The sequence below is a fragment of the Stenella coeruleoalba genome (genome assembly GCF_951394435.1).
Source record: "Stenella coeruleoalba genome assembly, chromosome: 2".
NCBI lineage: Eukaryota > Metazoa > Chordata > Mammalia > Artiodactyla > Delphinidae > Stenella > Stenella coeruleoalba.
The window spans coordinates 31,226,379-31,298,467 of NC_137147.1; the positions used below are offsets into that span (position 1 = coordinate 31,226,379).

General features: G+C 38.9%; 1 protein-coding gene across 4 annotated transcripts; it reads left to right on the forward strand.

The window, feature by feature from the left end:
* The first annotated feature begins 7,105 nt into the window (after positions 1-7,105).
* SYNJ2BP (synaptojanin 2 binding protein) lies at positions 7,106-58,923 on the forward strand. 4 transcript variants are annotated; one of them, XR_013825363.1, is made up of 5 exons: positions 7,106-7,273; positions 38,083-38,219; positions 46,907-47,002; positions 49,621-56,464; positions 58,309-58,923. XR_013825363.1 is itself a non-coding variant. In XM_079908340.1 (4 exons), the coding sequence occupies exons 1-4, from the start codon at positions 7,210-7,212 to the stop codon at positions 49,759-49,761; spliced, it is 438 nt and encodes a 145-aa protein (XP_079764466.1). In that variant the 5' UTR covers positions 7,106-7,209; the 3' UTR covers positions 49,762-57,840. The 4 variants fall into 4 exon arrangements, 1 of the variants encoding a protein (XP_079764466.1); XR_013825364.1 differs by lacking the exon at positions 58,309-58,923 and having other exon boundaries at positions 49,621-50,818; positions 51,665-57,840; XR_013825365.1 differs by lacking the exon at positions 58,309-58,923 and having other exon boundaries at positions 49,621-50,241; positions 51,665-57,840.
* Positions 58,924-72,089: the final 13,166 nt, after the last annotated feature.

Sequence of the window (72,089 nt, forward strand, 5' to 3'; positions counted from 1 at the left end):
AAAAGAATGAAATCCTGCCATTTTCAACAATATGGATGAATCTAGAGGGTATTATGCTAAGTGAAATAAATCAGAAAGATAACAACAAATACTATAAGATTTCATTTATATGTGAAATCTAAAAGAACAAAACAAATGAACAAACATAATATAAACAGCCTTAGAGAACAAACTGGTGATTGCAGAGAGGAAGGCCTTGGGGTGAGTAAAATAGATGAAGGAGATTAAGAGGTACAAACTTATAGTTATAAAATAAATAAGTCATGGGGATGTACAGCATAGGGAATATAGTCAATAATATTGTAATAATTTTGTATGTTGACGGTAACTGTACTTATTGTGGTGATCATTTTATAACATATAAAAATATCAAATCACTATGTTGTACACCTGAAACAAATATGATATTGTAAGTCAATTATACTTCAATTAAAAATAAATAGTAGAAGCTGGGGAAAATAAAAGAATTATTCTGAATATTTTTATTTGAATTGGGCAAATCCAGTTACCCAGGAAGAGGAAAGACTAAAGGAGGTATAGGGGATTAGGAATTCTATTTTCATCATGATAATTTAAGATGCCTGGTGACTGAGGAGCCTCAACATCAGTCCTCTACTGTCTACTTCCAGAGTTCTTTAATGTGAAAGAAATAAACTTCCTTAGCCTATCGCATATAGAATTAAGTGTATATCTCTGTACTGGTGGGGTTTTTTTCATGATCTGTTTGTAGCCTATTTTTTGTGTCATCACCTACCAACCCATTCTGCTTTTTCGCTCATAGATTATGTTCTATTTTCTTTTCCCCAAATGCTCATTATCGTGAGCCAGCCAGGAGGTCTATTCCCATGGCAGGTTGACCCCGGCCAGGGGCAACCCCTTCCCAAGCTCCCAGCAGCTGCTGGAGCTCATTTTGCTCCAGGGAACTGGGAGGGACTCTCCCTGACAGGCGCCAGCCGCCCCACAGCACAAGGCTGTTTGGAGCAGACAAACATCCAGAGCTACGGTCCACATTTGGTGTCACTTGGGGTAAGTCGCTCCCCCTTGTTCAGGCCGGGATTTCTCTCCACTCCATTTGGGCTGCTTCCCTTGCAGGAAGTGAGCCACTTTAGGTCTGTTCACTTTTGAGAGCTGGGCCACTCTGTTTGTAGGCCTCAATCTGTGAGTGGAAGTGGAATTTTAGACTACACCTCCTCTGATTTTCTGTCTGTGTGACTGTAGCTTATTTGTTGTTTGTGTGTGTCATCTTGGGGTGAGCCACTCTGGTTTGTGCTTTTGTTTGTGGGACCATGTTTGTTATTTGTTATGTTGTACGTGTGTGAATCAGTACTTCTATTGGCTAGTTGAGACGTCTTTGGTGAATAATGTAGCTCACAAGTGATGACACCAGGTATCCTTCCCTATTGCATTGGGTTTCACCTGTGTTGGAACATTGGTTGGGATTTTCCCTTTGCAGTGGGTGGGAATCTCCTTTTTGGTGCTAGGGAACTGTGATCCTGAGAGACCATTTTGCATTGCATTTGTTTGTTTGATATTTAATAACACCTGCCATGATAATCAGAGCTCTATTCCATCTTATAGAGCTTACACCCCTAGGGTGTAAGAAAGAAGATTTTTTTACCACTGTGTGGCCACTATGTTCTTTAGACTCTGGAGGAAATTTGGTTAAGATGAAACCCTTTTGAAATTCCAAAACTTGTTCTTTTTGCATATGTAGTTAGAGAAAGCTGGTTTGATGAAATACTTTTTTTTCAGAATTCTGACCCTGAGAAAATAAAAATATTTCTAGGAGAAAGCTTGGAGTTAACTAAGTAAATTTAACTTATTCCAACTGTTTTTTGGTGTTATTTTCCTTTTTGGTTTTGCATTTGCCAGATCAATTGCCACGACATATGCAGCCATGATTCCCTATCTTTCCATTTGCATGTTGTTTGTTGTTAAAAAGAGGGATCTTTGCTTGAAAAAGTTGAGGAAATTGTTGAACTTCACCCTTTTGTTTTTGTCCTGCAGGAATTAGATTTTGCTCCTTGTGTGTATGTTTGCATTTGTCTTGTGTGTAATTGTGCTGGCTATGGGAAACTCAAATTTGTTTCCTGAATGCAGCCCCTTGAGATGCATTCTCCAGAACTGGACCACTTTCAGTTATATTACAGCTAAGTTAACTTGTAAGTGAGCTCTATTTTTTTTTTTTTTTTTTTTTTTTTTTGCAGTACGCGGGCCTCTCACTGTTGTGGCCTCTCCCGTCGCGGAGCACAGGCTCCAGACGCGCAGGCTCAGCAGCCATGGCTCACGGGCCCAGCTGTTCCGTGGCATGTGGGATCTTCCCGGACCGGGGCACGAACCCGTGTCCCCTGCATCGGCAGGCGGACTCTCAACCACTGCGCCACCAGGGAAGCCCCCTAAGTGAGCTCTATTTAATTGACTCAAAAGTAAGTGCTTACAAATGAAATACTTTTTAATATTTAGAAAGTCGGCCAAAATGAATTTCAGGTCCTCATGACCTGGGAAATGTTCAGTACTGAATTGATATCTGGCACTGAAGCTAGCTTAAGCTTGTTAAGTATAATACTTCTGTTGTACCTAGGTTATTTAGAGATCAAATAAGACCTTATATCTGTTGCAAATTTGTCAGCAAGAAAAATAACTTGATATAATGAAACCTTAAGTCTATCTAAAATAGCCTCTCCAAACTGGTAACTTGAAACTGAACTAAGTTAAATGGCAAGAATTCATTGACCATCTAGATCATTTCAAATAGGATAAAATATTGGAACACTGGTTGCTGGGCAAATCTAAGTTTACCTACCTTTGCCTTCTTAGGAGAGGAAAACCAAAGCATAAGTTTCCAATCAGAAAATGCTGGTATGACAAACAGTTCACAATTACTTGCCTCTTAGTTTTCACTAAAAATTAAGGTACTTAAGAGTTGAGGATTCTAATCTAAATATGTAATTAAAGCTACTAAAATATTTTTAAGAACATTTCAGTTTACAGTAGGAAAGTAGGATATATGTTTTGAGTAAAAAAGGACTTTTATGCATGGTCAGGCTGAGATTAGATTAAATTTAGGTAAATGGATTTTGTTATCAATATTAAAAGTAAGCTGGTGCGAGACTAGATTTGGTTCCTCTCTGCTAAGAGAACAAGTTTACCTAGAATGCTGCTTTTGATAACAGGTTATATAAACTTCCTTCCTTTAAGTGATCTGTATTTGCTTTTAAGTTCTCTTCTCACTGTGGATAAGAAACAAGTATTGTCTTACAGTGACTGATGATCTTATTTGACCAAGTGTTTTGAAACTTTTTGGCAAACTTCCCAAATATCAAATTTTAATTAAAGTTCTTTTGACCTCCAGCTAACTTTGGGATTTGTTAGGGGGCCCCTAAGGCATCTCAAGGAGGAATATTTAACTAGTATTATTTGGTACATTGAATTACATGGGAAGCATTGTCAAAGGAGTAATAAGCCTTCCTTTATTATACTGTACAGATAAATGTTACTACTATAGATATTCTAGAAATTATATAAAGTTTCTGAAATGTAGATATGTCCTGGTATAATCTATCAGCCATAACTCTGGTCATATCATAGCAAATTGATTCAGTTTTGTCAACACATTGTGATCAGATTTTTAACCTTGCCTTTTTAAGTCTTTAATAGACAGTTAAGCTGATGCTTTGCAAAAGTGCTTCATCTTCAAGAAGATTCATAGGGAGGACTTTTTTGATAAGTGCAGGTCTCTAATAAAGTTCAGATTATACCACTGAACTGGGTAAGAAATTTAAAATTCTAATGGAAGACCTGATGGCTTCATAAAAAGATAACAAAAGGATTGGTTACGGAGTAAACTGGTATATATGGTTATAATGGTTATGCGTTTTGTCTGGAATATTACTGATTTTGATCTGTGTTCTCTAGATATAGGGAAGCCCTTCCCCTCAAGTTACTCGTGACTTAAAGCAATTTGGTAAATTATACTTCTATGAGTCTGGCTTTGTGGCAACAAGTCTCCCCCAGAATGCCAGGTCCATACTGGTTTTCAGGCTTATTCTCCTGAATTCCCCAGGGAATGAGATCTTTCTTATACAAGACTTGGATCCAGGACTTGGAACTTGGGATTATTTCCAACTCGGTATCCATGCCCCAAATCAAGGTAGGACTGTGTCCCATTTTAGCAGGAAGTAGCTAGAGTGGTCATCACCCCATTCCCTGAAAGACTTGGGGAAGGATGAAACAGAATTGGAGGTTGAAACCAAGTCCCCCTAAAACTGAGTTCCTCTGCCAAGTTCATGATTAACCACTCTATCCAAAACATACCTACATGTTCTCCTCAAGATTGAGGAATATCAAAGAAAAGGGGGGAATTGTAATAGAGTAGGGCGTGCAGCCATTGGCAGGTGGCAGTTACCAGGCAACCATTACTGCAAGACCACTAGCATGGTGGTTAGGGGGCCCATTAGGCCAACCCTCGGGTGTGGTGGTCACCAGGCAGAGAGTTAGGTAAGAGGCGGATCCTGGCCTTCTCCCCCTGGGCCCTACAGCTCACCTGGCCTCAGGCTGGCAGGTGAGCTGGGAGGCCCAGGGAACAGGCAGGGGGCTGTGTCCTGCAGGGCTCCATAGGCCTCACCAAGGTCATCCGCTGGCCGGTCCCAGGCCTTGAGGTGGTGATGAACCTCTCCCCCATCCCCACCTCTGCAACCTAATGGCAGTGGCAGTCTGCATGGGTTGCGGTCCATTGGACCTGGCTCCCTACCCCCCATTTAGGCAGCCTGAGGCACCTGAGGACCAATTGGGTCCTGGGCACCTGGCTCGCTCAGTGATGATGGCTGGGCAGGGACTGGGGACCTGGCCCTGAGGGCACTGCCAGCTGAGATCTGCCTATTTAGCTGGGCCTGGGTACTGGCGGGAGGACCCAGACTGGGTGCTAGACGAACGCTCCTGGGCAGGGAAACTGGCCCCCGCAGGGATCCCCTCCTCTTAGCTAGGACCTGGACCTCGGAGGGTGAAAGGTGAAAGTTATGCCTTGGGACCTTGCCCTTTCTTGTCAGAACAGAGAATAACATTTGTTTGGTGGAGATTTACAGGAACACCATCACTTGACCATGACCTGACCTCAAGAACAAAGGATCTGACACCAAGAAGTTTGCAACAACTAACCACGCCCCTCCCTCACCTTTCCTATAAAGGGGTTTGGGTTTTTTAAGGCATGATCCACCCGTCTCCTTGCATGGCCCTGCAATAAACCATTCTCTGCTCCAAGCTCCGACATTTTGGTATTGTTTGGCCTCACTGTGCGTCATCAGGCACATGCACTTGTGTTCATTAACACCGTGATTACCCTGATTCCATAGCTTTTCTCAATTGTTTTCTCTTAGTGGAAACTCCTATTTCCTCTGTTATCTGCCTTCCTACATATTAAAGTTTCCTCATTCTTAAAAACTATACTTACATTAAGGTATAAAGACAATTTACATGCCTTATCTGTCACTCCACTTATTACCAGCACTTCCTAAACTTATTTGGTGACCTTTTTTCTTTTACTGCTCTTTGTGTTTCTTTTGAAACTGAGGGCTCAGGTGAAAAGGGCAATCTTCCCAGGTACAGATTAGTGACTCCCCTACCCCCACATAGTCTACAAGAAACTTTTATTTTTCTTCAACATTTCTTCATTAATAAGTTTCCTGATTTTCTTTTCCTATTTCTATCTGATGTCTTCTCTCTTGGCATTCCAATATCACCTACTTACTTTTTTTTTCACTTATCATACTTTGTTTTTCACTTTATTCACTCATTCAATTAACACGTGTTAGGAGGGCTGGAAGTTGAGGATGGCATGAATCTGAGTTTGAAGTTGAGAAGTCATTTTTAAAATTTTCATCTCATTTACTCATTTCAAAAACATTTTTAAAGATCTATTATCATGCCCTTTTTAAGATGGGGAAACACAGTTGGGAGATATTAGGTTACCCGATCAAAGCCAGACAACTGGAAGATGGAGCTGAAACTTGAGATCAGGTCTTCTAACATCACCTCCTGTGTTCTTTCCACTATTGCATATTAACTTCTCTCAGGATTGGCAAATAAGAGGCCTTCCTGCTGAATCTGCCTCTTTCTTGTTTTGTTTGATAAACACAGTAGCTTCTGGTTTGAGAAATCACCTGGAGTCAGACCACAGGGATTGATGGAAGATTGAAAAGTTCAATTCCAATTAAGCCATTCCAATTCAGATTAAATAATCAAACCAGAAGCTACTGTGTTTACCAGTCTTACTGCAGGGACTTTAAAAAAAAAAAAAACATTGAATTTTCCCTGTTTTCCCTGTTACCAAAAGGAAGAGACCTTTACCCCTCTCCCCTTTCATAGAGAATTTTCTTGAACAAATTTGTAATTATAAATCCTTCCTATGTCTCTTTTATATGTATATAAGTCTTTTTAAAAGCTAAACAAGCCTCTTACCAGGTACAACTCAGTAAAGTTTTTCTTAAGGTCCTGGGAGCCAACTCTTTGAAATCTAAACATCCAGGAAGATAGTGCCCCATATCCTCGCACCATAGAAGTTAGCCTAGGCTCGTTGCTCCAAGCTAAAAGTACCTTCTTGTCACAGAAATAGAAAAGTTTTCTTTTTCCCTTCGATAATGGCAATTAACGAACACAAATGGCTACCCCAAGCGTGACCTACCAAAGAAGGTATAGCAACCGGTGTGGTTACGTAGTACTCTTACATGAGAACATGCACGTAATGGATTGTATCTGCTTGTCTATAAAAAAGGGTGAGATTCTTTCTTTGCAAACGCATTAGCAATTGCCTGTGACACCCATCCCAGTCTGGTTCAGGGCTTACTGAATAATATAATTTTTTTTCTACATTCAGTAAGATTTTCTGAGATGGCAGGAGATCTTAGTTTTCATTTTTCCTTGACAATATCAATTCATTTATGTTTCTTACCTTCCCTATCCCTACCCAGGATAGAAATGCGCTCCCTACTCACCTCACAGTTTGTTTTGACCACCAGGTGAGATAACGCCTCAGAACGGCAGCCAGAACCACGACTCCCAGCATTCCTGGCGCTCGCCGCTCTCCTTGCTTCCTCTTCCGGTTCAGGGGCTACTGAAACCGAAAGTGCGATGCTGTGGCCACCGCCGGGGTGATTTTCACCTTCGCCTGCGCGAGCCCTCGCTGACCCAGGTTGGGAAGCCAGACAAGAGTAAAATATGAACGGAAGAGTAGATTGCTTGGTTACTGAGGAGGAGATCAATCTCACTAGAGGACCCTCAGGTATGTGCAGAAATGATCATCGCTGGGAGTAGGGTACTTGAGGCTGTAATTGCAGAGTGGACACCTCTTCTGCAGAGCCAGATTCTTTTGGCCTTGGAGAAGGCAGGCCCCAACCGAGATATTTGCTGCAACGCTTGTGAGCACATAGAAGGCTATATTGGCATCCAGCGTTAGCCTGAGACGGATCTGAGGGATCCACCTCATTTTGCAGTCGGGTTACCACATATATTTATAGTCAGGAAGTTTCTTTCTGCTAACGGTACTAGAAAATCCTGGGGGAAAGCCTGCTTTTTAGCCAGCACCCATGAACACCACACCCTTCCTTCCGTTTGCCTGCTCTATCCCTGTTTCTATGAGAGACAGTTTAGTAAAAATGGGAGCATAAACGGTGTGTACTGTAAATGCATAGCCGTTTTCTTGGTGCTAGTATCCCTCCCTCCCTCCTTTCATTTCTGGGAAATTCATTTAGACGGTCAACTGGAATGTTAAACCAGAAAGAAACCTTAGAGATCTGCTACAGATGTTCCCAAAGCTGGTTTCGCCTCAAAATTATCCAAGGTTTTTTGGTTTTTCTTTTTTTTTTTTTTAAAAAAAGGTTAATTCCCACCTCTGTGAATTTGGATTCAATACAGATGTTTCTTTGGTCCTTTTCATCCCTTCCTTCCTTCCCACAAGCCCGTCATGTGATTCCGATACTACCAAATCCTCACTTTCACCTACAGTGCTTTTATCTCCTGATGCATTTCACTCCACTAGGCTCTTAATAGTACTACATGCTGCCCACTTTGGCTTTTGTTGCCTTTCCTTTACAGCTGTCTAGTGTATCAATTAAGAGCTTTAGCTTTGGGCTTATGTAGGTCCAAAAATGGTATCTAACCTCTTACTAGTTCTTTGATATTTATTAACTAACTTTACTGATGTAAGACTTAATTTCTCATATGTAAAATGTGCATGATAATAGAGTACGCTTCCTCTGGTTATGAGAATGAAATCAGTTAATCTATGTAAAATATTTAGAACATTGTGTGCTAAGCACTGTGTGTTCACTACTATTGTTGTTTTTATTGTTAGTAGATAAATGGTTAGGTTAACACAGTAAATACTGCTAAATACTGTTATTTCAAGAGTCTCCAACAACTCATCAAGTACCATGAACTCTATCGGAAATAATTTTTTAAGTCTTTCACTCCTTTCTGTTTCCATCGTCACTACTTAGACCAGTCCATCTTTTCCCATCTGGAATTTTGCAGTAGCTTGACCACCACTCATAGATTATTTTTCATAAAATATGGCTTTCTTTTTTTTTTTTTTTTTTTTTTTTTAACGCGGGCCTCTCACTGTTGTGGCCTCTCCCGTTGCGGAGCACAGGCTCCGGACGCGCAGCCTCAGCGGCCATGGCTCACGGGCCCAGCCGCTCCGCGGCATGTGGGATCTTACCAGACCGGGGCACAAACCCGTGTCCCCTGCATCGGCAGGCGGACTCTCAACCACTGCGCCACCAGGGAAGCCCAAATACGGCTTTCTGAATCATCCATGCTTTGTCTTCTTTCTTGTTATAAAAAAATTGGAAATCAGCTTTACTTATGAGAGTGTAATTTATTACTAATCTGCATGGTTTAATGTCATGCTTCATACGATCTCCTAAACTTTTGTCAAAGGCTCATTCAGTGTGCCCAAGTCTCTTAGGTACATTTTTCTTATTTTATGTAAATTTCTCCTTCTCTCCCTGTTAATGGTTATTGACTTGAGGCTAACATGGAAAATTATTGTTAAACCAAAATCTGTTTTTCTGTACTTTTCATCCATTGGTACTTGTTCTTCTCCTAGGGCCAACTGAAACAATGGTAGTTCATTTTCTGATTGCCCTGCAAGTATTTAAAGGCATCTGGTTGTTCTCCTGTTTTGTCTCTTCTACAGCCTAAATATCCCTAGTTGTTACATTAGCTCTCTTGTGATGTGATTTGAAGTTTGATTCTTGTCTCTTGCTTAAGAACTTAATGTATTTTGACATGGTCCTTTTGCTGCAGTATCCACAGTATTTTCAGGATCTCCTGACTGGAGCAGAGCAGAACTCTGATATTCTCTTGCATATTCCAGTCACTAAATATTTTAAAAGTTTAGTGTAATATCACTTCACCTTTTTTGGTATTTACATAACAGTGTTGATTAATGTTCAGCTCACTATTCACTGAAATTTCTGATCCTATTGATCTTGCAGACCTGAAGTTCCTAGTGTTACCATTTTTCTGCATTATTAGAATTAGGACAAACGTTAAAGGACTGATTAAGAATACTTGTATATGCTAATGTGTCTCACCTCAGAGTTGTTTCATTTCTGTTTTGTATGTGCATTTATTCAAAAATGAATGAATTTATTCACCTAGTGACTTTTAATTTTTTCTAAGCATTTTCATGTTTTACTCATATAAGTTGATAAACTTAAAAGTTTAGATGAGTAGAGCCACAAACTTGGATAAAAACAGTCATTTGAAGTTTGATTGGTTCATTTAACAAGGTTCCAAGTTTCTGTTTATCACCTCCCAAAGCTAGTTACCTGGTATGTGGTATTCCTAAGAAGTCTCACAGTCTAACTCGGCTTTTCCTCACTGTGCCATCATGAAGATGCATAGGGAAGAAGTCAGTTATCACCACTAGAAGCTTCCAGTAATTTTGGTAGTCCCATAGTGTTCTTTCTTTCTATAGAAGAAATATGAAAAGCCTATAGTTCCAAGTATGCATCTCTGTTTGTAGTCAGCATTGTCACTCTTTGTTTCAGTACAGCGTCCTTTGTAGGGACCTGATAGTTTAATCAGGTAACTTCAAGGATGTACATACTTTTGCCTTTTTGTGTCAGTGTTCTGTCAGGGGCAAGAGTCTTGGGTAATTCCAGTGTTTAGGCCCATTTTGCAAGGCAAATGAACCTATTCTGTCTGATCTTGCTTACTGCAAGGGAAATAAAATCTTGGGGAAGTTATGACTATGAAGTGAGTATCTGGTGAGGCAAAAGAAAGCTTGGTACATAGCTTGACATATATCCTATGCCTACTTCCTCAGCCATGTAAGGAGAGGCTTAGGCTGGACGACTTTGTAAGTTTCTTCCACTTCCAAGAGTTCATGATTCTTTGGCCATGTGTTGTTTTATGGTTCCTGCCATTTTGAACCAGCAGTAGGTGGTCTGAAGAATCAATCACAATCTCAAATGAAATGCCCTCAAGGGTTTGAAGAGTTTACTTTTTATCCTTTATGGAACACTCTTCTTTCTATGGGCATCCAGCTTGATTATAGTCTCGAAGCCTCCCACTTTTATCAAATTGAGAGTTTTTAATGTTGGAAAGACTCAGTTACTCTAAGAAGTATGACAAGAATCTAATTTAGCTTTTTTTCACTGTAACAGGTACATATTGGCCATAAAGACAACCCTACTTCATGTTGGATATTAGGATTCCTTGTTCAGGACTGAGTTATCAGTGAGTTTCGGCAAGTTGCTCCCGATTACCACCTTTAAAGAGGGAACAGAATCTCTATTTTTCTACTTTCTTTAAAGGAGTTGCAGAGGGTAATGGGTTGGTACAATGTTTTAATAATGAATAATTAAGGAAGTATTCTCTTTCTGGCAGTGTGCTAGTTACTTTTTATATATATATAAATTTTTTTTCTTCACAACCACCGTGAATGGTGATTAATCCACATTATTAATTGAGGAAATTGTCTCTCAGAGAGGTTAAGGATTTGCCCAAGTTCTAAAGCCAGTAAGTTTCAAAAGCCAGGAATTTAACCCAGATCTGTTGATTATAGTGTTCCATATACTACCTCCCACTATAGTAGCTATGTCTAAGGAGTTGGCTCCCAGCCTTTCTCCTGACCTTTATTTTGTTATATCATGCCTTATTTCCAGAATGATTTGAGGCATCCTATGACTAACACAATCCGCAGTGGAAAGTTTTTATAGTTTTCTATTGACAGAGCTGACAGCGTATCAAGGTGAGAACCTAAAAACAAAAACCTCATAAAGTCCAAGCATCTAAGCCTCTACAGACCTGCCGTGTGCTTTGTGTTTAACCCCGAGACTGGTGCTAACAGTTTTCTGACCCTTCATATGCCAAATAGAGCTGAGAATAAAGTGCTGTATCCTTGCCCTATTTTCTCTTTTTATTTTTTGGTTTTTTTTTTTTTTTTTTTTTGCGGTACACGGGCCTCTCAGTGCTGTGGCATCTCCCGTTGAGGAGCACAGGCTCCAGACGCAGGCTCAGTGGCCATGGCTCACGGGCCCAGCCGCTCCGTGGCATGTGGGATCTTCCCGGACCGGGTCACGAACCCGTGTCCCCTGCATTGGCAGGCGGACTGTCAACCACTGCGCCACCAGGGAAGCCCCCTATTTTCTCTTTTGATTATGTGACGTCTAGCCCTCATTGAATTTATGTTCCGATGGAGATATGACATTCACATGTAAAAAGTTAAATCTCAGTGCAGAGGTGCAGATGGTTAAGGACTGTGATGAGCATGAATGTAATAGGAGGACAAAGGAAGTGTGTAGAGAGGTATGTTAATCTAACCCTGTGCTAGAAAAGGTGAAAGAATGGAGGCATTGGTGGGGGCCAGACTGATCAATTACAAGAAGGTGGAACTTATGTTGCTCTTATAGACAAGCTTTAGGCTAGTGCCACAACCAGGGATGGCTTAAGGAGAAATAGAGAAAAGAAAATAAGTAAGCGTATTCTGAGATGAGTGAATAAACCAGCCTGGATAGAAGGAAGGGTTCATTTAGGAGAGTTAAGGGAGAAGAGGTTGCTAAGATAGGTAGAGACTGGATCATGAAAAGTTCTCAATGCTGGTGTGAAAACTTAACCTTTCTCTAAGATTCCATCTTGATTCCTTCCCCTTCCTATTCATTGATTCCTATTCATTCATTGATTAAGATTCAATTCAAGAGTCACCTCCTCCAGGAAGCCTTCTTCACCCAGGCTAGATGCCCCCTTATTATGAATCTCAGACACCATTTATTGTCTGTCATGTATTGCCAAACTAAGCACTTTGTCTCATCTACTCCCAGCAAGGAATAAATGGTTATTATCCCATTTTGCAAAGGAGAAAACCTTGACTCTCATCACACAACTCTTTAAGTGGCAGAGTTAAGAATTGGATCCAGTGCAGACCTACTAGAGAATGGACTTGAGGACACGGGGAGGGGGAAGGGTAAGCTGGGACAAAGTGAGAGAGTGGCATGGACATATATACACTACCAAGTGTAAAATAGATAGCTAGTGGGAAGCAGCTGCATAGCACAGGGAGATCAGCTCGGTGCTTTGTGACCACCTAGAGGGGTGGGATAGAGAGGGTGGGAGGGAGGGAGATGCAAGAGGGAAGAGATGTGGGGATATATGTATATGTATAGCTGATTCACTTTTATAAAGCAGAAATTAACACACCACTGTAAAGCAATTATACGCCAATAAAGATGTTAAAAAAAAAAAAAAGAATTGGATCCAGGTCTATGTGACTTAAAAATCCAGGCTCTGAACGATCCTAGAAAGATCACAGAGTCCTGTGGGAACACAGAGAGAAAAAAATAGCGTTATTTCTATATTTGCTTCCTTACTTGTGTCTCCTCTTCCCTCTACTTCAGTCTGAGCTCTTCTGATTAAAAGGATATATATATTTCATCTCTTGTTTTCCTAATGCCTTGCCTGGTACATGACACAAAGTGGTCAGTAAATGTTCTTGAAAGGACTAGGCAAATTGATGAATATCAGAAAAGTATAATAGGATGTTGTTCTATAAAGATAACCAGTAACATGGTCTATTTCAGCTTTCAAAAAGTCATAAACAAGGTTCTCCACTAAATACAATTTGAGAAAGAAGAATCAGTTTGGTCCTAATGTGATATAACGGTAGGAAACTGACTAACATTCCAGAAACAAGGAGATGGAATAAGTGCAAAAACACAGAGACTGAGAAAAGTATATGATACAAAGAATGTGTCTCTAAAGATTGCTTCAAGGATCAATCTTACTGAGAATTTTTTCAAGATAGAAGTAGAAAGGCAAGCTGATAGATGCTCAACTATAGAAACATTTTGTAAAGCCATGTGACTAGGCAACAAAGTAGCCAATGATTGTATTTGAGTAAATGCACAATTATTTATTGAGGAAAACTATCTATACTTGATTGATTGAATCAGAACAAACTTGGTTTCAGGAGGCTCAGAAATAAAAGGAAGCTGTTTTTAAAAATATTCATTTAGTGTTTACTATGTACACTATGATTAGGAATCATTGATACTAGGATAAAGAATAAGAAACGATCCCTATTTTTAAGAATTTTGCAGTTCAGTAGGAGGATAATTATGGTAGGCATGTGCTAACTATCCTCAAGAGGTAGAATATCCAGAGACTTATGGACCTTCATAAGATACGTTCCCAGTAGAGTCAGACTCAGTGGAACATTTCAGACAGAAGACCAAAGGAAATACTCAGTGCCTTTAGGAAGTGTCTTAGAAACGAATTAGATAATGTCCTTCTCCCCTTGTACAAAACTATGGTGTTTTCATGCCTGTTGCTATGCACAGCTTACCATATATTGGGCAAGAAGCAGCAGAATAAGAGAAAATTGATAAGAGGGCAACAGATAGGGTATAAATTGTAATATCAGGCAAAAATTAAGAGATCGAAACATTTTGAAAGCAAGGGAGCAAGTAGAGACATGATCTAGTAGAGACCGGATATACAAATTCAGTGCTTGCAAAAGGGCTTATCCTGGAGTGAGAGAATAAGGATGCTGTCGACTGAAGAAAATGCACAATCTAAATGTTGAGAAAATATGCACAATCTAAATGTTTTATTTGACATTCTTTCTGAGGACTTCAAGCCCAGAAGACAGCCTCTCAGATACCTCTGAGGGACTGCTCCCAAGAGGTAAGGGAGGAGCCAGAATATATAGGGGTTTTGAGACAAAGGCCAGGTAGTCAGAACATCAAAAGATTACCGTTAATGATAGAAAACCAGATATCCCAAGTTAGGGAATTTAGGGCTTTTCTATGTATGGAAAGATGCAAGTCTGGGCTCATTGAAAGCGTTCCTTTGATACACACCTTAGCTATCTAGGGCCAGTATCCTGTTCTTTCCCATCCTGAGTCCCCTCAGGCTGCACCATTGGGCGTGTCTGCAGTGGCTCAGGGCTTGGCGGTGGGTCAGCCCCTTTGTCTCCATCCTGAGTTCCCTCAGGGCTCATTGTCAGGAGCAGCTGTAATTTGATGGCTTGATGGTTACAACATCCTTTGTTTACCAAAATGGCAGGCAACACTTTTCACACGCAGTCCCTCCCCTTGGTCATAAATTCCCAACGTTTGGGAGACATTTCATGACTGATTTTTGTCCCACAGTGCTAGGAAGGCTCATTCCTAGATCAGGCAAAGATTCTGTTGATATGCTACTCAAGGTGCCAATTTCTGGATTAGGCCCTGTTGATAATTTAAAATTCTCTGGATCCGCCGTCTTACTAGTTTATTATGATCCAGGAAATGTTTTCCCTTGTTGCTTCTTCCCATACCTAGAGTTGCACTATTACAATTATTCTGTATAGAGTTATATAGGTTTAACTCTCAAGACATCACTAATTTTGTTGGGGGCCTGGGGTAATGCAGGAGACAACAATCTTATAAAATAGACAGGATATAAGTAATACGGCTAGTAACATTAACAAAGTCATACTGCAGCAGAGAGACAAAAAGCACAAATAATTTGGAAACAGAGAACAAATTAAAACGATAATTAGTATAACTAGTTGTAATCTGGTTGCAATAAACCATCAAGTCCACAGGAGAGCCAGCTGGAAAAGCCAAATTCTGGAGGGATCAGGAATAGGTAGATCAAATGCCTACCTAGATATTTGAAAGAGAAACTTAAGAGCAATAAAAAGAGGCCCAGATGTATGTCCTGGCATGTACTGCCTGAAACATCTTTGGTCTGTATTGACTGAAAAAAAAAAAAAATGCACAACCTAAAAGTCGAGAGTTAAGTTTTATTTAGCAGACAAAATTGGACTTAAGCCTGGGACGCAGCCTCTCAGATAGCTCTGAGAGTCTGCTCTGAAGGGGTAAGGGAGGAGCCAGGACACATAGGAGTTCTTGCAACAAAGACCAGGTAGTCAGAACATCAAAAGGTTACTGTTAAGTAAAGAAAACCAGACATCTCAAGTTAAGGAATTTAGTGCTTTTCTGTGTATGGGAAGATGCAAAAGTCTGGGCTCATTGAAATCATTCCTTTGACATGCACCTCAGCTATCTGGGGCCAGTATCCTGGGCTTTCTCACCCGGAGTCTCCTCAGGGTACATCACTGGAGGTGGCTGTGGTGGCTGACTGCTTGATGGCAGGCGTGCTGCTTCCATCCTGAGTTTCCTCAGGGCTCACTGTCACGGGCAGCTATAATGTGATGGCTCGATGGCTGCAACAACCTTTGTTTACAGTGTTGCAGGCAGTATTTTTTTCATTCACACAGGCCATATTCTTTGTCGCCTCCATCAGATGGGGCACCAGGATGGACAGAGACGGACCATGGGCGTAATACATTTTTTGTTGCTGCACTGTCTTTCTGTTTCTTTGAGGTTTAAGATTTTCCCTCTTTCTCTCTTTGTCATGTTACTCTCTTTTGGGAGAAGTAACAAATAACAACTGACATATTTCATCTTTGGACCAGAGAGTCTCCAGAGAATATAATAGTTTTGGGTGAAAAGATGCCTAGTCATTTAACCTCTTGAATCACTTGTTTGAATCATTCATTCTTTCTTTCTTTCAATCTACACATTTATTGAGCAATGACTGTAGCGCATGTTGCTGTGCCAGGCACTGTGGATACAAAGAGAACTGAATTTTAATATAATGGCAGTGAGCAGTAAAGCATAGTGATTAAGAGCCAGAATACCTGTGTTCCTAGCTATGTGCCTTGGGCAAGTTACCTCACTTCTATATACTTTGATTTCCTTAGCTATAAAATGAGAGTATTAACAGCACCTATTCAGACTTGTTGTGAGAATTAAATGGGGGTTTTGTTTTGTTTTGTTTTACAGATACTTTTATAGTGTTGATTCTGTATCAGGCACTCTTCTAATCAGTTTACCAAAGATAACTCGTTTAATTAATTAAATGGTGCCTGTCATTACTGCTGCTGTGTGGAAAATAGATTTCAGAGGAGCAAGAGTTGAGTCATCCAGGAAAGGCAGGGTAACCTATGTCATAGGCATTTTAGGGACATTGGGTTTCCCCTTCTATATTTCCCTCCTTTCCTTTTGTGCCTTCTTTTTCAGGTTATGAAAAAGCCTACTGGAGGCTCACAGAGACGTTATTAACGTTGCTGCATTTCCCCAGAATTAGAAATGTTAGGAATTCCTGGCTTAGGTGTTACTTCCAATGGCTTTAACAGTCGCTTGCCACCAACTGAGGTTTGTATGTGTCCTAGGTACTGGGTGGGCACAGGAGATACAAAAATGAAAAAAAGCCAATCCCCTGTGCATGGATGTTTATAGCAGCTTTATTCATCATTGGAACTATTGATAATTACTGCAATAGTGTAAAGAGCTAATTAAACAAGTAATTTCAGTGAAATATGTTTCTAGGCAAAAGGAAGAAGACATCGAAAATCTTGGAGACATGGAACAGCTGTGTGTGTGTAAGGGTGAAAAGCAGGGAGGTGGTAATTATTATTTTTTTTTAATTAAGACTTTATTTATTTAGAGCAGTTTTTGTTTCACAGCAAAATTGAGAGGGTACAGAGGTTTCCCATATCTCCCATCCCCACATATGCATAGCCTCCCCCATTATTGACATCCCCCACCAGAGAGGTACATTTGTTACAATTGATGAACCTACATTGATTGACCCATTGTAAATACCCAAAGTCCATAGTTCATACTAGGGTTCACTCTTGGTGTTGTACATTCTATGGGAATGTACAAATGTATAATGACCTATGTCCATCATTATGGTATCATACAGAGTATTTTCACTACCTTAGATCCTCTGTGCTTCACCTATATATCCCTCTCTTCCCTCCTAACCCTAGTAACCACTGATCTTTGCCTTTTCCAGAGTGTCATATAGTTGAAATCATACAGTATGTAGCCTTTCCAGATAGGCTTTTTTCACTGAGTAATATGCATTTAAGGATCCCCACATCTTTTCATGGCTTGATAGTCCATTTATTTTTAGTGCTAAATAATATTCCATTCTCTGGATGTACTACACTTTATCCATTCATCTACTGAAGGAGTTTTGGTTCCTCTAAGTTTGGGTAATTATGAATAAAGTTGCTGTGAATATTCATGCATAGGTTTTTGTGTGGACATAAGTTTTTGATTCCATTGGGTAAATACCAAGGAACGCAATTGCTGGATCATATGGTACGAGTATGTTTAGTTTTGTAAGAAACAAAAGTGGCTGTACCATTTTGCATTCCCACCAGCAGTCAGTGAAAGTTCCTGTAACTCCACATCCTCACCAGCATTTGGTGTTATCAGTGTCCTGAATTTTGGCTATTCTGATAGGTGAGTAGTGGTATCCGATTGTTGTTTTCATTTGCATTTCCCTGATGGCATACGATGTGGAGCATCTTTTCATGTGCTTATTTGACATCTGTAGATCTTCTTTGGTGAGGGCAATTATTAAGTTTTGTTGTTACTGTATAGTGTAGAGCAGGGAGGGTCCAAAGCTGGCTAGAAAGGTAGGTTATAAGGATTTTGAGTTTAAACTTCATCTTCTATATCAGCATTTTTCAGTTCTTTTTAACTTTCAACTTTCATTCACATTAACATCTTGAGACTGTGCTTAGAATTTAAAAAAAAATCATTTTATCATATTTGCATTGAAAAGATACTGTGTGAGAAGTAGGGTACTGTAATCACATTTTTTGCCCAATTATCACCAAATAATCGGTGCTTCAAGTAACTTTAGACTGTCTTTTATTATTGATTAATAATAAGAGTCAATGATAGTTGCTTAGGATACTTGCATTTTCACACTTAAGAATTACCAGATTCATTTTTAAATCAATTTTATTGCAGTATGATTGACATGTAATAAAGTGCATTCATTTTAAGTGTAAAGTTCTAAGGAGTTTGGCGAATAATATACACATGTGTAATCATGACTCATCACTTTAGAAAATTCTCTGTGTGTTCCTGCAGTGGGCCCTTTCACCCATCCTCTAGGCAACCACTGATCTGATTTCTATCACTGTAGATGAGTTTTGCCTAATATAGAACGTCATAGAAATGGTATCATATAGAGTGTATTTAGGCTTCTTTCACTCATCTATGCATTTATTTGTTATTACTGAGTAGTATTTCATTGTGTAAATATACCACATTATGATTATCCATTTACCTATTAATGGACTTTTGGGTTTCCGGGTTTTGATTATTAAAAATAAATCTGCTGTGAGTATTCATATGCAACTCTTTGTGTAAACACGTGTTTTAATTTGCCTTGATTAAATACCTAATAATTGGGAGTGGGTTTGGTGGGTTTTATGGGTAAGTGTGTGTTTAGCTTTAAAAGAAACTGCCAAACTTTTTCAAAGTATGTGTGTCATTTTACAATTCTATCAGCTGTGTATGACAGTTCCAGTTATCTCACATCCAACATTTGCCAACGTTTGATATTATCATTCCTTTTTATTTTAGCCATCGTAGGGGTTGTGGAGTGGTTTTTTGTTTGCATTTCCCAGATAACTAATGATGATGAGCATATTTTTATATGTTTATTGGCCATTCATATATATTCTGAAGTATTTGTTTAAGTCGTTTACCCATTTTTATTGGATTGTTTGTTTTCTTATTATTGGATTGTAAGAGTTCTTTATATATTCTGGGCACAAGTCCTTTGTCATGTATATGTGTTGCAGATATTTTCTTTCAGTTTGGCTTGCCTTTCCTTTTTGGGAAGTAGGGTTTGTGTTTTGAAGAGTAGAAGGCTTTAAGTTTTATGAAGAACAGTTTGTCAAGTTTTTTTTTTTTTTCTTTTATGGTTGTGCTATTTGTGTAATGTCTAAGAAATCTTAAGTACCCCAAGGTAAAGAACATCTTCTTCTATGTTTTCTAATAGAAATGTTATAGATTAGCTTTTACATTTAGTTCCAAGATACATTTCAAATTAATTTATTTTGCATGTGTTTGAGTTAATCATTAAAATTCATTTTTATCTCTATCTCGTATAGATATGCAGTTGTCTCAACACTTATTGAAAACATCCTTTCACCATTGAAATACATTATTATCTGTATCAAAAATCAGTTGACCATTTATATGTGGGCCCAATATTGATCTCAATTTGATTCCATTAGCCTGTCTTTCTCTATACAAATACCATAGTATGTTGACAAATGTAGCTTTATAGTAAACCTTGAAATAAAGTGTGAGTCTTCCAATTTTGTTTCTTTTCAAAAATGTTTTGACTGTTCTAGAACTTTAATAATATAAGTTTCAAAAAAAAACCACCCCAGAGTATTAATTTCCATGTAAATTTTAGAACCAGCTTGTCAGTTTCTACAAATACATCTCTGTTGGATTTTGACTGGGATTGCATTAAAATTATCCATTTTATGAAATAATGCCATTTGCAGCACCATGGATGGATCTAGAGATTATCATACTAAGTGAAGTAAGTCAGAAAGAGACAAATACCATATGCTATCACTTATATGTGTAAACTAAAATATGACACAAATGAACTTATCTACGAAACAGAAACAGACTCATAGACATAGAGAACAGACTTGTGGTTGCCAAGGGGGAGGGAGGGGAGGGGAGGGATAGATTGTGAGTTTGCGATTAGCAGATCCAAACTGTTATACATAGAATGGATGAACAACAATATCCCACTGTATAGCACAGGGAACTATATTCAATATCCTGTGATAAACCCTAATGGAAAAGAATATGAGAAAGAATGTGTGTGTGTATATATATATATATATATATATATATGTATAACTGAATCACTTTACAGCAGAAATTAACACAACATTGTAAATGAACTATACGTCAATAAAAATATATAAATAAATAAAAATCCATTTTGATTTAGAGAGAATTGTATCTTAAAAGTACTAAGACATCTAGTCCAGGACATGGTGTATCTTCATTTATTTAGTTTTTTATTGTTTCCCACAGTTTTTAATATATTTTGATTTGTCATTCAACTAAAATGTTTTCTATTTTCCCTTATAATTTCATCCTTAACTCATAGGTTATTTGTTTTCCAAACATTTAGGGATTTTTTAGATATCTTATTTTTGAGGACAGTGTTTGTGTCCCTCCAAAATTCACATGTTGAAGCCCTAATCTCTAATGTGACTGCATTTGGAGACAGGGCCTTTACTGAAGTAATTAAGGTTAAATGAAGTTATGATGATGGGGCCCCGATCCTATAGAATTAGTGTCCTTATAGAAAGAGACCCAGAGAGCTCACTCTCTCTTTGTGTGTAACAAAGCAGTCATAGGACCAGAGAGCAAGATGGTGGCCACCTACAAGTTAAGAGAAGAGACCTTAGAATGAAATCTGTCTTGCTGGTACTTTGATCTTGGACTTCCTTAGCCTCCAGAACAGAATTTCTGTTAAGTCACTCTGTGGTATTTTGTTATGTCAGCCCAAGAAGACTAATACAGTTATTTTTGTTGATTTCTAATTCATTTCTGTCTTGAAATTTATTGAGACTGACTTTCTTGACCTACCATCAATCCTTGTGAACATTCCCTTTGCACTACAAAAGAATGTTTATAGTTGCTGAGTATGTTGTTCAGTAAATGTAAATTAGGTCAAGTTCATTCTTAGTGTTGTTCAAGTGTTCTATATTTTTACTGACTTTTCTGTTTACTTGTTCTATCAATTACTGAGGGAGAAATGTTGAAATCTACAATAGTCCTTTTTGACTTGCCTTTTTCTCATTTCAGTTTTTGTTTCATTGATACTCAAATTCTGTTATTGGGTACATTCATATCTAGTGTTTCGTCTTCTTATGAATTGACTCCTTTTTTATTAGGAAATGCCCCTTTTTATCCCTTGTAATATTCCTTTTTCCAAAGTTTACTTACTAATACGGTCAATCCAGCTGCTTAGTATATCTATGTTCATTCTTTTTATTTTAAGTTGCATTTACCCGTGTATTTATGATTTCTGGTGGTATTCATTCCTTCATAGAGATCCAAGTTTCCATTCAGTATTTTGTTTTTGCCTGAAGAATTTCCTTTAATATTTATCATAATGTAAATCTGCTTAGGACACATTCTGTCAGCTTTTGTTCTGCTCACAAAGTGTTTATTTTACTTTACTTTTTGAAGGCTGTATTCACTGGACATAGAATTATAAGTTAACTTGTATTTTTCTTTTAGCATTTTAAAGATGATGCTTCATTGACTTATGGCTTGCATAGTTTCTGAGGAGAAGTCTATTGTCGTTCTTATCTTTATTCCTTTGTACTTAAGGTGTCCTTTTTCCCTGTGAACTACTTTTAAGATTTTCTCTTTATACATGGTTTTGAGCAATGTGATTATGATATGTCTTACTGTTTTTTTCTTTTGTATTTATCCTGATTGGGGTTTGTTGAGCTTCTTGGATCTGTTTGTTTATATTTTCATCACATTTGAGCTAATTGTTTTCTTCAGACATTTTTTTCTATCTCCCTTTTTTCCTCTGCTTCTGGAACTCTAGTTACATATATATTAAACCATGTCCTGTTATCCCACGTGTTACTGTGGTTTCCCTATTATGTCTTCTCACTTACCTTTTATTCTGTGGTATCAAATCTGTTGTTACTCACATCTAGTGTATTTTTCCTTCCAGATATTCTAGTTTTCAAACCTATAAGTTTCATTTTCCTAAAAAAATCTTCCATTTTCATCAGTAGAACAGGATAGAGAGCCCAGAAATAAACCCATGCATATATGGTCAATTAATTTATGACAAAGGAGCTAAGCATATACAGTGGAGGAAGGATAGTATCTTCAGTAAATGATGTTGGAAAAACTGGACAGCCATATGCAAAAGAATGCAACTGGCCTACTGTCTTACACCATGCACAAAAATCAGCTCAAAATGATGTCAAAAGCTGCTTCAAGACTGGGGGAAAAACTTCCATTTTCACATTATGTTTGACTTCCTTTAGTTATTTCCACATAGTTATAATAGCCTTTTAAACATCCTTGTCTGCTAGTTTCATCCTCTGTTATTTCTGGTTGTTTCTATTGACCAGTTTTTTTCTTGATTCTAGGTCATGTTTTCTTGCTTCTTAGCATGTTAAATTTTTTTAATTAGATTCTGGATGTTGTGATTGTTACATTGTTCAGTGTCTGCATTTTGTTTTCTTACATTAACATTTTTAATATTACATTGTTGAGTTTGTTTTGGTAGGCAGTTAAGTAACTTGCAGGTCAGTTTCACCTCTTTAGACCTGTTTGTAAGCTTTCCTAGGGTGAGTCGAAAGTAGCATTCACTTCGGAGATAGTTGAGCCCTCCAAATGTTCTAAGTGGGTCTCCACTGAATTTCCTAGTGAATCGCTGAGGATTTCAATTCTGGTTGGTCAAAAGTTGAAAGTCTCCCTGCCTTGCTGAACTCTGAGAATTGTTCAGCCTATAACTTACTAGTTTTTATTTGTCTAGCCTTGTGGAGTTCCACTCAATGTATACATGGCCTCTTGGAAAGACTCATGCAAATACCTGGAGCTCTTTTTCTTTTTTTTTTTCTTTTTTTTTTTTTTTTTTGTCTAACTTCCTCCTTTCCAGAACTTTGCCCTGCAACTTCCAGCAACCTCACCCTCCCCAAACTCTGATCCCCATTTCCTCCAACCAGTGAAGCTGCTAGATTCTATTTGGGTCTTATTCCCTGTGGTGGTGATTTAGAAATTATCTCCACACAGAAAGCTATGGTGATCATAGAGGTACATGGTTTTAATTCAGCAGCCTATTAAGAAGATTATATACCGTGACAAAGTGCAGTTTATTCCAAGAATGTGAAGATGGTTCAATATAAGAAAACTGGTTGATGTGATACAACATATTAATAGAATAAAGGCAAAAAAGCCCACATGATCATCTCAATATACAGAAAAAGGATTTGAGAAAATTCAACACCTTTCCACATTAAAAACACTCAGTAAACTAGGAATAGAAGGAACTTCCTCAACATGATAAAGGTCATATATGAAGAATCCATATATGGGTACATCATAGTCAATGATGTAAGATTGAAAGCTTTTCTTCTAAGATCAGGAACAAGACAAGTATGCTTGCTTTCACCACTTCTATTCAACATAGTGTTGGAAATTCTATCCAGAACAGTTAGGCAAGAAAAAGAAATCAAAGGCGTACAAATAGGAAAGGAAGAAGTAAATGGTCTCTGTTCACAAATGATACAATCTTATATGTAGAAAACTCTAAAGATTCCACCAAAAAAACTTAGAATTAATAATAAACTTAGCAAAGTTGCAAGATACAAAACCAGCACATAAGATTAGTTGAGTTTCTATACATGAGCAATCTGAAAAGGATGTTAAGTAAACATTTCCATTTACAATAGCATCAAAAATAATAAAATACTCATAAATAAATATAACCAAGGAGACAAAAACTTGTACATTGAAAACTACAAAATTTGGCTGAAAGAAATTAAAGGCATGAATAAGTGGAAATACATTCCGCATTCATGGATTAGAAGAGTTAATATCGTCAAGGTGACAGTACTATCCAAAGCGATCTGCAGACTCAGTGCAATCTTTATCAAAATCTCATCTGCCTTTTTGCAGAAATAGAAAACCCCATCCTAGAACTCATATGAAATCTCAAAGGACTCCCTATTAGCCAGAGTAATCTTGAAAACAAACAACAAAGTTGAGGGACTCACAACATCCTGATTTCAAAACTTGTACAAAACTGCAGCATTCAAAACAATGTGGTACTGACATAAGGACAGATATATAGAGCTGTGGAACAGAATAGAGAGCCCAGAAATAAGCCCTCTCATATATGGCCAAATGATTTTTGAAAGGGTACCAAGACCATTCAGTGAGGGGAAAGACAGTCTTTTCAACAAATGATGTTGGGAAAACTGGATATCCACATGGAAAAGAATGAATTTGGATCCTTGCCCTACATCATATACAAAAATTAACTAAAAATGCATCAAACACCTGAATATGAGAGCTAAGATTAAAACTCTTAGAAGAAAAGATAGGGAAATTTTTTCATGACATTGGATTCAGTGATGATTTTTTCGATATGACACCAAATGCACAGGCACAAAAGAAAAAAGATTAATTGGGTTTTACCAAAATTAATAATTTTATGACTCAAAAGATGCTATAAAGAGAGTTAAAGATAACCTACAGAATGGGAGAAGATATTTGCAAACCATATATCTGATAATGGATTAACACCCAAAATATATAAAGAACTCTTACAACTCAACAACAACAACAACAAAACAACCGGATTCAAAAATAAGCAAAGAACTTGAAGAGACATTTCTTAAGAAATATATAAAATGGGCAATAAGCTCATGTAAAGATGTTTGACATCACTAGCCTTTGGGAAATCCAAATCAAAACCACAGTGAGATACCGCTTCACATTCATCAGAATGACTACTATCCCAAAACCCCCCAAAAATGAAGGTGACAAACATTGATGAGGATGTGGGGAAATTGGAACCTTGGGCAATGCTTTTTGGAATTTAAAACGTGGTACAGCTGCTGTAGAAAACAGTTGGGCAGTTCCTCAAATTGTTAAACATAAAATTACCATGTGATCCAGCAATTCAATTCCAGATATACACCAAAAATAATTGAAAACAGGAACTCAAACAGACACTTGTACACCAGTGTTCGTAGCAGCAGCATTCACAATAGCAAAAATGTTGAAACAACCAAATATCTATTGACAGTTGACTAAACAAATGTAGTATGTACATGCAATGGAATATTATTCAGCCTTTAAAAGGAATGAAATTCTGATACCTGTTACAACATGGATGAACCTGGAAGACATTATGCTAAGTGAAATAAGCAAGACACAAAGAACAAATATTTTATAATTCCATTTATATGAGGTATATAGAATAGGCAAACTCGTAGCGACAGAAAGTATAATAGAGGTTACCAGGGGCTGGGGGGGGGAGGAGCGAGGAGTTATTGTTTAATGTATGTAGAATTTCTGTTTGGTATGATGAAAAAGTTCTGGATATGGATACTGGTGATGGTTGCACAACATTGTGAATGTACTTAATGCCACTGAATCATACACTTTAAAATGGTTAAAGTGTTAAATATTATGTTGCATATATTTTACCTCTACACAGACAGTAAGTTGTTTGTCCAGTGGTGCTTGATTTTGTGTTACATATATTTTACCACAAAATGATTAGATGAATAGTGGGTTGTGTGACCAATAGAGCTTGACTGGTGTCTAGGGAAAATTAGTGAGTTATCTTGGGATAGAAAAACCCTGCAGGTAGATAGGGGGAGAGTAGAGTGTTTGTCAATCTAGTGTTCATAACAGTGGCTATCATCATTGGGGTTAATCGACTGTTTTGTTTCATTTTAATAAATTATTTTTTCCAGAATAACAGATTGTGAAACACTGCTTTTTTACTTTATAACCTTTAGATTTTAAAGAGAAGAATCTGAAGGAAATGAAGGATTTTTTGTTCTCTATCATGATAGTAAGAAATAGGGACCCTGACTATGGTGGCAGAACTACAGAATGACCAATTCTTCCTCTGGAATATATTATCCCTGAGGATTGTTCTACAACCATTATCCCAGCATTGCTTATTCCAGCCAGCCCCCAAACAAGTTGAATTCACAGACTTTTTTCTAAAGCAGTTGTTCATACTTTCTACAAAGATACAGTATAGCAAGATGGTTTAAAACTTACACTTAGCAATCAAACATCCTAACTTAGTGTCTGGGCTTTGCAAAGAGTTAACTGTGTGACCTTTTATAAAGTTACTTAATCTCTTCCTGCCTCACTTTTTAAATTCACCTGTAAAATGTGAGTGATAAACACTTCATGTGTTTGTTGAGAAGACTAAATGAGATAATATACATAGAGTACCTAGCATAGTACCTGGTACATATTAAACTCTTAATAAATATTAGTTGTTGCTGCTGCTGTTGCTGCTCTTATTTGGAAACAAGTTCAAGATCCAGACCTGGAGACAGGAGGAGTCCACAAGATGGCATGTCTTGTTTAATTTTACAGGGCTCTTATACTAGGCACATTTTCTTTCTCTCCCAGTCCTATGATGGTGTCATTCTACGCCATCTGTACTTTTTTGTGGTTAGACTTCTCTTCCAAATTAGAGGCCAAGCAATCCATTTTAATCTTGCCACATTTAAAAAATTTATTGGCACGTTATAACCAGGGTTCACTATGGAGTACGTTTTCATTCACTCACTTTTTTAAAAAGTCTATTGAGTCCCCGTCTTTTTCTTTCTCCCTCTCCCTTCAACCCCTTTTGGATAGTAGATGCCAAGAACTGAATTAATTATACTCTTCAGCTCCATAATACATTGTCCTCATCAGTACGTGCAAGGTCCCTCTTTGGTTTTATTTTTACCTTTCATCCCTAAACCTCACCCTGTATCCTTCCCTCACAGATAATGTGTCTTTACATGTCCTTAAATATGCATGCATTTTTGTAAATAGGTAATACTGTTCTGTATGAATGTGTTTTTAAGAAGATTTTATACTATTAATACCAGCATTACATTTTAAAACTCTGTTACTTTGTGTATAATTATTCAGTGCTTCTGAATTTTAATTATCTCTCAGTTACCTGTTCCCCAAAGCAGCAATCCCCCACCTTTTTGGTACCAGGGACCGGTTTCGTGGAAGACAGTTTTTCCACAGATGGTTGTGGGGGGGGGGGTTCAGGTGGTAAAGCAAGTGATGGGGAGCGGCAGGTGAAGCTTTGCTCATTTGCCCGCCGCTCACCTCCTGCTGTGTGGCCCGTTTCCTAACAGACCATGAACCACTACCAGTCCACGGCCTGGGGGTTGGGGACCCCTGCCCCAAAGGATGAACACCTAAATTACCATCAGTTCCTCAATACCACAAAACATGCGGCAATTAACATATTCTTACATTACCCTTGATAGGATGATCACATTGGTCCAAACAGATGCTTTTGACATTGAAGGGGACTATTTTAATTACAGAGACAACAGGCGTATATCAAGACTCCCAAACAAACCAAGATATGTGATCCACCCTATTTATAGAAGATTTTCCTAGGACGTAGCCAATAATCAGCAGTTATATACTGGGATAGCCCTTCCCCCTTCTGGTTGTTTCTAGCTGGCATCTGGTTGGTGCATGTGCTGGCCTGGTTACTGCATATTTTAAATACCACCATTGCTAGAAACTACACATGAGGGAGATGTGTAGGTCACAGGTAAGAGACATCCTTCATTTCAATAAGTTTGAGTTCCAATCCATTCTTGTCTTATTAATAGATGGGTGGACTTTTTAATCTCTCTGTCTTCCTGTATTTCAAGACTTTTCACATTTGTACTTTATATTTATTCATCCTTTCTCCATCAGACTGTCTAGTTTGGGGTTGTCGCAGGCACTACTAGTTTTTTTTTGTTTTGTTTAACATCTTTATTGGAGTATAATTGCTTTACAATGGTGTGTTAGTTTCTGCTTTACAACAAAATGAATCAGTTATATATATACATATGTTCCCATATCTCTTCCCTCTTGCATCTCCCTCCCTCCCACCCTACCTATGCCACCCCTCCAGGCGGTCACAAAGCACCGAGCTGATCTCCCTGTGCTATGCGGCTGCTTCCCACTAGCTATCTACCTTACGTTTGGTAGTGTATATATATCCATGCCTCTCTCTCGCTTTGTCACAGCTTACCCTTCCCCCTCCCCATATCCTCAAGTCCATTCTCTAGTAGGTCTGTGTCTTTATTCCTGTCTTACCCCTAGGTTCTTCGTGACATTTTGTCTTTCTTAAATTCCATATATATGTGTTAGCATACGGTATTTGTCTCTCTCTCTTCCTGACTAACTTCACTCTGTATGACAGACTCTAGGTCTATCCACCTCATTACAAATAGCTCAATTTTGTTTCTTTTTATGGCTGAGTAATATTCCATTATATATATGTGCCACATCTTCTTTATCCATTCATCCGATGATGGACACTTACACCATCATTGGATTAATGGACACTTAGACACTTGTTTCCATCTCCGGGCTATTGTAAATAGAGCTGCAATGAACATTTTGGTACATGACTCTTTTTGAATTATGGTTTTCTCAGGGTATATGCCCAGTAGTGGGATTGCTGGGTCATATGGTAGTTCTATTTGTAGTTTTTTAAGGAACCTCCATACTGTTGTCCACAGTGGTTGTATCAATTTACATTCCCACCAACAGTGCAAGAGTGTTTCCTTTTCTCCACACCCTCTCCAGCATTTATTGTTTCTAGTTTTTTTGATGATGGCCATTCTGACTGGTGTGAGATGATATCTCATTGTAGTTTTGATTTGCATTTCTCTAATGATTAGTGATGTTGAGCATTCTTTCATGTGTTTGTTGGCAGTCTGTATATCTTCTTTGGAGAAATGTCTATTTAGGTCTTCTGCCCATTTTTGGATTGGGTTGTTTGTTTATTTGTTATTGAGCTGCATGAGCTGCTTATAAATTTTGGAGATTAATCCTTTGTCAGTTGCTTCATTTGCAAATATTCTCTCCCATTCTGAGGGTTGTCTTTTGGTTTTGTTTATGGTTTCCTTTGCTGTGCAAAAGCTTTGAAGTTTCATTGGGTTCCATTTGTTTATTTTTGTTTTTATTTCCATTTCTCTAGGAGGTGGGTCAAAAAGGGTCGTTCTGTGATTTATGTCATAGAGTGTCCTGCCTATATTTTCCTCTAAGAGTTTGATAGTTTCTGGCCTTACATTTAGGTCTTTAATCCATTTTGAGCTTATTTTTGTGTATGGTGTTAGGGAGTGATCTAATCTCATACTTTTCCATGTGCCTGTCCAGTTTTCCCAGCACCACTTATTGAAGAGGCTGTCCTTTCTCCACTGTACATTCCTGCCTCCTTTTTCAAAGATAAGGTGACCATATGTGTGTGGGTTTATCTCTGGGCTTTCTATCCTGTTCCATTGATCTATCTTTCTGTTTTTGTGCCAGTACCATACTGTCTTGATTACTGTAGGTTTGTAGTATAGTCTGAAGTCAGGGAGCCTGATTCCTCCAGCTCCGTTTTTCATTCTCAAGATTGCTTTGACTATTCGGGGTCTTTTGTGTTTCCATACAAATTGTGGAATTTTTTGTTCTAGTTCTGTGAAAAATGCCAGTGGTAGTTTGATAGGGATTGCATTGAATCTGTAGATTGCTTTGGGTCGTAGAGTCATTTTCACAATGTTGATTCTTCCAATCCAGGAGCATGGTATATCTCTCCATCTATTTGTATCATCTTTAATTTCTTTCATCAGTGTCTTAAAATTTTCTGCATACAGATCTTTTGTCTCCTTAGGTAGGTTTATTCCTAGATATTTTATTCTTTTTGTTCCAATGGTAAATGGGAGTGTTTTCTTGATTTCACTTTCAGATTTTTCATCATTAGTGTATAGGAATGCAAGAGATTTCTGTGCATTAATTTTGTATCCTGCAACTTTACCAAATTCATTGATTAGCTCTAGTAGTTTTCTGGTAGCATCTTTAGGATTCTCTGTGTGTAGTATCATGTCATCTGCAAACAGTGACAGCTTTACTTCTTCTTTTCCGATTTGGATTCATTTTATTTCCTTCTCTTCTCTGATTACTGTGGCTAAAACTTCCAAAACTATGTTGAATAATAGTGGTGAGAGTGGGCAACCTTGTCTTGTTCCTGATCTTAGTGGAAATGCTTTCAGTTTTTCACCATTGAGGACAATGTTAGCTGTGGGTTTGTCATATATGGCCTTTATTATGTTGAGGAAAGTTCCCTCTATGCCTGCTTTCTGTAGGGTTTTTATCATAAATGGGTGTTGAATTTTGTTGAAAGCTTTCTCTGCATCTATTGAGATGATCATATGGTTTTTCTCCTTCAATTTGTTAATATGGTGTATCACATTGATTGATTTGCGTATATTGAAGAATCCTTGCATTCCTGGAATAAATCCCACTTGATCATGGTGTATGATCCTTTTAATGTGCTGTTGGATTCTGTTTGCTAGTATTTTGTTGAGGATTTTTGCATCTATGTTCATCAGTGATATTGGCCTGTAGTTTTCTTTCTTTGTGACATCCTTGTCTGGTTTTGGTATCAGGGTGATGGTGGCCTCGTAGAATGATTTTGGGAATGTTCCTCCCTCTGCTATATTTTGGAAGAAGTTGAGAAGGATAGGTGTTAGCTCTTCTCTGGATGTTTGATAGAATTCGCCTGTGAAGCCTTCTGGTCCTGGGCGTTTGTTTGTTGGAAGATTTTTAATCACAGTGTCAATTTCAGTGCTTGTGATTGGTCTGTTCATACTTTCTGTTTCTTCCTGGTTCAGCCTTGGCAGGTTGTGCATTTCTAAGAATTTGTCCATTTCTTCCAGGTTGTCCATTTTATTGGCATAGAGTTGCCTGTAGTAATCTCTCATGAACTTCTGTATTTCTGCAGTGTCAGTTGTTACCGCTCCTTTTTCATTTCTAATTCTATTGATTTGAGTCTTCTCCCTTTTTTTCTTGATGAGTCTGGTTAGTGGTTTATCAATCTTCTCAAAGAACCAGCTTTTAGTTTTATTGATCATTGCTATCGTTTCCTTCATTTCTTTTTCATTTATTTCTGATCTGATTTTTATGATTTCTTTCCTGCTGCTAACTTTGGGGTTTTTTTGTTCTTCTTTCTCTAATTGCTTTAGGTGCAAGGTTAGGTTGTTTATTCGAGATGTTTCCTGTTTCTTAAGGTAGGAGTGTATTGCTATAAACTTCCCTCTTCGAACTGGTTTTGCTGCATCCCATTGATTTTGGGCTGTTGTGTCTCCATTGTCATTTGTTTCTAGGTATTTTTTGATTTCCTCTTCGATTTCTGCAGTGATCACTTCGTTATTAAGTAGTGTATTGTTTAGCCTCCATGTGTTTGTATTTTTTACAGATCTTTTCCTGTAATTGATATCTAGTCTCATGGCGTTGTGGTCAGAAAAGATACTTGATACAATTTCAATTTTCTTAAATTTTCCGAGTCTTGATTTGTGACCCAAGATGTGATGTATCCTGGAGAATGTTCCATGCGCACTTGAGAAAAATGTGTATTCTGTTGTTTTTGGATGGAGTGTCCTATAAATATCAATTAAGTCCATCTTGTTTAATGTATCATTTAAAGCTTGTTTCCTTATTTATTTTCATTTTGGATGATCTGTCCATTGGTGAAAGTGAGGTGTTAAAGTCCCCTACTATGAATGTGTTACTGTCAATTTCCCCTTTTATGGCTGTCAGTATTTGCCTTATGTATTGAGGTGCTCCTATGTTGGGTGCATAAATATTTACAATTGTTATATCTTCTTCTTGGATTGATCCCTTGATCATTATGTAGTGTCCTTCTTTGTCTCTTCTAATAGTCTTTATTTTTAAGTCTATTTTGTCTGATGTGAGAATTGCTACTCCAGCTTTCTTTTGGTTTCCATTTGCATGAAATATCTTTTTCCATCCCCTTACTTTCAGTCTGTATGTGTCTCTAGGTCTGAAGTGGGTCTCTTGTAGACAGCAAATATATGGGTCTTGTTTTTGTATCCATTCAGCCAATCTGTGTCTTTTGGTGGGAGCATTTAGTCCATTTACATTTAAGGTAATTATCGATATGTATGTTCCTCTTCCCATTTTCTAAATTGTTTTGGGTTCGTTATTGTAGGTGTTTTCCTTTTCTTGTGTTTCTTGCCTAGAGTAGTTCCTTTAGCAGTTGTTGTAGAGCTGGTTTGGTGGTGCTGAACTCTCAGCTTTTGCTTGTCTGTAAAGGTTTTAATTTCTCCATCAAATCTGAATGAGATCCTTGCTGCATAGAGTAATCTTGGTTGCAGGTTTTTCGTCTTCATCACTTTAAATATGTCCTGCCAGTCCCTTCTGGCTTGCAGAGTTTCTGCTGAAAGATCAGTTGTTAACCTTATGGGGATTCCCTTGTGTGTTATTTGTTGTTTTTCTCTTGCTGCTTTTAATATGTTTTCTTTGTATTTAATTTTTGACAGTTTGATTAATATGTGTCTTGGCGTGTTTCTCCTTGGATTTATCCTGTATGGGACTCTCTGTGCTTCCTGGACTTGATTAACTATTTCCTTTCCCATATTAGGGAAGTTTTCAACTATAATCTCTTCAAATATTTTCTCAGTCCCTTTCTTTTTCTCTTCTTCTTCTGGAACCCCTATAATTCGAATGTTGGTGTGTTTAATGTTGTCCCAGAGGTCTCTGAGACTGTCCTCAGTTCTTTTCATTCTTTTTTCTTTATTCTGCTCTGCAGTAGTTATTTCCACTATTTTATCTTCCAGGTCACTTATCCGTTCTTCTGCCTCAGTTATTCTGCTATTGATCCCATCTAGAGTATTTTTAATTTCATTTATTGTGTTGTTCATCGTTGTTTGTTTCGTCTTTATTTCTTCTAGGTCCTTGTTAAATGTTTCTTGCATTGTCTCTATTCTATTTCCAAGATTTTGGATCATCTTTACTATCATTATTCTGAATTCTTTTTCAGGTAGACTGCCTATTTCCTCTTCATTTGTTAGGTCTGGTGGGTTTTTATCTTGCTCCTTCATCTGCTGTGTGTTTTTCTGTCTTCTCTTTTTGCTTACCTTACTGTGTTTGGGGTCTCCTTTTTGCAGGCTGCAGGTTCGTAGTTCCTGTTGTTTTTGGTGTCTGTCTCCAGTGGCTAAGGTTGGTTCAGTGGGTTGTGTAGGCTTCCTGGTGGAGGGGACTAGTGCCTGTGTTCTGGTGGATGAGGCTGGATCTTGTCTTTCTGGTGGGCAGGTCCACGTCTGGTGGTGTGTTTTGGGGTGTCTGTGGACTTATTATGATTTTCGGCAGCTTCTCTGCTAATGGGTGGGGTTTTGTTCCTGTCTTGCTAGTTGTTTGGCATAGGATGTCCAGCACTGTAACTTGCTGGTCGTTGAGTGAAGCTGGGTGTTGGTGTTGAGATGGAGATCTCTGGGAGATTTTCGCTGTTTGATATTGTGTGGAGCTGGGAGGTCTCTTGTGGACCAGTGTCCTGAAGTTGGCTCTCCCACCTCAGAGGCACAGCACTGACTCCTGGCTGCAGCACCAAGAGCCTTTTATCCACACGGCTCAGAATAAAAGGGAGAAAAAGTAAAAAGAAAGAATTAGTAGAAGAAAGAAAGAAAGGAGGGAGGAAGGAGGGAAGGGAGGAAAAAAAGAAAGAAGGAAGATAAAGTAAAATAAAATAAAGATAAAATATAATAAAGTTATTAAAATAAAATAATTATTAAGAGAAAAAGAAAAAAAAACGGATAGAACCCTAAGACAAATGGTGGAAGCAAAGCTATACAGACAAAATCTCACACAGAAGCATGCACATACACACTCACAAAAAGAGGAAAAGGGGGAAAAATCATAAATCTTGCTCTCAAAGTCCACCTCCTGAATTTGGGATGATTCGTTGTCTATTCATGTATTCCACAGATGCAGGGTACATCAAGTTGATTGTGGAGCTTTAATCCGCTGCTTCTGAGGCTGCTGGGAGAGATTTCCCTTTCTCTTCTTTGTTCTCACAGCTCCCAGGGGCTCAGCTTTGGATTTGGCCCCGCCTCTGCATGTAGGTCGCTGGAGGGCGTCTGTTCTTCGCTCAGGACGGGGTTAAAGCCGCTGACTCGGGGGCTCTGGCTCACTCAGGCCGCAGGGGAGGGAGGGGCACGGAGTGCGGGGTGAGCCTGCGGTGGCAGAGGCCAGAGTGACGTTGCACCAGCCTGAGGCGCGCCGTGCGTTCTCCCGGGGGAGTTGTCCCTGGATCCCGGGACCCTGGCAGTGGCGGGCTGCACAGGCTCCCCGGAAGGGGGATGTGGAGAGTGACCTGTGCTCGCACACAGGCTTCTTGGTGGCAGCAGCAGCCTTAGCGTCTCATGCCCGTCTCTGGGGTCCACGCTTTTAGCCGCCGCTCGCGCCCATCTCTGGAGCTCCTTTAAGCAGCGCTCTTAATCCCCTCTCCTCACGCACCAGGAAACAAAGAGGGAAGAAAAAGTCTCTTGCCTCTAAGGCAGGTCCAGACTTTTTCCCAGACTCCCTCCTGGCTAGCCGTGGCGCACTAACCCGCTGCAGGCTGTGTCCACGCCGCCAGCACCAGTCCTCTCCCTGCGCTCCGACTGAAGCACGAGCCTCAGCTCCCAGCCCCGCCCGCCCCGGCCGGGGAGCAGGCAAGCCTCTCGGGCTGGTGAGTGCCGGTCGGCACCTATCCTCTGTGCGGGAATCTCTTCGCTTTGCCCTCCTCACCCGTTGCTGCGCTCTCCTCCACGGCTCCAAAGCTTCCCCCTCCGCCACCCGCAGTCTCTGCCCGCGAGGGGGCTTCCTAGTGTGTGGAAACCTTTCCTCCTTCACAGCTCCCTCCCGCTGGTGCAGGTCCCGTCCCTATTCTTCTATCTCTGTTTATTCTTTTTTCTTTTGCCCTACCCAGGTATGTGGGGGGTTTCTTGCCTTTTGGGAGGTCTGAGATCTTCTGCCAGCGTTCAGTAGGTGTTCTGTAACAGTTGTTCTACGTGTAGATGTATTTCTCTGGTGTATCTGTGGGGAGGAAGGTGATCTCCGCGTCTTACTCTTCCGCCATCTTCCAGGCACTACTAGTTTATTGACAACTACTCTTAGTGCAGTTACTCCATATAGCAACCACTACATAGTTTATAAAGGAGTTTTTCAGATTTTATGTTATTGGATGCTAACAACTACCTTTTGAGATAGAGAGGACAGAATTTATAATCCTTACATTACAGAAGAAGCTGAGGATCAGAGATACACTCACTTGTTTTAGTCCGCATACCAAGTAAGTTATGGAGTTGAATTTGTGGCCAGGTCTTCTGACTTTAATTGACTTCTGCAGAATCTAAAAGGTACAGGAAAAAGGATAAATTTCTATTTGTTGTTAAAGCAGGGACTGTCCAGTTTAGCTTTATGTTTTCCTCAGAATATAATGCAGTGCCTGACACACAGTAAATGATCAATAATTTTTACTGAGTAAGTGGATAGAGGATTACGTAGGTATCCATGGGGCCCAGGTTTAAACTGGTAGTATTGGTACTCAGTTCTTCGGTGATTCCCGTTTATTGCAGCGATGCTTCAAATTATAGATAAGTTCAGTTTGTAAATGTTGTAACCGTAGAAAGGGACTTCATGTCAGTCCAGAAATTCTCATATTAATTGGTGTGGTTCATTTACAATTGAAGTAGCAATAAGCATGGTTATAAACATGCCTATATAATGTGATGGGGGGAATAGACTACACTTGTTTGTTTATAGAAAATTTTGGTAACATTTTTTTCCACTCTCCTTTTTTTTCTTTTTAATTTTTATTGGAGTATAGTTGCTTTACAATGTTGTGTTAGTTTCTACTGTACAGCAAAATGAATCAGCTATACACATACTCTGTTTTGGATTTCCTTCCAATTTAGGTCACCATCCACTCTCCTTTTTTTTTTTTTTTTTTTTTTTTTGTGGTACGCGGGCCTCTCACTGCTGTGGCCGCTCCCGTTGCGGAGCACAGGCTCCGGACGCGCAGGTTCAGCGGCCATGGCTCACGGGCCCAGCCGCTCTGCGGCATGTGGGATCCACCTGGACCGGCGCACGAAACCGTGCCCCCCGACTCGGCAGGCGGACTCTCAACCACTGCGCCACCAGGGAAGCCCCACTCTCCTTTTTTAATCACTGTTCTGTAGCTTTAAATAAGCAGTAGCAGAGTCCCTTTTCTCCCTAATTACTATGTTGCATTCAGCTGCTTAACACATACTTCCTGTTTCCAGGATCCCCAGAGGCAGCTCTAGTGTTTGGTGAGGATATTGAATTTCATTGAAAGATTTTCTCCAGATAGTTTCTTCCAGTAGTGAGAGAGGCTGGTTGGCCTCAACCACCTTGCTCAAACCTGTCACAGTCTTAAAGTTATTTCAAAGCCTTTTATAATCAAGGTCCACCTACCTTTCCATCTGATCTAAATTAACTACCTCCCATCCCCTTTCCAATACCTCCCACCCACTATGATTCAAATTAAGAGTTTTCTGAGGGAAACCATTTAGTAACATAAAATTTTCATACCCTACCCTTTAAAGAAACTGAAATAGTCATCTTCCAGTGGAAGTTCTTTCTATTATGTATTCTTCTTTTCATTCTCTAGCTATAGGTACACTGTACACAAGGTATGATATTTCAATTAGACATTTCCTGCTGCTTCCTTCTTTGGCCATGTGTTTCCATAAATCATAGATCGATTCGCTACTGCTTATGTTAATATTGTGAGGGTCACTTATAAGCTTTCCTCTCACCTTTTTAAGTATCTGTTTTCTGTTGAAATCAGTAGAAGAGGCTACTGATTATGGCTGTTTTTTTCAGTTGTGCCACCAGATATTTGTTTTTCAATTGTTTCCTAACTATCTCCTTTCTCTTTGCACTGTGGCTTTGAATTCTACAGTACCTGACATAAAGAAAGCCCTAGGGAAGTTCCCTTTTCTTTCATTTCTTTTTATTGCATAGATAAAATCCCTATATAAATGGTTTTGTAAAATGAAGTCCTTCCCACAACTTAGTGTTTGGTCCATGGAAAAATTACCTTGGTAGTCAATTTTCGTTCTTTTTTAAATTCAGTTTTATTTTATTGTGGTAAGAACACTTAAATGAGATCTGCTCTCAACGGATTCTTATGTGTCTAATAAGGCTGTTGTTATCTATAAGGCACAATGTTGTACATCAGCTTTCCATAACTTCCATCTTGCATAACTGAAATTTTATCCTTGTTTAAAATAATCACGCATTGAAGTGAAGAATAGAATGGTAATTGCCAGGGGCTAGGAAAAGGGGGAAATGGGTAGTTGCTAATCAATAGGTTATCAGTTATCTATAGTGAATAAAACTTGGCAATCACTGTACCCAAGGATGTGGTTATTTGTACTTGAGGTATAAAAGGAAAGAAGAGTGAATTTGGTGATTTAGTCCTGTCATGAAGCATAAGTTACCTTTTTAGTTCCCAGGTTTTCTGCCAACGCCTACAGTACTGCCCCCTCAATTCAAACTAGGAAAAAAAAAAAAAATGAACTCCCAAGGTCATTTCTTCCAAAGCACCACCATCCACAAACTCTCCTGACGTTAGGAGAAGTATTGAGGGGATGGTTTGCTTAAGAATCTCTCTCCTACTAAATAAGGAACCGTTCGTTTGCCGATTAGTTTAAAGCATAGCTTCTTCTAAGCAGGAAAGTCAAGATTTGGGGCCTCTGAATGCCACCAACAGAATCAAAATCAAATGTGAGCAGAAGTACATCTTAAAAGAATCAGCATTATTTTTTCACTGAGCTCAGTATAGATCTTTCTTTTTATATTCACCTAACCATGTTGATCATTGTGTTTGTATTTTTAGTCCTGCCTGGTCTGAGTGGGCAACTCTCGGTACTCTTGACCTCTGTTGGTGATACTAATCATTTACCTTGCCCATGACTAGCCACCAGCTACATCACAGTCTTAACTTCCCCGCCTCCTACCCCCCCACTCCCCAACCCCCACCCTTGCCACATGGCCTTTCCTTTCTCCTTCTCCTCTTCTCTAATCCCTTTCCTTCTTCTTCACCCCTATCTCCTTTACAACTCCTCCATGATTTTCTTAGGGCTGGGCTTCAACATCGTCGGTGGCACAGATCAGCAGTATGTCTCCAATGACAGTGGCATCTTCGTCAGCCGCATCAAAGAGAACGGGGCTGCAGCCCTGGATGGGCGGCTCCAGGAGGGTGATAAGATCCTCTCGGTGAGAACTGGCTTCCACCTCCTTCACTGTCCCTGGCTCCCTAGACCCTAGTCCCTACCCCCAACTCCTTCCTTGGGAAGATTCCTGCCTGCCCTTTTGGATCAGGAAATACAGTAAGGAAAACTTGAGAATGGGTTAAGATTAAAGTATAGTATGTAGTTAGAAACTATGCAGTTTAATATTTTGACAGATAACTGCATTCTCTCCAGAACACTGGGAACTAGGTTCCATGGTGAAGAAGGACTTGAAAAATACAGGGGTTAAGAAGAGAGCCATGTTACTCAAAAAGTTTTGGTTAAATGTAAATTATTGAAAAATGAGAATGGTTAGAAAGTTTTGAGCACTCTGTGCTAAGCAGTATGCTGAGAACTTTAAACTTATTTAATATTGTAGCAACCCTATGAAGTGGTACAATTATTATGCCTGTTTTGCAGCTAAGGAAGCTGAGGCTTGGTGAGGTCAAACAGCTTGCTCAAGGTCATTCAACTAGTGTATGGCAGAGGACTTGGTCTGTGAATTTGGAACCTCTACTCTTAACCCATATACTATATTGCCTCCTAAAAGATAAGTGAGGAGCTAGGGTTCGTTATCCTAAACAGAAAGTTGCATGGTTATTTACTAATAGAGTTTATGTATGGTTCTGTATAAAAACTGAAATTAGTCTTTTCTATTAAGGGTAGAATTAGGGAACAAAAAGACATAAACCTCAGTGTGAGAGAATTTATTAGACACAAGCCAAGATAAGGAGCCTTTCTTATGTGAGCCATCACCTCAGAGAGAAAAGAAATTATTTGAAGGCCACTCAAGTTTCTTAAAAAGGTATGGTAGGAGATAAATGTTAATGAAAAGAAAAGTAGATATCTAAGAAACTGAGCTCATTTGTCTTTAAAATTTTTAGCGAAGAGGACTTGACTATCAAAATAAAAGAATTATTACAAAGATCTCTACAAGATATAAAACACTACAAATATATGTACGACATTGATTCAAGGTTATGTTCTAGCCAATTAAGGAAAAAGTATGTGAAAGAAGAGAGGAAGAAATGCCAGGCAAAGAAAAGGCAAAAATATAAGACAGGTAACGGAGAGAAAAAAAAGACGACAGAAAGAGAAAAAGATGGAGCTTACGCAAGAGGAAAAGGCCAGCATATTCTCTATTCTATCTAGGGCTATATTCCCTGACTCCAGTTTCCCTGCCAAGAGTTTGCTCCAAAATTCAAATTCTAGATCCTGTTTCTTAAGAAATATTGCCTCACCATCCTATTCCCACTGTATCCTTAAGTGAACTTGTTAGGTATTAACCATTAAATTGTTCCATCTATTCTTGAGCTCACTTTATCTCTTTGATGTACTTAAGTACTCACTTATAATTGGCTTTGGAATCTCTGTAAAATGATGCTAAATTATTTATTAGCCTATATTCTCATTTATTCTTTACGGGATTCCCTAGTTTCCTCACATGGTTATTTTTCCATGTTGTAAAATTTGCTCCAACTCTTTCTTTTAACTGTTGCCAGATAATCAGACTAATAATATGTCCTTTCCTTAGTGCATATCCATTTTGGGTAACTAATAGAAGTATCATTAAGTGGTCTAGATTTCAGGTGAGTTATTAATGACTATTAATTTAATCTTTCCATTTCTCCCTAAATAATGCCCATGTTTTATCTTAATTTCAAGTTCTAAAATTAAATAACTGCATGATTTATCATGCAGTTTCTCCTTTCTCATCAAAAGTGAAATTTAATTTTTTGTGATCACTGTGGATGAATGTAAATGATTTTTAAGACCCTGTTGTATCTGACAACCATGAAACAAAAACAGATATTACCAATAGAAGAAAAGATCTGAAGTTGAGATGAGGGTTGGAGAGTCCTTACCCAAAGTTCATTTGTATGTGTGTGTGATGGTGAGAATGCTTTAATATTTATATAGGCTATCAGAGAACCTGGGAAAATTATATTTTTGTAAAAAAATAAACTATGTAGGTTTCTCATTTCTCCTGTGTGTCTACCTAAATGAAGGGAGGTAGATAGTCAAGAATAGTCAATTCTCAGTGAACTCTACATGTTTAATGAAACTTATAACTTCAGGGTGATGTAGCTGATTATAGGATACAGATTAATGTTCCATTTTGACCAAACCTGTTATATAACAGAATGGCATGGATTGGGCCATTAGTCAGCTGCATTTCCTATTCTCTTCAAACAGAATTCTTACTTTGGTGAATAAAAGAGTTGAGTAGTCATCAACATATATTAACTATTGTATTTGATGGCCTGCAGAGCACTGCCAGGTGCCATGGAAAATTAAAAGAAAATGAAAGACCAGTCTGTGGTCTTAGATCAATGGGGAAGACCCACCAGAAACCCTCATCCAATCAGCTACAGAGACGTTGAAATATACAGAATCCTTTAGACCAAGTACCTTTAAGGAAGAGTCTTTGTCTTCTCATCTCTATCTGCAGCATGTAGGCCTGTAGCTGGAACAGAGTAAGCATCTAGTAAATTATTTGCTCTGTGAATGAATTATAACTTTTTTGGTTTGGCTTGATTAATTGGAGCTAGATAATCTATTTTTTTTCTTCAACTTTAATGGAAAGAGAGGACCCCTCCCCCCAAATTGTAATTCACTTCAAGATTTTGGGGGAAAATGAAAATATCCAGAGTATAATCTGAGGTCAGTGCTTATTAAATTGAGCCCATTCTTTCTATATTTTATACACCTGTATTTATATTATCCTATATAGTTAGTGCTCCAGTAACTCTTACATTATCCTAAGATAATGTTAGATTATCCTAAGGCAATCCAAAATTATTTATCATCCAAGAAAACATATTTTAACTCAGTTTACTCCTTTCCTAAGGCAAGAAATAGGAAACTCATAGATTGATAACAACCACAGTTAAAGCAAAAAATTGTATGACTCCCCATCAGTTAACTAGAATACCACAATCCCAACACTCTGAACATTCAGTTAACAAAATTTTCTAGCATGTTGCAAATCTGTCATATCTCAAGTTTAATATAACTTATAATATCATGAATTAAGGAAACTGAAGTAGCAAGTTTAGCAGTATTCTAAAATTTCTCAGTTGAATGAATAGCTCTTGATAGTAAAAGTGAGGTCCAAGGAATCTGGCCTTCGCCTGGGAGCTGATTACAAATGCAGAGTCTCGGGAAGCTCCTCAGACCCAGACCCACTGAGATAAAAATCTGCATTATAACAGATCCTTGGGTAAGCCCATGAATAAAGTTTGAGAAGCACTGCTGTAGGCAAGTGTCTTTCAGACATTTTGAATTATGACCCATAATAGGAAATACATGCACACACACATAACTGAAGCAAAGTTTAACAAAATAATACCTATTTCTTCTATATATGATGCATTCTAATATTTTGTGTTTTCTTCTAATTTCACTTACTTAAAATTAAATACTGGTCTTGACCCACTGGATTGACTTCACTATCTTTTGGAATGGGTCAACAGACTTATATTTGAAAAATCACTACTCAGTAAATGGAAAATCACTGATGGAATCTGTGGATTAAGTAGGCTGGGTGTGGAGAAGACTCAGGCAGTTTAGATTAAAGCTAACTCAAACTTCACCAGATTGCTAGGATGGGACCTAATAATTTGCACTTTTAACAAGTTCCCAAGTTAATGCTGCTGGTCCTGGGACCATACTTTGAGAACCTCTGGTCTATATTAGTAAGGATGGTGATAAAGAGAAAGTGGATTCCACATATATTTAGGGGTAAAAATCTACAGAACTTGGAGGTTAGTCAGTATGAGCTGGAATCTGTAAAAGCAGTTAGAGGAGGTAAATATTGGAAAGCAAATTTGGCTTTGGAGTAGAGAGATATATTGTCAATTGAAAAAGAATCATCATTTGTTTTATAGAGCTGGTTTACCTCCAGCATACTTGGACAAAGGATGAGAAATGGTTCTTTAAAAAAGAAACTCCCTTTGCATTTCTAAAAGGCCTCTTTTTTTTTTTTTTTTTTTAAGCAATTAGAGTAACTGACCTCATACATTAGGATACCTTTAGAATTAACTAGGAGGGTTGAAAGGTATAATTGGCCTGTGCTCCTTTGCCTGATGTCACCCAATGTCTTTCTTCCCTGCTAGCAAAAGTAAACTCACATGAGGACCAAGATTACACACTGAGTCATTGGCAGCTAGAGCTGCTATTAGAGTCTAGGCCTTTCAGCTTTGTGTAATATCAATAAATGTCACCCAGGCTTTGTGTAGTTATGGCTTTTGCAGAGTATACTCTGCAGCCAAACCTCAGGAAATCGTGTGGCATTTATTATCCTCAAATGTTGTTCAGAGCAGTATTCAGGTACTATAGGGGTGATAATGATGAGTTGAGATCCAGCCTAAGTTATTTACAGTCCAACGTAAAGTGTTACAAGACAGTTCAGTTTGAGCTTTAAGATAGTTACATAGTATGGAGATTCAGGAAGTAAATCATTCACATCTAGTGCAGTTATCTAGAAAGGCCTTGTCAATGAAGTGGCACTTAACTAAATTGCTTTTTTAATGTGAATGCCACTTCAATATATAAAATGAATAAAAATACTAACATATAAACACCATGTGTCTTCATACAACTCTAAATTTTTTTAAACGTATAGTATAACACATAAAACTGAAACTCCAAAACCAATAAAAATTTAATTTACAACATTAATGTGATGGATAGTGATAGGCTGCAGAAATAAAATTCTTGCTTACGATGTAAATTTCTAAAGTTTAGTGTTGTTAGTGAAGGTTTGGGGGCTGGGCTGCTTGAGTTTGAATCCTAGCTTTGCTACCTCCATTCTGTATGTCCATGGAAAGGTTGCATAGCCTCTCTAGTTTTATTACTTATAAAATGGGGTTCCAAACTTACAGGACTATTGTGAAGATTAAATAAGTTAGTACATGTAAAATGGATAGACAGCTCCAGACATGATAATAAATATACAGTGATTCCCGGCTATTAAAACTGACGGCTACAGCAAAGATTATTTTGAGCTCAGTATTCCTGTCATTGAATGTCATGTAGTGACTCAGTTTTCCCACTTGGATTCATATCATTATGAAACTTGGCTCTGTTATGGAGCTATGACATCTTTGGCATTTGTTGACAAGACTGCATCACTAACTTATTTGTCTGCCTCTGAGAGAAAATACCTATTTCTTTACAATGAGAAATGCAGTTACCCTATGGGCAAGTTTAGTTACGTGAGTATTCCCACTACCATCAGCAATCTCATACCTATTCTCTCTCTACCAGGAATTAACTAGAAAACTGAGTCTTAGAATTCACTGTGATGGTTCTAGAAATTCTGTAGTTCTTTCCCTTTGACAAACCTACCGGCCAGAAAACCAAGACATAATCAGAAGGTGGCTTGGTAGCATGAAATCACAGTCTATCAACTAGAAAACCCTGTATTCATTTCTACACTATATAGGTAGCATGACTAATCGTATTTAAGATCAGTCTTGGGAGATAAATAGAATTTTTTAAAAGGGAAAGGTATTCAGATGATGGGTATAGCTTGAGCCCAGGTATGAAGGTAAGAATATATGTTTTATGTCCCAGGATCAGTGAGTTGTGTGATTTAGCTAAAGCATAGGATGTATGAAAGGGTAATGAAAGATTAAACTGGAAAGGTAGGTTTCCAGTCCTTCATTTCCTGGAGGACTTTGCGTACCAGAATGAGAAATCAGGCATGCACGCTTTCCTCCCCTGCTCCCGGTTTTGTGTTTGTTTTTGAGCAATAAAGTGGCATGAACAGAATTATACTTCAGGAAGATTGATCTGGAGACGTAATGTTTGAATAGGTTAGAATGAGGGAGGACCCAGAGGAAAGTAAATTAGAGAGAAGGCGATCCCAGTAGTTCAACTAAGAGTATTCATAACCTAAAGAGAGGGGCAATAGAAAGAAAATAACATATGAGTAATGTTATTATGTTAGACTACAGGAGTTGCCAATATATTGTATGTAAAGATTGACAGAGAGAGTTTTTAAATATTACCAAAATTTTAGTCTGAAGGAATGGTAGTGTCAATAAGAAAGAAGTCAGGATAGTTTGGTTTTGTGGGAAATAAAAAAGAGGCTTTGGATATGTTGAGTTGGGGTCTTAACAGAATATGCCCCAGCTGGCAGAATAGGTACCCAGCAGGAAACCGGCAAATCCAGAAGTAGAAGTAGGGATGAAAATGTGGGAGTTGTCTAGCAGATTATAGTTGAAATTGTGAAAATTCACCATGGGAGAGAAGAGGACAAAGGACTATTGATACTGAGGAATATTTACTTACCTTAAGAAGGAAGGAAGGGATACAGAACAGTGCAAGAACTAAGAGATCCAAGTGTTCATAAGCTAAGACAAGAGAGAACTGCAGAAGGGAGGAGGTGGTCTGAACACTGAAAAAGGGCTATAGGATTTGGTGGTTGGAAGTTACTGCTGACCTGCAGGGGCAGCATGTTCTTCCCTGCCCGCCCCCCCCACCTCACATACTAAGAACACAAGGAAATAGAGGGAGCGGATGGTGAGGAAGTGGAGACAGTGCATGAAACAGTTCTTTCAAAAAGATTGGCAAAGAAAGAGGAGAGAAAGAAGATGGGAAGAGGGTGATGGTGGGTTCCAAGGAATACTTGTGTGTGTGTGTGTTTTAATAGATGAGGGTAACTTTAGTTAAGAAGGAGCAGAGAACAATAATACTTAAGGAGTCAAGAGGGTAAGTGACTGCTTAAGTTCTGTCAGGAGGCTGGAAGGAACATGATCAAGAGCACTAGTAAATGGGTTAGCCTAGATAAAGGACTCTAATTCAGAAGTAAGGGGGAAGCAGCACTAAGAGAGATCAGGGAACTGAGGGGAAAGGAAAGAAAGTGGAGAGAAGTGTTTGTCAGAAGTTCTCAGTATTCTCAAGAAAGATAAGGCAAAGGAATCTGCTGAGAAGAGAGATGTGATTGGAGTTGGAGTTTGATGGTAGGAAAGGTCTTGGAACAGCTACCACTGCATATTTATTAGGGAGTTCACCAGATGAGAAGGGTTGTAAGGATGCAGCAGGAGCCAGCTAGTATGCGTCTGTGGTAGAGAATGTGACTGTGTATCTTTCTCTAGGAATATTAAACACACTGATGACAAGGAAAGTAAATGCAGTGTGTTGCCCAGGACTGGAAAGCTGGCAGAAGATCGTGGGGATGAGGGATTCTAATAGTTTTCCAAGTGCTTTTTTGAAATAATAGGAACTCCTAGATGTGTAAAATGCTTTGATGAGGATAAAGGGGGAATTCACAGAGGTATAGGAAGTATGAAGAAAGTAGAAATTGTTTTTTTTTAAGAATTTGAGATATTGGAGCTGTAGCATGCCTAATGTTGAAGTTGAAGGCTTATGCCAATTGGCGATTAGAATGGAATAGAGCAGGAATTCTTCACTTTGGAAAGGTAGACAGTTTATAAGGCCAAAGTGTTGATAGATTAATTCACAAGGATATTGGCAGGAAATAGCGTGGAGGGACAATTTTGAACCTCTTGGAGAAGGAAAACTGTGACAAGGAAGATGAGAAGGTTGAATAAGTCAGTGACTTGATCTTCAGCTGAGGAAAGAATAGCTGGTGAGTCAAGGTGGAGGAATAATCGTGCAGAAGGAGCAGTAAAAGGCCAGGGCACTTTAGTCTTCCTTCCAGGATATAAAACCCCTATAGCCCTAGCTTCTACACTTACTATGACTTTAGGTAAACTACGTAGCCTTGCTAAGCTTCAGTTTTTTCATCTGTGAAAACAAGATAAAAATAGTGTCTACCTCATCGGATTATTGTGATTACTCAGTGAGATAATGTATGTAAAACATATAGCACAGAACCTACCAAATATATTAGATGTTCTTGCTGCCGTTGCTGACATTGACATGTATAAAAGATACGTAGATTTTGCATAAAGTACGCTATGCTGTGTCACTGATTGCAGCATAGAATAGATACCACTTGTGGCCAGTGTCACTCCTGACACTGAGCAGTGTTAATACCAGAGTCCTTCACATCTCTCACCTTTAAGTAGTAGGACTCACCTTCACCGAAACATTTTAGAAGTTTGTATCATCACAGAAATACGGTTTTTAGTAAATTTGAGGAGGATAGGGATATCCATGGAGTCAAGGGAAATTGTTCAAAAGAAAACAAGAACAATAGAAGGAGCTAGTAGATTTGTACCACATCAAACTAAACTGTGGAAGAGCTTCTCAGAGTTGTATTTCTAGAGCTGAAGCTGGCCATGCCAGGGATTAGACGTATAAAGGATAGAGTGATAACCTGGGAGACCATGTTAGCTGTAGGGAAGCAGGCTGATACTCGTGGAAGACATACATATACAGTAACAGAATCCCAAGTGTCAAAACAGGGCAGGCAGTAGGAGCTCAGAAAAAGGAGAGATTCCTTTTGTTGTTGTTGTTGTTGTTGTAAACTTAGGTACTCTTCAGATGGCCCATGTAACCTCAGTTCTAGGAAAACATAGCTTCAAAAATGAAAAAAGTTACTCTGAGTTCTAAGTAACTTTACCCCTTCTTCTAGCCCTTGGAATTTGCTCTGTAGGAGTTTGTTTTTTAAATCTTTGGTCACATGAAAGTAAATCTTTGACTTCTGAGAGTTCACATTCTACGTCTCTTACTACTTTTCCTTGCTGTTTTTGGCAGGTAAACGGCCAAGACCTAAAGAACCTGCTGCACCAGGATGCTGTAGACCTCTTTCGTAATGCAGGCTATGCTGTGTCCCTGAGAGTGCAGCACAGGGTAGGTGTCATTTGCTGCCGCCAGGCTTTTGTAACGTTGTGAATAAACCATGTGGTGTAATTTTCAGTGGTGTGTTTGGCTTTTTTCCTTTCACCGTCATTCTTTTGAAAAACCTGTCTGGCACAGGCAGGGGTCTTCTGAGACTTCTGCTTATCATTAAAGGAAATTTATAACAGTATGTTTGCAACCCAGGTCCTGGCTTCAAGGTAATGTGCCCTAAAGATAAAGCTTGACAACCAAATTAAAATAAATGGGGAAAAATACAACCAGAATCAATTTTATTTCTTACTAGGGAAGGAAATATATGTCTGCCCTTGAACATTCTTATTTATGAAACTCTAAGTGCAACGATGGTGGGTTTTTTGATACCCACTATGTGCTTTTCCCTATCACCACAACGAACCCTTTTCTTATCAACTTGGGGATCCTCTTGACCAAAGTTCTAGTGCTCAAAGGGGAGCTCCAGGAAAAAGGAAATGGGATTCAGAATTCAGTCAAGTTAGCACCTATTCTACATCCATTCCTTAGTTCCTAGTGTTTTATAATTTGGATAATGAGAAGAGAAGCCTGAGTGGACATAATTCCTCCCATAGCACGAAGGACTTTGGAATGCATTTACAACACAGTTTAGTTGTACCTTTAAAGTTACTCCCTCTTGAACTGATGCTGTCTTTGCTTCATTAACTCCTGAGTGAGGCTTCAAAGTTCAACAGGAGATAGTTAAAAAAAAGTGGAGAGGGCAAGGCACGAAAGATATCTGAGAAAACAGCTGGGGTTGCAAGCAGAATCTCAGCGTGCTGGATTAGAAAACAGGTTGATAGGAGACATTGGTATTCAGCTGCTTCTGCCTTGGCTCTTCTTTGTTTCGAAAGCATGGGAGAATGTATGCAATAGGTAAAGGCAAGCAAATATAGGCATACGCTTTAGATACGATTAGAGTTCTTTTTGAAGGCATGTGAGAAGTGATTTCCAAGGTTCATTTTTTAGGAAACTTCCATAAATAACTCCAAACAAAACAGATTCTTCTGGTCAAGGAATTGGCCTAGCCCTAAAAACCATGTCTTTCTACTGAGTGTGTTCTCTCAGGACATCTCATCAGGAAATGAATGAAAGATGTAGAGGTGGGATAGAGGATAGAAAAGGTAGTTTGTTCAGTCTTGTCTTTCAGATTGAGGGCGTCAGAGTTTCATGGATTGTAATGAGGAGATTAAATCTAATTAAAGATGGCATCACAGTTGCTGCCACTTACCTATTAAAAGTTAATGTTAATCTAATTCGAAAAGATACATGTACCCCAATGTTCATAGCACTATTTACAATAGCCAGGACATGGAAGCAACCTAAGTGTCCAGATGAATGGATAAAGAAGATGGGTGTGTGTGTGTGTGTGTGTGTGTGTGTGTGTGTGTGTAATGGAATATTACTCAGCTGTAAAAAAAGAATGAAATATTGCCATTTGCAGGAACATGGATGGACTTAGAGATTATCATATTAAGTGAAGTAAGTCAGACAAAGACAAATACTGTATGATATCACTTATATGTGGAATCTTAAAAAGTGATACAAATGAACTTATTTATGAAACAGAAATAGACTCATAGACATAGAAAACAAACTTATGGTTACCAGAGGGGATAGTGGGGGCAGAGGGGGGAGAGATAAATTAGGAGTTTGGGATTAACATATACACAGTACTATGTATAAAATAGATAAACAAGAACTTACTGTATAGCACAGGGAACTATATTCAATATCGTGTAATAACTATAATGGAAAAGAATCTGAAAAAGAATATGTATATAAGTGAATTACCTTGCTGTACACCTGAAACTAACACAACATTGTAAATTAACTATACTTCAGTTTTAAAAAATGGTTTAAAAAAAAGGTAATGTTAAGAAAGGCTACCTTTTACAAAATTGATTGAAATAAAGAAAGACCACCAGCCTCAAAATGGAATGCTTAGGCAATGAAAAATTATAACTGTTAGGATATGATTTATTTTTACTTATTTACCTTTGAGTCTTTTACTTCCGTTCCATATAGGTTTCACCTTTATCTTTGCCTAGTATTACAGAATAGGGGATGAAGGACAGGACCCCACCTTCGGAAGGAGTGGGTACCTTTTGGGAATTGGAAGTATTTCTAAATAATGGCATTGCACCTGTGTTAACATTGCTCAGATCTGCTCTTATTGCACTCTGATGACTGATAATCTTTCTAGAAAGATGGACACACCCTGCCCCTGGCCAGTAATTTCCAGGCTCCCTATAGGATCAACAGGCTTCACCTCATACCTTCATTTTCCTGGTATGATACACATATAGCTTGGTGGAGACAGTACAGAAATAGAAAGAGGTTATCTCAGGGGTCCCTTTAGGTCAGTAGCACAGCAAGGTTAAATGCCTCCCCATCAGATTTATTTTGTTTCCAAAGAATTGGTGAGATTGTTGTATCAACTCAGGACAAACAGAGAGGACTCCTGTTCGATAGTGCTTGGGGTTTGCAGCTTTGGGTGGTATAGAGACTGTAGACCTAGGTAATGTGTCAACTTGGACATTTCAGTTGTGGTAAACACACATTGGTCACTACAGTTAACATTTTTCTTCCCCTTCCAGTTACAGGTGCAGAATGGGCCTCTAGGACATCACGGTGAAGGGGAGCCAAGTGGTATTCCCATAACTGTGGTGCTGGTGCCCGTGTTTGCCCTCATCATGGTAGCAGCCTGGGCCTTCATGAGATACCGGCAACGACTTTGAAAGGCTTGCTTTCTTCCAGTGCTCCCGGAGAAGAAGATACATTTCTCTCTTTCTCTCACCCTCCTCCCCTGCCATTCTCCCATAACTTTCCCTCTCTCTACATAGCCAACACACAATTTAAAGAGACTGCTACCCAACCAGAACCTTGCTGCTCAAAATCTCTAAATCCTCATACTCTGGTGGGAGAGTAAAGGCATTGTTTGAAGGAATGCTGAAAGAAGGACTTGCTTAGAACAAATGAAGAGTTATATATTTTACTAGGACCACCAATAGAAGTTCAGCTGCAACCCAGAGAGGGAGAGGTCCAGTCTTCCCATCACCATGCGTGATTCCTTTTTTCTTACCTGGCATGTGTCAAAGATCAGCTGTAATAAGAGGAAGAAAGGATTTTTCTCTTTAATGATCTTCATTGGGAAGTTTTTGTGTCCTTTATTTAATTTCTAACTACCTACTTGGGCACCTACTTTGTATCAAACAGAGGTGAATGAAGAGAGAATTTCTACTTTTTTAAGAAAGCAAAAAAAATACACACACACACATACATACACATATTCATATATGATAGTATAATAGTGATGCCTTATGGAGAATTAAAGAGAAATAACTCTGGTTTCTGGGTTTCTGATGTAAGAATTAAGGGATAATCTTAATTGAAGAATTCGATACATAGCAGGAGTGAGAGAGTGAGCCTTAAGAGAGGATGCAGCTAATTAAAAATCTTAGAACAATATTTCTTCTCATAATAGCTGCGGTGAAGTTGAGGTAAAATGACATAATCCAGCTTTGTGCAAGTCAGTCTGTTTAAAAAACTCGGGAGATGTAAATATAAACCTTACTAATCTCTGGGCTACCCTAGTGACTGTTTTGGTACCTTACAGACCTGATAAAGGATCAGCTGGAATGACTGTGGTCAGAGCTATAACTATGACGATGGGGCCAAACCAACCCAGTGAAAAAACTCAGGCTATCTACCAGTCTTGTTTCGACTAACAGGCAAAATCTGAGAAAGGGACTGCTGCCAGCAGGATGGGCATGAAATCAGCTCTGCTTCAATTCAGTTAAGTTGAAAGGATTTGGATTGCTACTGTTTTTTGAAAGGTTCTGAACGCTGGTTATGGCTTTTAATGAATAAATCATTTTGCGGGGAAGGCTTAGAAAAGAGTTTTGTTTGTTTTAGCGGCTAGGGAAGTTTGGTGGATGTTTCAAGGAGAAGCCTTACGGATGAATGGACGTTAGGGAATACCAAGGAGATAAATGAGGTGGGAACCCTCCTGTTCGTGTGGTATTGAAGGTTGGTTTTAAAGCACTAAGGAGAGCTGAACCAAGACTAATTTTCTGGCTTAAAGAAAATCATTTCCATCCTCTAAGTATACTGGCCAGGCTATAGGCTTTATATAATCTTGACAGCAAGAGTATGAAGACTTTCCCTCAGGCAGTCAGTTGTGTCCAATTTTTAGCATGGACCATCTGGTAAGAATTTTATAAATGTTGATTGGACATCAGCTTTGTTATGACTTTTACAAAGAAGCAAAATACTTAGCCTCCATTCCTAAAGGGTTTTTTTTTTTTTTGGTTCCAGTTGGGAATAGAACACCTTTACACATAAAATAATAAACAATTACCTCCATAGGCAAGGCAATGTAAGTTAGTGTCAAATTTATATTGCAAACCAAAGGGAACGGTTACTGAGAATAGAGGCACTTGAGAAAGTTGCATGGAGGAAGGGAACAAGTTAAGGACCCTTGAGGAGCTCACAGTCAAGAGAATTCATAAATAGATGAGAAGTTAAAAGTATATCATCAGGTTAAGTAATAGTTGAGAACAATAATAAAAGAAATGGTACTTTTCAGAGTATGATGCAGCTACAAAGACGTGCAGACACATTTTCTTTTTTTTCTTTTAGGAATTCAGAAAAAGAAAGCTGTCACGTAATGGCATCAGGCCAGAGTGGAAAGGGAAGGCTTTTAAAAATAAAAACCCCAGTTAAGACCTTGCCTCTGGGTCACCTATTGGTATAAGAAGAAACTTGCTGTAAACAATCCTAAGAGGATTTCTGCCTTCAGACCTGAACTGTTCAGTACCTCTGAGACTCACTTAGACAACTGCATTCAGTATTCCAGTTCTCACCTCAACCAGCCCCTCTGTGGAGGCACAACCTCGGGTGTCCTCCCTGTATCTGGAGGAATGTGCAGCAGCTTCTGCAGTGGGCCTGCTTTCCTCCCAGGATTCCTTTCGGGGTTTGGACATTAACTCCTGAGAGGACCTTGAGACATACAAAAGGAAGCAAATGGCAAGCAGGAAGGAAAGCTATTTTGTTTTTTGTTTGTTGGTATATGTAAATAAAAACACCTATCCCATCATTGGTAGAGGTTTTGCTTTGGTTGATAATAGGGATTCCAATGCACTTTAATAATTCAGGTTTTCTCTGGAATTAAATAGCATTTAAAGATCAATATAGTAAAGGTTTAGGCAAGTATGCTACTTCAATTATATTCTTATTTCTGATTCTCTAGAAAATTAAATTATTATCATAGATGAAGTATTGGAGTCCATTGTAGGTCATTAAAAAATGCATCCTATTTATAGATTGACTAACATTTCTATCACTTTATCGATTGTAGGTAATATTCTTCCCACCTAAATTACTATGTTCAAAGTTTTAAAAATTGAATGAAAATCTTTTTTAAGACATTTACTTAAAACACTTTGCTACATTTATCATCCTATATTATACATACAATTCTAATAAGACATTGTTTGCTTCAGTCGTCTCTCTTTTCCTGCCAAGTTTTAACCAATGCTATTGATTTAACTTAATCACACCATCTAGAATGTATAATAGAAAAAGGAAATTAATACCTGTTACTACATTCTGTGCCAGGTACTAAACTAAACCCTGATTGGTAACACTGTTTCTTCATGCCTCACAACTCTGAAGTCTAAGTATTGTTAAAAAGACACTAAAGAAAAGAGAATAAATTGTTCTACTAAGATTACATAGGTGGTAATAGTAGAATCAGGATTTAAACTCAGGACTTCAGGTGCCACCACCAATATTTCCTTACTGGCAGTGGTTCTCAAAGTGAGGTCTCTGGACAAAAACATCAGCACTACCTGGGAACTTGATAGGAAAGCAAATTCTTGGGCTCTACCCTAGACCTACTGAATCAGAAATGGAGTAGGGCACCCAGCAATCTGTTTTAATACTCCCTCCAGGTGACTGATGCACATTAAAGTTTGAGAATCACTGCTCTATGCCAATAGTCACCTTTTTCTCAGGTTAGAATCACCCAGAGAGCTGATAAAAATTCTGTTGCCCAGGCTGCACCTAGATCAGTTAAGCAGAATCTCTAGGGGTGGGAATAGGGCAGCAGTAGAACAGAGTTCATGTAATTCCAGTGTGCAGTGTCAGGAAAAACAAAAACGCTCTGGCATTTAAACCTAGACACTATTTAAATTATTGAATTACATACGGGCATTGCTCCAGCCAAAAATGAGAATTGCACTTGGGCCTTTTTGGAGCCCAGCTCTCATTAGCTTCTGCCTCAAGTATAGATGTGGAATAAGAAGTGGAGCAGTATTTGGCTTCTGATTTGCTAAGGACTGACCAAACTCCAGCAAAATGTGTTAGCGTGTCAGTGTGTGCCTCTATTAAATTGAAACCAAATCATAGAACATTGGAGCTAAAAGATTCTAGGATGAATCTGTCTTAAAGATGAGAAAATCAAGGTTCAGAGATGTGAACTAACTTAACCCAGATCAAAGACTTAGTCTGTGGCAGAGGTGCCCTTTCTGTCTCATATATATGTCTTGAATGTATCCACTATATGAACATAGACAAAGCTATCCTTTTTATCTCAGTCCACTTCCATCTTCTTTCTTTGGGCCTTGAATAAAGATCAGAAGAACTGACAGCTGAAGGGTATTGCAAGCATCATGCAGAATTGGGAGATTACACAGAGTAATCTGAGAAAGACCTTGTATCAAATTCAATCAGATGAGTTCTTCTGAGACTAATTCCAATAGTTCAAAACTAGAAAAGTATTTTTTTTACATTGGACATTGTTTTTGTTGTGTAGATAAGCAATTTTTAAAATATTTTTTAAAATGAAACATAAGGTTCTCAACTATGTGGGGGAGTAGAGTTCATGTAATTTCATGTGAAGACAATAAACATTTTATTATAACTATTTTAGTTGAAATTTATCTTTGGACAGATGAGAGTTTTTTTCCTCATTCAACAAATGAGTGCCTACTATGTGCTAGGTGCTGATAATATAAATTAAATATGGTCACTCTAAGCTGAAATAGCTCATTATCTGAAAGTGGGGGAGTATTTGTTGGTGATCTTGATGTTAAAGTATTTTTCTGATATCACCTAGAAATAGTAGATTGAGTTGTGAAGCTCTTTACCTCTCATTTATAATAGGTTTACAGTTGGTTGGTATCCTGGGGTAAGCCCCTTTTGCTGTTTCTGTTTTTATCTGCAAATCTTTTTGAGACAAGCACTCACATCCAAAAGGGCAATTGCTACCAAAAGGAAGACAGTATTTTAAGGAATTCTGTTCTGATCAGAACCAAGTCCTTAACAGCCATAGTCTCTTGCCTGATGTTGATATTTATAGAGAGACTCCAAAGCACTTGATCTGCTTACCTGATATACTTGACGATACTGTAATAACCTATATGATAAGAAAGCATTGTTGTGTCTAAAGAATCAAATTATAGCAACCACTAGGTCCTGTTTCTAAATGTTTTCCTTACTGTTCATATTCTCTTTCTTTTTGCAGGGGAAAGGGGGAAAGGGAGAGAGCTGAAATGTGGTTTCAAATGCAAGTCAATCATAAACAGAGTCATTTACAAAAGAACTTTGTATTTACTGTAATCATTAAATTGCTTGACCAGTCACAGGAAAATGGGTGATCCTTCCTACTTTGCAGATTTGCGAATGGAATCACAAAATTGAATCCCATTTTAATTCTGTATCGGCAATGCTGATTTGAATGAGTTTCTTATTACTGTTTTTGACGTTGAACGTTGTTTTTATTGTGTGAAATACATGCGCATTTTACCCCCAAGACATGTTAGTCTTTATAAGATTATTTTCCTTATGAACCTTATTTTATTTTGCTTCCTTTCTACTTTGATCCTAACGTCATATTGCATGCCTGGATCTAAAGAGCAGTCAGTTTCTCAGATCAAATAGATGCCCTATAGCAACTTGGAAGACATATGGAGATAAAACCATATTTTCTAAGGAATACCATTATAAATTAAATATGTTAATGATGCCATCAAAACAGATAATAATCTCTCTTAAGCTTTTCTATTTGATACCAGATACAGTACATGAAATTATAGTGTATCTAACTGTGCCTAACTTAGTATTGACATTCAACAAAAACTTGTTGCATTTGTCAGTAAATCTTTACCATCTTTTCCACCTTATTTTGGGGATTGTTGAATAAATATCTCCTTATTTAACCACCAACTTCCTGGGGTAATACTCTGACAGAGCAATGGAAAGAGAAAAGAAAGAAATCTAAATGATCAGTTTGAGGCTTAGCTTTGACATAGAAGATTAGGAGATAAGGATAAGGGCTCTATCATGTACTGCTGATAATAATTGGCTAACAATTATTAAGCTCTCATCAATTTATTTCTATCTTAATCTTATTTTAGCTACTGTGCTAAGCCCTTTACATGTGTTTATTTAAGCCTCACAACAACTCTATAACTGCTGCTGTTATCCCCATTTTACAGATGAGATAAGCGTCAGACATAGATTAATTTGCCTGAAGTACACAGCTATTAAGTGCCAGAGCTGGGATTTAAACTCAGGCGGTTTAGCTCCAGAACCTACATACATAACCATTACACTATGCTGTCTCTACTCTCCATGGTTCCAGGCACTACATTGGGCCATCCTTTTCCATAACTTATAAATGTCAGTGAATTCTCACAACTATGCGAGTCAGTATCAATAATTCTATTTTTATAGATAGGGTAACTCAAGGCCTAAAGAAGTTAATAACTTGCTCAAGATACATTGCTAATTAGCGCCAGACGTGGGAATTTCCTTCAAGCCAGTGAGGAGTCTCATTTCTCTTCCATCATTCCAGGAAATTAAAGTTTATTATACTGAATTTGGTTCAACCATGCTAGCATAGCCTTCCATTATGGATAATAGGGAATTGACTGCATTAGGTTAAATGTTCTACCACAATAGCAGTAGTAGTACCATTCGTTTTATACAAAGTTTGAAAACAATTACCAACATTTGCTATCTGACTTGTCTTCCCTCCATCCCCCAAAACCTTACAAGATACATAGAATACAGAAAGGGGTTTGTGCCACAGGATGTGAAAGGACTTGTCAGACTGAATATTGACTTTTGCCCAAGTTACCTTGTATATAGCTGACTCTGATATGAAAAGTCATTATTGCTGCATCATATGACTTACGCAAGCACCAGACCTGGAGTCAAAGTGCTAGTGTCTAACTGTAATGTGTACAGAATGGCCATTTTCTCCCTTGATGGGCAAAGAAGGTATGTAAGTTATCAATTACATAACAAACCACTGCAAAACTTAATGGCTTAAATTTTTAAAAATTCTTTTCAAAGAGATTCTATGAATTGACTGTTTCTTCTGCTACCACCTAGAGTCACATGGAACAGCATTCATCTGATGGCAGAAGAACAGTAAGTAGTCCAAGATGGCCTCTCCCTCCTGTCTGGTACTTAGTGCTAGCTATAGCCAAGGGTGCCTTGCTTTTTCTCCACATGGCCTCTCATTTTCCAATAGACTAGATTGGGCTCTTCATAGCAGTGGAAGGGGGGGTTCTCAGGGAATTGTTCTAAGAAGGCAAGTCCCAATGTGGAAAGCGCTAGTCAAGCCTTTGTACTTGTCACACTTGCTGATGTTTTATTGGCCAGACCAGGCCATGGCCAAGCCTAGAGTCATTATCGGATGGGACCTAAACGCCACCTCTTGATGGAAGCAGTGCAAAGAATTTGTGGTCATTTTTAATCCACAGAGGAAGAAACCCAACTTCAAACAGCGAAGACCAGCGTTCAGCAAATTTTTTCTCAAAGGACAAGATAGTAAATATTTTAGGCTTGCAGGCCTTGGGTCTTTGCAGTTTTGGTATGAAAGCAACCATAGACAATATATATGCAAAAGGGTGTGGCTGTTTTCCAGTAAAACTTTATTTACAAAAACTGAGGTCCTGCTACACTATAGTTTGAGGACTGCTGCCACAGACTATCGCAGGTTGAGATAGACTTCTAAGAGTGAAAACGAGAGAAGAAAGCTCCCAAATGTTGATCCCTTGGAGTCCCAAATTAGGAGCATTGACACATTTCCTAGGAAAGGCTCTTTTTAAGAATCTCTTATTCTACAAGAAAGAGAAGCCAGGGAAAGTTCAATGAAAATTTCCCCTGCTGTAATTTTGGAAATGAAGGGTGACCATTGTCAGACTTCATGAAGCACCCATCATAGCCAGGATACCATCCAAAATTCAAGGATTCACATAAAAGTTAAAACAATATTAAGAACTCACCAGGCACTTTATGGAAGTTATTTCATTCCATGCTTAAATAATGTTATTAGATTGAAATTATTACCCTATGATAAAGATGGAAAGATAGAACTTTGGAGGTGTGAAGTTAACTGTCTCTAGTTAATATCATTATTAATGTTAAAACCTAAACAGTCAAGGTTTGAAACCAGAACCAGAATATTTTCTGGCTCCTTATACTCCACCACATTGTCCTTGCCTTTTGAGTTTGGAGGAAAGTAATCTATGTAGAAAAATAACTTACTGGAAAAATTATTTGGTACTAGTCACACACACACACAATAGTGTCTCTTCAGATGCAGAAAAAAGATAGGGAATAAGAAAGGATTGGTAGTTTTCTCCTACCTGTTTTAAATATTGTGCATTAATAGAATACTTGAGGTATAGTAAGGCCAGAAGATCAGGAGAAAACTGACATTGAAAAGATAGTTTGTTACTCACAGTTTCCAAGAAAAGAGGACACACTGTGCCATGGGGGCCACACAGGGAAGCACTGATGCTGGTCACAAAGCAGAGGGAGAGGGAGGAACTGTGGGCAAGAGACTTTATTGTGGTTTCCATGAGAAGGAACAGACAATGCCAGGTAAGCAGGCTTAGGATTGGCTAGTTTGAATAATGTCAGTGGTCTCTGTGGCATAGGGGCTGTCCCTAGCTATCTGGTACCTGGCCTTGGGGGTGATTAGGGCATGTGGATAATGGCCCTAAGTGTGAGAGCTCAGAAAGGAGGTAGTTGGAATGTGGGCTCTGGATTGTCCGGTTTGTATTTGAAAACTGCACTCATGGGAGAGTTGTTTACTATCTCTAAAAATTGACTAACACTGGGAGGAGTAGTCCATTCAGGGTCAGGAAGGCCCCAGATGTCAAAGCATCAAAATACAGAAGATAAAAAACACTGGTTACACTGCCACTACTACTATAGTGGGATCTCTGTCCCTCTAATTTCTGCCTTTACTCCCAAACCTACAGAAATGACTGAGATAGCCAAAGGTAATCAGAACTATCTAGAAAATAGCCAAGAACAAGGAAGGAAGCAAAACAACAACACAGGGTTCTGGTTCAAGATGACAACATAGGAAAACCCTGATCTCATTTCTTCTCACACACTGAGTCTACAGCTACCTACAGAACAATTTTCTCTTAAAAAAACCTAAAGACTGGCTAAGTGATGACCACATCAGGCAAACAAGAGGAAAACCACCTCAAACTGGGCGGGAGGCTGGGATACAATCTTGCCATAAACCCCATCCCCAGCACAGTGGCACACAACCCAGAGAAAACTCAAAACCCGAGGCTTCTCCCTGAGGAGCAAAGGGTTTTATTTCCACATCAGTAACCTCAACTTTTAGGACCTGCACCAGAGAGATGACCCCCAACATCTTTGAAAACTAACGGGACCCACAAGACTGTAGTAATCTGGGAGACATTTCTTAAAGGGCCCATGCACTTAGAAGAGCACCAGGGCTCAGCTCATCCATCAGCCAATCACACCCAGACTTAAAGTGAAAGAGGCTCGAAGATCAGGAACAAGACAAGGATGACCACTATCACCACTTTTATTCAACATAGTATTGGAAGTCCTAGCCACGGCAATGAGACAAGAAATAGAAACAAAAGGAATCCAAATTGAAGAAGTAAAGCTGTCATTGTTTGCAGATGACATGATACTATACATAGAAAATCCTAAAGACACCACTGGAAAACTACTAGAACTCATCAATGAATACAGTAAAGTTGAATAATACAAAATTAATATACAAAAATTTGTTGCATTTCAATACACTAACAACAAACTATCAGAGAAAATAAGAAAACAATCCCATTTACAATCACATGCAAAGAATGAAATACCTAGGATAAAATCTAACGAGGTAAAATGACTGTACTCAGAAAACTATAAGAAATTAATGAAAAAAATTGAAGACAATACAAACAAATGGAAAAGATATACCATGCTCATGGATTGGAAAAATTAATATTGTTAAAATGAACTTACTACCCAGGGCAGTCTACAGATTCAGTGCAATCCTTATGAAAATACCAATAGCATTTTTCACAGAACTATAACAAATAATTCTGAAATTTCCATGGAAATACAAAAGACCCTAAATATCCAAAGCAATCTTGAGAGAGAACAAAGCTGGAAGTATCACACTTCCTGAATTCAAACTATACTACAAAACTACAGTAGTGAAAAACCCACATTTATACAGAAATTAACCTACAACAAAGGAGGCAAGAAAATACAATGGGGAACAGATAACCTTTTTGGTAAATTGTGTCGGGAAAACTGGACAGGAACATAGAAAAGAATCAAACAGGACAACTTTCTCATCCCTTATGTATAAATAAACTCATAATGGATTAAAGACTCAAATGTAAGACCTGAAATCATAAAACATCTAGAAGGAAACAGAGAGTGCATTCTTTGACATTCTTCTTAGCAATGTATTTTTGGATATGTCTCCTTTGACAAAGGAAACAAAAGAAAACATAAACAAATGGAACCTAATCAAACTAAAAAGGTTTTGCACAGTGGCAGAAACTATTGACAAAGTGAAAAGGCCGCCTAATGAATGGGAACAGATATTTGCAAATGATATATCTGATGAGGGGTTAATATCCGCAATATACAACTAAACATGAAAAAAAAACCAATAAGCTGATTAAAACATGGGCAGAGGACCTGAAGAGTTTCCAAAGAAGACATATAGATGGCCAACAGGCACATGAAAAGATGCTCAACATCACTCATCATTAGAGAAATGCAAATCAAAGATACAATGAGATACGACCTCACAACTTTCAGAATGGTTATTATCAAAAAGACAAGGAACAACGAGTGTCAGCGAAGATGTGGAGAAAAGGGAACCGTCATGCACTGTTGGTAGGAATGTAAATTGGTGCAGCCACTATGGAAAATAGTATGGAGATTTATCAAAAGCTAAAAGTAAAACTACCATATGATCCAGCAATTCCACACCTGGGTATATATAAAAAGAAAAGGAAAACACTAATTCAGAAGGCCAACAGCTGAAGTTTCTGTGGAAATGCTAGAGGCCAGAAGAGAATGGCATCTGGCATCATATATTTAAAGTGTAGTAAACTTAAATGAGTATAATCTGTAAATATATTGAATCACTGTGTTGTACACCTGAAAACAATATAATATTGTAAATCAACTATACTTCAGTTTAAAAATAAGAAAAGAAATCACGTTTTTTCTCATGGTGAATTCTCTTCAGGCTGAGTTAAATCATACTTGTATCTTTTTGAATATTCCTGGGTGCACTGATTTTTAAAAAATCCTCCAGTATTGCATACAACACATTTACACAGTGGTACATTCTTCTTTTCTAAATATTAATGTGTGTGTTAATATGATCCACAAGAGGATTAGTCAAGTGAGATAAGCTGTTCATGGTAACTTCCTTATTTTGAGTTGATTCAATTTACAAGCAGTTCTATGTAGAAATGATTTTTGAAAAGACAAGGAAAAGGAAGTATGAAACAGTGATGATCATGATAGTGATGCACTCTTCTGGAAAGAGCTAAAAAGAAGCTAAGGTCAGAATTTTTTTATAAATCAATTCTTTTGAGGTATACTCAGCATACAATAAAATGCACAGATTTAAGGATGCGGCTTGATGAGTTTTGGCTTGTAAGCACCATCCTGTCTTAGTCTGTTTGGACTGCTATAATAAAATACCTTAGACTCGGTGTCTTATAAACAAGAATACTTAATTTCTCACAGTTCTGAAGGCTAGTAAGTCCAAGATCAAGGCACCAGCAGATTTAGTGTCTGGTGAGAACCACTTCCTGGCTCACAGATGACTCCTTCTCACTGTAACCACACAGGGCAGAAGGGGTGAAGGATCTCTCTGAGTCCTCTTCTATAAGAGCACTAATCACCTTCCAAAGACCCCACCTGCTAATACCACCACCTTGGGGGTTAGGATTTAAAACCTACATCTTGAGAACACCCCAATCAAGATTCAGAAGTTTCCCATCACTCCAGAAACTTCCCTCCATCCCTCCCTTCCCTCACATCACGAAAACAGTGATTTTATTTCTGTTCCCCTATATTATTTTTTGGACTATTCCAGAACTTCATACACATGAAGTCCTGTATGAAGTTTCTTTGGTCTGATTTCTTTATCATCATAATATCTATGAGATAGATACATCCATGTTCTTACACATGTTGGAAACTTGTTCATATTTACTGAGGATTATCATACTAAATGAATATGCCAGTTTGCCATTCATCTATTCAGTACTGGTTGTTTGTTTCCAGTCTCTGGAATAAACTTGTGAATAATGCTGCTATAAATATCCACATACCACTGTGGGGAACGTCCTACGGCTGGAATCACTGAGATGTAGGGCAAGTATAAGTTTAACTTTATTAGAAACTATTATTATCCACCCTACCTTTTCTACTCGTGACACTATTTATTCTTTCATTCCGTTAATCACCCCCAACACATTCCATTTTTATAAAGTATGAGAGAATCTGATTCTTTCCTCAAAATTCTTACACAAAGAAGCTTCCATTCTCCTCTCCATTTTGTAATTTCTTAATTACAAATTGAAGCCTTGTCTCATTTTGGTTTCAGGGAAAAAATGTCAATCACTGTCTTAAAATTGCACGACACCCACTGATTCTTCCCCTGTGACTTCTCCAAGAGGCCACGGGACCACTCAGCCCAAGCTATACACTCCGTTTTTCCTAATTTCTCCCATGTTTCCTCCTCTCTAAGAGCCCTGTGCCAGGATCCCCAGGATCATTTAGCACAGCCCCTCCCCCTTATGAATACACCATTGTTATGTAAGAGCTTCCCTCTCCCTCCTCCACCTCTCTGGGGATGCCCAGCCTCCAGCCTCTCTCTGCTCTCCTCAGGACTAGACTGCTTTTTAGGAGTTGCTGTTGCAGGGATAGTCTTGCCTGCCTCCCGCTGGAGTGGATTTCTTTGGTCACAGGCTTCTTCACTCATGGGGCCTGCCTGGGCCCAGGCCCACCTGGCAGGTGATCTCTGGCTGCCTCTGCTCTGGCTACTCCTGTTTCCGACCTGCTGCTCCCATGACCCCCCAGGTTGGCGCTTCACTTCCTCTGAAATTGTGATCCCCAGGAAGGTGTCCCACAGAGTGCGTGGAGCCACAACACCAGGCCAGCTCTCCTACATGGTTCGCTTCAGTGGCCAAAGACACGTGCTTCACATGAGAGTCAAGAAAAGCTTGCTGCCCAGGCATTTTCCTGTTAATCACCGATAACGACCAAGGCGCCATGCAGGAGGACTACCCTTTTATCCCCCGAGACTGTTACTACTTTAGCTACCTGGAAGGGGTTCCTGGGTCCATGGGCACACTGGACACCTGCTATGGGGGTCTGCGTGGCATGCTGCAGGTGGATAACTTCACTTATGAAATCAAACCACTGGAGACTTCTTCCAAATATGAACATCTGATTTTTTTTTTAACATCTTCATTGGAGTATAATTGCTTTACAATGGTGTGTTAGTTTCTGCTTTATAAAAAAGTGAATCAGTTATACATATACATATGTTCCCGTATCTCTTCCCTCTTGCGTCTTCCTCCCTCCCACCCTTCCTATCCCACCCCTCTAGATGGTCACAAACCACCAAGCTGATCTCCCTGTGCTATGCGGCTGCTTCCCACTAGCTATCTATTTTATGTTTGGTAGTGTATATATGTCCATGCCCCTCTCTCACTTTGTCACAGCTTACACTTCCCCCTCCCCATATCCTCAAGTTCATTCTCTAGTAGGTCTGTGTCTTTATTCCCGTCTTACCCCTAGGTTCTTCATGACATTTTTTTTTCTTCCTAGGTTCCATATATATATGTTAGCATACAGTGTTTCTTTTTCTCTTTCTGCCTTGCTTCACTCTGTATGACAGTCTCTAGATCCATCCATGTCTCTACAAATGACCCAATTTCATTCCTTTTTATGGCTGAGTAATATTCCATTGTATATATGTACCACATCTTATTTATCCATTCATCTGTCCGTGGGCATTTAGCTTGCTTCTATGTCCTGGCTATTGTAAATAGTGCTGCGCTGAACATTGGGGTGCATGTGTCTTTTTGAATTATGGTTTTCTCTGAGTATATGCCCAGTAGTGGGATTGCTGGGTCATATGGTAATTCTATTTTTAGTTTTTTAAGGAACCTCCATACTGTTCTCCATAGTGGCTGTATCAATTTACATTCCCACCAACAGTGCAAGAGCATTCCCTTTTCTGCACACCTTCTCCAGCATTTGTTGTTTGTACATTTTCTGATGATGCCCATTCTAACTGGTGTGAGGTGATACCTCATTGTAGTTTTGATTTGCATTTCTCTAATAATTAGTGATGTTGAGCAGCTTTTCATGTGCTTCATGGCCATCTGTATATCTTCTTTGGAGAAGTGTCTATTTAGGTCTTCTGCCCATTTTTTGATTGGGTTGTTTGTGTTTTTAACATTGAGCTGCATGAGCTGTTTATATATTTTAGAGATTAATCCTTTGTTGATTCATTTGCAAATATTTTCTCCCATTCTGAGGGTTGTCTTTTCATCTTGTTTATGGTTTCCTTAGCTTTACAAAAGCTTTGACGTTTCATTAGGTTCCATTTGTTTATTTTTGTTTTTATTTCCATGACTCTAGGAGGTGGATCAAAAAAGATCTTGCTGTGATTTATGTCAACAAGTGTTCTTCCTATGTTTTCCTCTAAGAGTTTTATAGTGTCCACTCTTACATTTAGGTCTCAAATCCATTTTGAGTTTATTTTTGTGTATGGTGTTAGGGAGTATTCTAATTTCATTATTTTACATGTAGCTGTCCAGTTTTCCCAGCACCACTTGTTAACGAGACTGTCTTTTCTTCATTGTATATCCTTGCCTCCTTTGTCATAGATTAGTTGACCATAGGTGTGTGGATTTATCTTTGGGCTTTCTGTCCTGTTCTATATCTATATTTCTGTCTTTGTGCCAGTACCATATTGCCTTGATTACTGTAGCTTTGTAGTATAGTCTGAAGTCAGGGAGTCTGATTCCTCCAGGTCCATTTTTTTCCCTCAAGACTGCTTTGGCTGTTCGGGGTCTTTTGTGTCTCCATACAAATTTTAAGATTTTTTGTTCTAGTTCTGTAAAAAATGTCATTGATAATTTGATAGGGATTGCACTGAATCTGTAGATTGCTTTGGGTGGTATAGTCACTTTCACAATATTGATTCTTCCAATCCAAGAACATGGTATATCTCTCCATCTGTTGGTATCATCTTTAATTTCTTTCATCAGTGTTTATAGTTTTCTGCATACAGGTCTTCTGTCTCCCTAGGTAGGTTTATTCCTAGGTATTTTATTCTTTTTGTTGCAATGGTAAATGGGAGTATTTCCTTAATTTCTCTTTCAGAATTTTCATCATTAGTGTATAGGAATTCAAGAGATTTCTGTGCGTTACTTTTGTATCCCACAATGTTACCAAATTCATTGATTAGGTCTAGTAGTTTTCTGGTGGCATCTTTAGGATTCTCTGTGTATAGTATCATGTCATCTGCAAATAGTGACAGTTTTACTTCTTCTTTTCCAATTTGAATTCCTTTTATTTCTTTTCCTTCTCTGATTGCTGTGGCTACGACTTCCAAAACTATGTTGAATTATAGTGGTGAGAGTGGACATCCTTGTCCTATTCCTGATCTTAGAGTAAATGCATTCAGTTTTTCACCATTGAGAATGATGTTTGCTGTGGGTTTGTCATATATGGTCTTTATTGTGTTGAGGTAGGTTCTCACTATGCCCACTTTCTGGAGAGTATTTAGCATAAATAGGTGTTAAATTTTGTCAAAATGTTTTTCTGCATCTGTTGAGACGATCATATGGTTTTTATTTTTCAATTTCTTAGTATGATGTATCACATTGATTGATTTGCATATATTGTAGAATCCTTGCATCCCTGGGATAAATCCCACTTGATCATGGTGTATGATCCTTTTAATGTGTTGTTGGATTCTGTTTGCTAGTATTTTGTTGAGGATATTTGCATCTACATTCATCACTGATATTGGTCTGTAATTTTCTTTATTTTTTAGTATCCTTGTCTGGTTTTGGGATCAGGGTGATGCTGGCATCGTAGAATGAGTTTGGGAGTGTTACTTCCTCTGCAATTTTTGGAAGAGTTTGAGAAGGATGGGTGTTAGCTCTTCTCTAAATGTTTGAAAGAATTCACCTGTGAAGCCATCTGGTTGTGGACTTTTGTTTGTCAGAAGATTTTTAATCACAGTTTCAATTTCCTTACTTGTGATTGGGGTGTTCATATTTTCTATTTCTTCCTGGTTCAGTCTTGGTAGGTTATATCTTTCTAAGAATTTGTCCATTTCTTCCAGGTTGTCCATTTTATTGGCATAGAGTTGCTTGTAGTAGTCTCTTAGGATAATTTGTATTTCTGCCATGTCTGTTGTAACTTCTCCTTTTTCATTTCTAATTTTATTACTTTGTGCTCTCTCCCTCTTTTTTTTTTTTTTTTTTTGCGGTACACGGGCCTCTCACTGTTGTGGCCTCTCCCGTTGCGGAGCACAGGCTCCGGACGCGCAGGCTCAGCGACCGTGGCTCACGGGCCCAGCCGCTCCACGGCATGTGGGATCTTCCCAGACTGGGGCACGAACCCGTGTCCCCTGCATCAGCAGGCGAACTCTCAACCACCCCACCAATAGGGAACCACTGCACCTCCCTCTTTTTCTTGATGAGTCTGCCTAATGGTTTATCAATTTTTTTTATCCTCTCAAAGAACCAACTTTTAGTTTTATTGATCTTTGCTATTGTTTTCTTTGTTTCTATTTCATTTATTTCTGCTCTGATCTTTATGATTCCCTTCCTTCTAGTAATTTTGGATTTTGTTTGTTCTTCTTTCTCTAGTTCCTGTAGGTGTAAGGTTAAATTCTTTATTTGAGATTTTTCTTGTTTCTTGAGGTAGGCTTGTGTTGCTATAAACTTCCCTCTTAGAATTGTTTTTGCTGCATCCCATAGGTTTTGGATCATTGTGTTTTCGTTGTCATTTGTCTCTAGGTATTTTTTTATTTCCTCTTTGATTTCAGTGATCTCTTGCTTATTTAGTAATGTATTGTTTAGCTTCCATGTGTTTTTTTTTTTTTACTTTTTTTTCTCTGTAATTGATTTCTAATCTCATAGCATTGTTGTCAGAAAAGATGCTTGAGATGATTTCAATTTTCTTAAATTTACTGAGGTTTGATTTGTGACCTAAGATGTGATCTATCCTGGAGAATGTTCCATATGCACTTGAGAAGAAAGTGTAATCTGCTGTTTTTGGATGGACTGTCCTATAAATATCAATTAAATCTATCTGGTGTATTGTGTCATTTAAAGCTTGTGTTTCTATATAATTTTCTGTTTGGATGACCTGTCCATAATTGTAAATGAGGTGTTAAAGTCCCCCAGTATTATTATGTTACTGTCGATTTCCTCTTTCATAGCTGTTAGCAGTTGCTTTATATATTGAGGTGCTCCTATGTTGGGTGCATATATATTTGTTATTGTTATATCTTCTTCTTGCATTGATCCCTTGATCATTATGTAGTGTCCTTCCTTGTCTCTTGTAACATTCTTTATTTTAAGCTCTATCTTATATGAGTATTGCTACTCCAGCTTTCTTTTGATTTCCATTTGCATGGAATATCTTTTTCCATCCCCTCACCTTCGGTCTGTATGAGGCCCTAGGTGTGAAGTGGGTCTCTTGTTGACAGCGTATATATATGGGTCTTGTTTTTGTATCCATTCAGTGGGCTTGTGTCTTTTGGTTGGAGCATTTAATCTATTCATGTTTAAGGTGATTATCGATATGTATGTTTCTATTACAATTTTCTTAATTGTTATGCATTTGTTTTTGTAGGTCCTTTTCTTCTCTTGTGTTTCCCACTTAGAGAAGTTCCTTTAGCATTTGTTGTAGAGCTGGTTTGGTGGTGCTGAATTCTCTTAGCTTTTGCTTGTCTGTAAAGCTTTTGATTTCTCCATCAAATCTGAATGAGATCCTTGCGGGGTAGAGTAATCTTGGTTGTAGGTTCTTCCCTTTCATCACTTTAAATATGTCATGCCACTCCCTTCTGGCTTGTAGAGTTTCTGCTGAGAAAACATCTGTTAACCTTATGGGAATTGCCTTGTATGTTATTTGTCCTTTTTCCCTTGTTGCTCTCAATAATTTTTCTTTGTCTTTAATTTTTGTCACTTTGATTACTATGTGTCTCAGTGTGTTCCTCCTTGGGTTTATCCTACCTGGGACTCTGCACTTCCTGGACTTGGGTGGCTATTTCCTTTCCCATGTTAGGGAAATTTTCCACTATAATCTCTTCAAATATTTTCTCATGTCCTTTCTCTCTCTCTTCTCCTTCTGGGACCCCTATAATGCGAATATTGTTGTGTTTACTGTTGTCCCAGAAGTCTCTTAGGCTGTCTTCATTTCTTTTCATTCTTTTTTCTTTATTCTATTCCACAGCAGAGAATTCCAGCATTCTGTCTTCCAGGTCACTTATCCATTCTTCTACCTCAGTTATTCTGCTATTGATTCCTTCTGGTGTATTTTTCATTTCAGTTATTGTATTGTTCATCAGTTTGTTTGTTCTTTAATTCTTCTAGGTCTTTGTTAAACATTTTTTGCATCTTCTCGATCTTTATCTCCATTCATTTTCCGAGAACCTGGCTCACCTTCACTATCATTATTCTGAATTCTTTTTCTGGAATTTTGCCTATCTCCACTTCATTTAGTTCTTTTTCTGGGGTTTTATCTTGTTCCTTCATCTGGTACATAGCCCTGTGCCTTTTCATCTTGTCTATCTTTCTGTGAAATGTGGTTTTTGTTCTGCAGGCTGCAGGATTCTAGTTCTTGCTTCTGCTGTCTGCCCTCTGGTGGATGAGGCTATCTAAGAGGCTTGTGTAAGTTTCCTGATGGGAGGGATGGGTGGTGGGTAGAGCTGGCTGTTGCTCTGGTGGGCAGAGCTCAGTAAAACTTTAATCTGCTTGTCTGCTGATGGGTTGGGCTGGGTTCCCTCCCTGTTGGTTGTTTGGCTTGAGGTGACCCAACACTGGAGCCTACCAGGCTCTTTGGTGGGGCTAATGGTGGACTCTCGTAGGGCTCAAGCCAAGGAGTACTTCCCAGAACTTCTGCTGCCAGTGTCCTTGTCCTCATAGTGAGCCACAGCCACCACACACCGCTGCAGGAGACCCTCCAACACTAGCAGGTAGGTCTGGTTCAGTCTCCTATGTGGTCACTGCTCCTTCCCCTGGGTCCCGATGTGCACACTACTTTGTGTGTGCCCTCCACGAGGGAGTCTCTGTTTCCCCCAGTCCTGTCAAAGTCCTGTAATGAAATCCCACTAGCCTTCAACGTCTGATTCTCTAGGAATTCCTCCTCCCGTTGCCGGACCCCCAGGTTGGGAGGCCTAACGTGGGGCCCAGAACCTTCACTCCAGTTGGTGGACTTCTGTGGTATAAGTGTTCTCCAGTTTGTGAGTCACCCATCCAGCAGTTATGGGATTTGATTTTATTGTGATTGCACCCCTCCTAATGTGTCATTGTGGCTTCTCCTTTGTCTTTGAATGTGGGGTATCTTTTTTGGTGAGTTTCAGTGTCTTCCTGTCGATGATCGTTCAACAGTTAGTTGTGATTCCATTGTTCTCACAAGAGGAAATGAGAGCACATCCTTCTCTACCATCTTGAACCAATCTCCAACACTGTTATTTCTTGCTGATCCAAAGGGACTTGTTGAAACTAAACTGTGTCTTCCCAGAAGTAGAGCACTTTGGTTTCGAATTGAGCAGTCCATTTGCCAAAGCATGATAACCGTGGTCCCTGTAGCCTTTTTTCTCTCTTCCATTTTTCCATTAACTGCTGGTATCATTATGGATCTGTTTGTATTTGTGAAGGACTTTCTTTTCCCTCAAGCTATGTAATTTATAGTCTCATACATTTGAGTGTATGTGATTTTCTCTTTGGTTATTATGCTATCTCTAAAATCTTGGACTGCTTTTTTTTTTTGAGGAAAACTCAATTTGTGTTCTTCTATACAATACATGGATATAAGCACAAAATTTCCTTAAAGAGCTTGGAAGCCTGAGGCAATGTCCTTGGGTATATAAAGTACATAGCAATAGCAAATGAAATCTGAGCTCCAGGAATGAAAATGGACCTCAAAAACATAACTTAATATTTCTTCCATTGCACACATACCAGTAGTATTCTATGCCTCATCTAGTCTCTTAATCCAACTGCCTTGCGGTTTGCACATTGGACAGCCTGACTCTCCACATATATTTCATCATATACAATGCCTTCCTTTCCAAGTGAAATGTGATAAATTAACATGGGATTTACATATAGGGATTTCTATATGATGAGTGCATTGCCAGAAAACACACCCAGCTTTTGACAACAGCATCTGCACACATAAAACTTTGACTCCCAGGTGGAACTGGATGCCATCTGACTATAGTAACCTTGTGGTCCTTGGGGGTCCCCTGGGATCCACCAGAGGTGAGGTTTTTCATCTAATCTGAGGGCTGCATCAAGGGTATGGCTGACTGGAAGAGCTGAAAGTTCATGGTGAGGGCATTAAAGAACAAGTGAATGTGGTGTTCTCAGTCGCTCAGGATGCACAAGCATCTACTGTGCAGATGGGACGACAGCTAGGTTGACTGTGGAGCCTGGGGGCAGGAGCGGGGGCAGGTGGGCCTGTGTATAAGAAGAACATTGTTCTTATTCATCAACTTAATGGATGGCCAAAGATCCTGGAGACCTTTACTGAATATTTGATTTCCCCAAAGTTTCCTAAACTGTGGTGAGGGCAAATGCTCATGAGAAACTAAAAGCGAGTTCACTATATTATTTATATATTATCATCTTCCCTTTGAGGATAACATAGAAGTGTAAATATGAAAGCAGACAAATGCCTATAAAGTGACTCGAGCTAGAGAGTGACTTTTGCCTTTAAACAATTGTCAGGCCTGAAAAGCAAATCTTGCAAGCAAAATCTAACTTTGGCCCACTGATACACAGTGATCCTGAGTTCCTCCTCGATTCACAAAGTCTATTTTTCTGAGGAATACCCTTCATTAATATTCATTTTGTGTCATAATTATTACAAAGAGTGACCAGTGCAGCTTTATCCTCATTTCAAGCAGTGACTCTACCCTGGTCCTACTGTCCTCTCGCTTCACTTATCAGAACTCCTGCATGGCCAGTGGAAGCTGGATGTGTTTTCATTCAGTGCATAGATCCTTGGGGAGAACTCTTCAAATTCTCCCAGAACTTGTTCATCACCCTCCACTGCCCCGGCACTGTCCACGGGGATGCAGTTCAATGCTTTCAGCTGGTTGCCTGAGGTGAAGCCTGGGGCTTTCATACCGATGAACTCTTCCCCTTGCTCCATGGCACAGCAGAGCTCGGCTTCAGACCCAGGGTGGAAATCCCCTCCCACCCCCGTCTCCGGAAGCAGGGTGCTGGAGGAGCCGGCCTGCTCGCTGGGCAGGAGGGTGCCGCTGACTGGCTGGAGACCCCGAGAGGGCTTGTCCCTGTTCCTGGCTAGTGTTCACACTCACTTGGCCTCCATGTAATCTGTCTCCCAGATCTACCCCTTTTTTCTTGTTTTCTTTGGAGATGTCTAAGGAGGAAGACAGAGACATTGTCTTTCAGATTCTCCCATGGAGGGGATGGTGGTCACAGGCTGGGCAAATACCGAGTTCTAACTGGGGGGAGGGGTTTTGTACTCGCTTCTCTCATTCCCTGAGCTAGCCCGTTTCCGGTGTCCTTTGTCCGGTGAAGGGATCCCCCAGAGAAGCCTACATCTGCACCCCCAAATATGGAGCTTTGTATCTTTGGAACGGGGGTTGCACTGGAGGTGTGATGTCTGTCGCACCTGACCACTAGTCCGCTCCATGAAGTTTTTCAGGTTGGGGAGGGTTTGCCTCAAGTCTGGAGTCCCTAGTCCATGTTGATATCTTAGCTGTGCTATATTTTTGTTCAGAAGATAGACACTGTAATCAAACAGCCACTTCTCCCCTCCTTTTGGGTGTAATGGAAACTCTCCCTCCTTTTCAACTTGTCATTAATATTATCTTTGACTGTTGATAGATCCCTTAAAGTTATAGGATATCTGAGGGGCACTTGTAGGAAAAAGGAAATCATGGATACCAAATGTGCAGTGTAAACAAGGGCAACAGCAATGCTTCCAGCATCTTTTGCTTGGAAGTCCTCAGAATTGGGCAATGTGAGGATGCATGTGGTCTGTCAGTCCATTTTGTACTTCTAAATAACATTTGATGTTTCAGGTTTAGGCCACGCTTTTTGGAAAGGTGGCTATCTCATGTTAAGGCCTAAGATGAATATTCCTAAAAAGCAGTTTCTAACTGGTGCCAGACCTGTGAGATAGATTAAGTATAGCCTAGTTAACATGGTTGGATTACTCCCAATCAAACAAGGGCAGAAAAGCAAGGGAGCTTAAAAGAAAGGAGAGATCAGGCTAGTAACGATGTTAGGAAGGAGTGGGGTTATGAGAGACATAAACAGAGGTAGAGAGAAGGTCAAAGGCTTTGAGAGGAGAAGAAGGTTGACGTTTAAAGAGGCCTCAAAATATTGGAATCTGTTTAATGTATTTCCTTTCTTGTCTTCTTTGTACCAACTGAGGTAGGCTGCCCATGGTGCGATGGCTATTCTAATGCCCTTTCTTCTAAGGTGCCACACTTACAAGT

Excerpts from the sequence above, each read along its gene's own strand:
- SYNJ2BP (XM_079908340.1), top strand. The coding sequence starts at position 7,210 with ATGAACGGAAGAGTAGATTGCTTGGTTACTGAGGAGGAGATCAATCTC. Across the intron at positions 38,220-46,906 it reads AGGGTGATAAGATCCTCTCG|GTAAACGGCCAAGACCTAAA; the intron begins GTGAGAACTGGC and ends TGTTTTTGGCAG. Across the intron at positions 47,003-49,620 it reads CCCTGAGAGTGCAGCACAGG|TTACAGGTGCAGAATGGGCC; the intron begins GTAGGTGTCATT and ends TTCCCCTTCCAG.